The 72089-nt window shown below is 38.5% G+C and overlaps 4 protein-coding genes and 2 non-coding genes across 7 annotated transcripts; 3 read left to right on the forward strand and 3 right to left on the reverse strand.

The window, feature by feature from the left end:
- The first annotated feature begins 3925 nt into the window (after positions 1-3925).
- LOC135615317 (NAC domain-containing protein 83-like) lies at positions 3926-5606 on the forward strand. Its single transcript, XM_065113617.1, has 3 exons — positions 3926-4290; positions 4387-4661; positions 5075-5606. Exons 1-3 carry the CDS (start codon positions 4107-4109, stop codon positions 5321-5323), a joined length of 708 nt encoding a protein of 235 aa, XP_064969689.1. The 5' UTR covers positions 3926-4106; the 3' UTR covers positions 5324-5606.
- A 3662-nt stretch (positions 5607-9268) lies between these two features.
- On the forward strand, positions 9269-9342 carry TRNAI-AAU (transfer RNA isoleucine (anticodon AAU)). Its single transcript has one exon. It is a non-coding gene; the product is annotated as a tRNA-Ile (tRNA).
- A 5536-nt stretch (positions 9343-14878) lies between these two features.
- LOC135615318 (zinc finger CCCH domain-containing protein 27-like) lies at positions 14879-47362 on the reverse strand. The gene is made up of 8 exons (XM_065113618.1): positions 47206-47362; positions 37343-37431; positions 37000-37098; positions 23213-24132; positions 21749-22978; positions 21027-21335; positions 19663-20206; positions 14879-15302 (listed from the first exon to the last, which is right to left on the reverse strand). The coding sequence occupies exons 1-7, from the start codon at positions 47259-47261 to the stop codon at positions 19664-19666; spliced, it is 3246 nt and encodes a 1081-aa protein (XP_064969690.1). The 5' UTR covers positions 47262-47362; the 3' UTR covers positions 14879-15302; position 19663.
- A 1106-nt stretch (positions 47363-48468) lies between these two features.
- LOC103988914 (vacuolar protein sorting-associated protein 60.1) lies at positions 48469-56137 on the reverse strand. Its single transcript, XM_009407598.3, has 7 exons — positions 55959-56137; positions 53915-54066; positions 50883-50976; positions 50725-50796; positions 50486-50597; positions 50170-50330; positions 48469-48697 (listed from the first exon to the last, which is right to left on the reverse strand). Exons 1-7 carry the CDS (start codon positions 56025-56027, stop codon positions 48650-48652), a joined length of 708 nt encoding a protein of 235 aa, XP_009405873.1. The 5' UTR covers positions 56028-56137; the 3' UTR covers positions 48469-48649.
- A 3495-nt stretch (positions 56138-59632) lies between these two features.
- On the reverse strand, positions 59633-59704 carry TRNAP-AGG (transfer RNA proline (anticodon AGG)). Its single transcript has one exon. It is a non-coding gene; the product is annotated as a tRNA-Pro (tRNA).
- A 952-nt stretch (positions 59705-60656) lies between these two features.
- LOC135615319 (peptidyl-prolyl cis-trans isomerase FKBP19, chloroplastic-like) lies at positions 60657-66998 on the forward strand. 2 transcript variants are annotated; one of them, XR_010487969.1, is made up of 10 exons: positions 60657-60840; positions 60952-61033; positions 61402-61539; positions 62918-63003; positions 63095-63145; positions 63390-63470; positions 65137-65181; positions 66097-66152; positions 66738-66821; positions 66892-66998. XR_010487969.1 is itself a non-coding variant. In XM_065113619.1 (10 exons), the coding sequence occupies exons 1-10, from the start codon at positions 60751-60753 to the stop codon at positions 66985-66987; spliced, it is 801 nt and encodes a 266-aa protein (XP_064969691.1). In that variant the 5' UTR covers positions 60681-60750; the 3' UTR covers positions 66988-66998. The 2 variants fall into 2 exon arrangements, 1 of the variants encoding a protein (XP_064969691.1); XM_065113619.1 differs by having other exon boundaries at positions 60681-60840; positions 66746-66821.
- Positions 66999-72089: the final 5091 nt, after the last annotated feature.

Consider the following 72089-nt stretch of genomic DNA (forward strand, 5'->3'; position numbering starts at 1 on the left):
CTCTTGCACAAGTAACATGAAGATGTAGCTTAGTTCAAGGCTAGTTCAAGGTTTTCGTCATTAGTCATATCTTCTCAAGATTCATACCATAGGATATGTATCGATATACATCAAGATTCAGAACCAGACACACCAAATCAGATCATCTTCATGGTTCAAATTGATGACTTCCTTTTGAATCAAGATGAGTTTTGAATCAAGTGTAGCTTCCTGCAATTCGACCATAACCTAAGAAGTTTCCCCTCCATTAGGTACTTGCTGCTTGTTAAGTGCAAGAAACAAGAACAAAGAGAGATTCCTTAGGAGCACTCGGTTCTCTCTCATCCAAGAAAGTTCAATGAAACCCTAGGTGTGTGGTCCTTGTGCCATGGCCACCACCACCACATGCAACCCACCACCTAGTGCTCCACTTCACAAGGTAATATATATATATATTGTATGAGCTCTACAGTCCACCACCACACGTCCGATCCCTCTCCTTCCTTCTCCCACTCCATCCATCCCCTGACAAGGAGGTGGCACCGGAGAAATAAACAAAGCAAGGCCAAAGCGAAGCCACAAGGAGAAGACAGAACCAGAAGCCTATATATTCCAAGCACAATAATTGTACCTTTTTGACGCCCCACTCGTTTGCTCCTCCTACCTCTCTTCAAGCCATCCCCCCCACACGCAACCCCATTGACCACAACGCACAGCACATAATAAAGAACAGGAAGAAGAAAACAGCACTACAAGCAGACGTACGTTTTAGGATGCAGTGCAACATTTATGTGTGTGTGTGTGTGTGTGTAAGAAATAGAAAGAGAGATGGTAACATGATGAATCGTGTACCTGGAAATTAAAAGGAGGAAACCTGCCGCACTTTGGCCGCAAGAGAAAGCACGTCGCGCGCACACAACTCTCTCTCTTCTTTGTTCGCACGCTGCAAGTAGGCCTTGGCATCTGCGCTTTACCCCTTTGATCCCTCTCATAGCAAATGCAAGTGTTTGCCTTCTCCCTACGGCAGGAAAAGCCATACGTTGTCCCTCCGTAGACGCATGTTGATACGTTTTGTTGCCTCGGCATGTCTTCTTCTTCCTCCTCCATGTACTCTATTTCAAAGGCCCTTCAGAGCCTTTGCTTAGTACATTGATGATGTTGATGGAGCCTGGGACTTTGGTACCTATCAAAAATTTTGATGCATTAGATCTTAATTTACATCATCCATCAAAATTTCAGATGCATAACAATATTATTTTTACACTATAACAAGAGTGATCTTATGCTCTACACAATGGACTGCATAATAATAATATGTCAACTTTTATTTGCAGTTATCCTAATCACAATTATATATTGCCTCAATAGCACCTATTGTGATGGTGTATTAATATGGTTAAGAACTAGAGGAACATACATCTAAAACTTGCACACAAGAAATATATTTTCTTGTAGTGAGAATTAAATGATTAAATTTTATCCCATATTATATCCATCCATCTTGATTATATATAAAATCGCCAATCAATATTATTCTGACCTATTGAATGTAACTGAGATCGATCATAAGAAAATGATTCTAACCAACAGATCATAGTGTTCCAATTATACAATTCTTTTCATTGGAAATAATCAATTTTATTATGTTTAATAAAAATTTTCACGATACAATTTTAGTCACTCTTTTCTCATGCTTATTTTTGTTGGAACTATAACCATCATCTTATTTCATTTTGATACATAACTATCTAATATTCCAATGCATAAAACGTTAAATTAACACTTATGTTTTAATGTTTATCATGATTGCATATGTTTAATACTGTTAAATTAGATTCTAATTGAATCAATTCGGATCAAACTAAAATCCTTTTTCGAGTTTATCTCACATTGGTATAGTGTCAGATAAACCAAGACTTTGTAAGACTACATAGTGAATGGGTGTGCTTGATAGATAATGTTGTTTTGATGGTTCAATTAATTTTTTATTCGAAGGATTCGATATGTAAATATAATCATATTACCATGAATTTGAGAGGGAAAGTATACATGGAGGACATTTTTATAATGTGATATAAGATGGGTAAATTTGAGGTCATAGTTAAATATCAATGCTTTATCCGATCATAAGCTCAATCATGCAATATGAGATCATAGTTAAATAGTTATATGCTTTGCTCGATCATAAGTGCAATCGTGCAATACAAAATCTGAAAGACGAACGGTAATAATTGGTCGAATCAACTTCCTATTTCATGTGGTTGACTTTATGAGGTCAAGGGATTAAGGTGAAGATGATGTATCAAAGAAGTAATATATATATCAACCTAGCATTCCTCGAACGAGAATAAGGTATCGATAGCCAGCCGTCCATAGGTCATAATTCTCATATCAGATACTAAAATTTTAATCATCCGTTCAACAAGAAAACAAAAAGCTAAAAGAATATAATCAAAGAAGTAATACCTCCATAAATGCAGTACACCATAGAACAAAAGAGAAAAAAAAACAAAAGAGAAAAAAAAAATCCTTCCAATGTATCGAGAGTCATTATGAGCACATTCTTTAGTTCCATGTTGAGCACTAGTATATCGTCGTTAATCCTATACAGTAACATTCTGATTAATCTCACATTAGAAGTTGACAATATTAAGATTAACTTATAAAGATATGATGAAGTTGACAATATTAAGATTAACTTATAAAAATATGATGACTATATTATTATTATTATTATTAATTTTAATTTAAGTTTTTGACTAATGATTTATGTCAAACAAAGTTAATAGGTTAATTAAACTATTAGGCTGGGGTCATAACATCTTAATCTCAAAATATTTTTTTTATTTTCCTTTATATTACCTCTATTATGTTTTATATACATTGACAACATATTTTTTTGATATATATGATCAAATGAAATAAAGAAAATACTCGTTTTAAATAATGTCATCCTCATATTGAAAATAAATGTAACTTTGTTAAAGCATATAAATATATTAGGTTCCTTCTAAAAAAAATAATTTTTATGATTATTGAGCATACAAATAAAATATATATTGTAGCACAGATCATCTCTATTCTGCTTGCTATTTGGTTAATGCTTGCATAATGTCCCTTTCCTGTATTCAATCACACGATCAAGATCAAAATTAACTGTGAGGTTTTCTTTTAATTTTTTTCATGATAATATAATACTCTTCTTTATACATTCTAATGTGATTTTTATGTCTATTTCCTATTTTGATTTTTTTTTCATTGTTATTTGACACTTTTTTATGTGGTTATACAAAAAATCGGTTAACTATAAATTTTACCATATAAAAAATATTTTTGATAATTGTTATCATTACACTGATTTTGAACTATAAGATCGAATCATCGATTAAAAACCAGTTCAATTGATTCACTTGTTGTGAATTAATTCAATACTACTTTACATTATGAATTAATTCCTACTTAAAATCGTAATTTTTTTATCAAATGATGAGTGATGAGGATAGGGATTTTGTTGTAATGGTCCAAGTTTTTTATTATTTATTTAACAGCCTCTAACTTAAAACTTTTTTTTTTTTGCAATAAATCGACATTAAGTCTTCAAAAACAACTCGAATTTTCTTCTCATTTGCGTCAATATATATATATATATATATATTAGAGAGAGACAGAGAGAGAGAGAGAGAGAATCCATGGGTTACAGGAGGTGTTGGTGCGGTTCCTTCTCGCGGCATTCCTCTCAGCCTCTTTTCCTGTGTGTAGCTGACGCAAGTGGATGTGTTGTTGGACATGTCGATCACTGTCACCAGACATGTAGTGTTCTCTCCTTCTTCTTCCGTTTTCGTGTTTTATATTGCGTCATAGAGTTGAGTCCGGTTCACGTCACAGAGGAGTCGTCGCCTTGTGCCCACACCCTCTGTTATAAGGCCTACCCTTCCCTCACCTCAGCTCACCCACCCACACCCCCCCCCCTCCCTTCTGCCTCCTCCTCTTCTTGGTGGTGGCTCTCCGGACTCACAGCTGCAGAGATCATGGAACATGGGCTGTTTTAGCTGGGGAGTGATCTTGAGCTTGGGGAAAAGGGACGCCCTCCCTGTTGTTCGTATTGTCTTCTTTCTCGGTTCGCACACATGGAGAGCAAGCCAAGCTTCTTGAGGCATGGAGTGCTGAGGCTCCCCCCTGGGTTCAGGTTCCACCCCACTGATGAAGAGCTTGTGGTTCAGTACCTCAGGAGGAAAGTCTTCTGCTGCCCCTTGCCCGCCTCCATCATCCCCGAGATCAACCTCGCAAAACTCGATCCATGGGATTTACCCGGTGAGTCCTCTGAGATCAGTGTAGTTCTCGTTGTTCGTCCTGTTCGTTGTAATGCCTCAGTGGGAATGATTGGTGTGTTCTTGTTGGAATGCTCAGGTGGGTGCGAGGAGGAGAGATACTGCTTCAATCTGAGGGAGGCAAAGTACCGGAACGGGAGCTGGTCGAACCGCGCGGCCAGGTCCGGGTACTGGAAGGCCACGAGGAAGGACAGGCAGATCACATCTCCAAGGTGCAGCCAGGTTGTGGGAATGAAGAAGGTTTTGGTCTTCTATAGAGGGAAGCCTCCCACCGGGACCAAGACTGATTGGGTCATGCATGAGTACCGGCTTGCCGGCACCGAGTCTACAGCCCAGAGACATAACTCCACTCATGTGAGCTCCCAATTTTTTTTTCATCTCCCTGAGTCTAAGATTTATATGGATGTTCTTGTGAACCTGATTCCTAGGCCTTCGGCTTTTGCCAATTCATATGCAGTTGAAACTATCATGCCATACTTGTTCCTATCATCTGCTACTCCACCACATACTGAAGTTATTGTTTCTTGCCAACGGAAACTAAGGCCTAAATGCTTCATTGTAGATTTGATTACAGCTATACTAACTAGCATAACCAGAAAACTGTTGTTATGGAGCTTTCTTCTGCTAACTGCTGATCCTTTTGCGCTTTTTGGTTCCACCATGCCACAAAACTCATCATCAACTCATTCAGGGGTTTGCCCCGTACGATGCTAGATTCCAGCTGCATAATCTTTGCTAAATTCTACAACTTTTCTGACTCCATGCAGAGCGGAGATTGGGTACTCTGTCGCATTTTCAAGAAGAAAAGAGCTACCAAGATGGATGTTGAGACTGAAGAAGGGGACGAATTGCCAGTTACAAATAGTGGCATTGACTTCATGGGACAGAGAGATAGAGATCAAAATCATTCTTCGTCCTTGTCCGAATCAAGCTGCATCACCGAGCTCTCTGATGGATCCAGCAATGGGGAGGAAACCAGTTCTCGCAGTTCAATTCCACAAGGAAGTGAGTCCTAGAAATTCTCTGCGTCAGTGTTCCAAATTTAGAGCCTCCTTTTTTTCTCGGAAGCCAAAATCCAAATAAACTTTGAGCTATTGACTCTAGGAATTCTAGTCTCCCTCTCCTGTAAGTGGTTCCTTTGCCAACCTAATTGCAAGAGAGCTCTGTGGAGCAGAAGGAACCAATGTTGTCACCTAATGAAACATATGTTTCATCTAGTCCAATGCTGCCTCAGTTGATCAACTTTTCTTTCCCAATCAAAGCTATGTGAACAATGAAGCGGTGGAATGCTTTTTTCTTTTTCTAAACTTTTGATAGAGTGGCTAGTGTTATCAAAAGACCGATCGCTGTATACATGCACAAAAGATGCTGCAAAAAGATAGGAAGAAAAGCTGAGCAAGAAAGAGGAGGCAAGAATCCATCTGGTTTGTTAAAAGAGGTGCCTTCAGCCTCTGGCACCAGCTGGAGGAACAAGGGGCATGAGCTAAGAGGCTGGTCAAAGGCATCTGGGCCCCTTCATGGCCAAGAATATTTTGCTCAAGATTTTGCTTTGACATCAGAATTAGACCCGTGATTAATGTGTGGTTGCTGTTCAGCTGCACTCCAGACTTGGTCAAATGGAGCAAACCAAACCATGTTTGTCACATGAAGCCATACCTGTCTTTCTGAAAAGTGGTCAATTATGAAACAATCAAGAACTTCATGATAGTGGTTATTCACCTGTGTAATTAAATATAGAAGAAAGGCTTGAGTTTGGAAACAGAGGATTCATCACATCTCTTGCTGGTTAACAGAATCAGCACACACCCATCGAGTGCCTCAAGGATGGACTTCAGTTCCGGAATAGCAGCTATGTGCATGTAATTGAATCCTGCAGCCATTCTTCTTCATTTGCGCATTATCTTTGATCCAAAACAGGGAAAGCCTTTGCACTCAGTTGTGTTGTTTTGTTATATTACTCTCTTACTAAACCATTAGCAATAGCCTTTTTCTGTTCCAGTGATTTGTACTAATTAAAAATCTTGGAATAGTTTGGATCAGGGCATTGGATGATTTGCCAGCACACAGAATGGACAATCATTTGGATGGCACCTGACAGATGACCTACTGGTTTGAATTATCATCAATTGAAATGATGACTTTGATAACACCAAGTCCACAAATGGCTCCTGTTTACAGTAATACATGCTGTGGGACTTGCATTACACTCTTTTCAAGTTCTTCAACTGATGGTGAAAATTTTGGTGTTTGCTTTTTTTTTAAAGAGTCATAGATCCCCAAAACTATCAGAATTAAGTTATTGACTCCCTGACTGCCATGTAACAAATTGTTACATGGCTTTACAAGGAACAGAGAAACATTTTATTACTGTATTGTGGAACTTTGTATCATAACAAGCCGTCCAATTATTATAGAACTGTGGCATTCTTTTTTCTCACTTTCAGAATTATCTGGTCCGGACAAACTCTAGAATGTATGGATGACAGCTTTTCTAGCAAAATGGCTGTTGGAAGATGTACTCTGCACCATAGTGAACTGTTCAGGGTTCAGCACTTGCATTCTGAAGCAAACTGTGTTGCAGCTTCATTGTGAAAGCTAATAGATCTTGCAACTGAAGCAGACTGTGTTGGCAGCTTTATTGTGAAAGCTAATTGGATCTTGCAAGTGTAGCAGACTGTGTTGGCAGCTTCATTGTGAAAGTAAGTGGATCTTGCAACCAGAGAAAACTTCGTCACCGGTTGTACAAATTTAGAAGCAGACCATACAAATTCTGCCACAAAATGTCTGTCAAAAATGGTAACACAGTAAAACCTGCAACTGTTCCATGAAAGGTATCAATGAATATTTGGTATGTGTGAGGGCACTGAGGAATAAATAACATAGTTCCAAGCTTGCAGAAGGTGGAGGCACATGGGAGACTGATGCTAAAGTTATTGCAGAAAGCACAAAACATTTGCCAATAGCATCTCTTGGTACAACCAAAGTTAGCAAATGATCAATATGGAGCTGAGACCACTAATCGATTGCAAATTGATCTTTCTATAAAGAAATGATGGGACTTTAGATGTCTAAAGTAGAAAACTACTTTTCTTGGTGGAGTGCAATGGCCTTCTCTTGGCAAAATGATGGAAGTTTCATTGGCACTATAGATCTGACTTCATGAAGAGAGATGTGTGTTAAGAACATGGTAAAAGCTGATCTGCAACATCAGTGACATGATATCCTAACTTGATTGTTATTGTGGCTGTGTTGTAACTGTTGGTATTTTTTATTGAGAATAAACACAAAATTTCTTTTATTATCTCTAGAAATAAAACAAATATCATATCAGTATTTTGAAGTCATATGATGGAGATATGACATAGGTATGTTACATAAAGATGGCACAGATAAGAGCACGGAGGCAAACAAAACATAAACTGCTCAACAAAAAAGCTTGACAAGGGCATGTAGGGATCTCAAACCTGCCTTTGACTCACATAATTAATAACTTGCATGCTTGCCATAAGTTCCTTGTAAGTGTGGCTTTGTGATCAACATCATCTTTCCTATTTGTGTTTCCTCTTGTCCCCTGGAGTCCTCTGAACAAAGAAAATTTGAAGTTTTCTTCCCTATCCATGTTTAAGAAGATTTTAGTGAAAGAATATGCTCTCAACTAAATGACTTCATATATCTTTTCCTCTTCTCTTGTTTTGTTTTGTCAAATCTGATAGCAACACGATCGCATGCAAACAAATAATTTAAAGTAGTGTTGTTGAATTCCTCTTTTAATCCACTGATTTAGGATCTTGAAACCATTCTACTCACCTTTGTTGGAGAGGAGGTCGGTGCCTGGCCTACCTACTAGTCATAAGTGTCCTGTAAACCAATTATGTGAGTGATGATATGTGTGACTTGATATATATTTTTTATGTTTATTATATTATTTGATATTTTATTACTTTATATTGTTTGTTGCATGAATATATATTATGATGTTTATGGATCGGTGATCATGAATATATATTATAATGTCTAATGTTCAAATTAGTGTGATGTCACAAGAACGTTCAATTTGTACTCGTAACTTGAATGTCCAAATTTCTAATTATATATATATATATATATATATATATATATATATACCCTACAAGATAATTACGTGTGTGATGGCACGTGTGATATGATACACACTTTTTTTTCTTATTATTTATTTAGTATTTTTATCATTTTATCTTGTATGATTGCATATATTGTTACGTCCATGAATCTATGCAATGAGAATAAGATCATCATGAGATCACAATAATGAGATCGATTTATCTTTAAACATATACTCTAAATAATCTCGATCATAGGTTACTCGAAAGGACATTGATATAATTGGATAAACTATTGTATTGTATGCTCGTCTATATGATAAAGACGACTAGTTTTATAGTTGCTTGTGTAGGGATATTAAATATATAATGCAGACGCTTATTAAAGAATGAGTTCACTGATTGATCCGCTCACGGAATGATGAATGATTGATAATACCTCATTATCAGATAAAGATTCTGTCGTCCCAATGATGTATATGATATTTAGACGTGAGACATCAAGGATGCCATGTATAAGTACTTCACTCTTTGATACCTAACTTATAGACTTAAAAGTTTCAGATATAACATAATGATCATCGAGAGTGATAGCTAACTTTATAAGTACTATTGAGTATCGATAAATGATCATCATTCCTTTCGGTGTCACGAGAGGAATAATTTATATATAAAAAAAATAAAAAAGAAGAAGAAGACGAATAAGAAGAGAAAGAAATAGAAGAAGAAGAAGAAGAAGAAGAGAAGGCGTAGGGTGATAGTGTGCGCTACTCGGCTCGGCATGCAGCATGGATATGTAGCACAAGACACGAGAAATGCAAGAACTGTTTTCCAAAACAATTTATTATATATATATAATATTTCTGTTATATAAAATTAATTGGCCTATTAGCTCAGTTGGTTAGAGCGTCGTGCTAATAACGCGAAGGTCGCAGGTTCGAAACCTGCATGGGCCAAATATATGATTTTGATATTATAAATATTAAAATTTATATTATAATTAAATTATAAATAATTTATTGCTTTCTCCCCACCGTCACTTGTTGGATGGCAAAAACCACATGCCCAAAGCAAACAGCGAAATCCATCTCCCTCTCCGCATCTCATCCAGTCCACCACCAACCCCACGTAGAAGACAAACATCCACCTCCACTACTCACCACCATATTATCTTCTCATTAGTTAAACATTCTTACTGTGTTGGGACACCTTTTGGGACGTTTTCGTGTTAATCTCTTTTTATGATATTATCCTACTTTTATTCCTTTGAGCGGCGAAAATCGATGTCATAATTTTGCTATTAATTATAATGATTTCAATGTAAAAGAATATTAGTCATTCACGAGCTGCGCACACTATCACTTGTTCTTCTTCTTCTTTGCTGGTTTCTTTAAGCTTCAACCACCACCTGATTAGGGAATTTTAGCAGAACAAGAAAGACAAGACATCATGTATGTAATCGAGAGTTGAATGATCGGTAGTAATTTGACTATTGAAAGGGCAGCGTGGATTTTGGAAGTTGGAATTGAAGACTAAATTTTCTTCAGTTCTTTATTGCCAAAATAGAAATTGAAGACCAACAAAAAAGCATTGAATCACAACAAAATAATATTAAGAAAGTTAAGCATTCAAACAGAGTTACATGGTTGGACAAAAAAACCAATTGAATTAATACCAACATGTATGTATGTGTAACCAAACCAAAATCTCCTTTCGAGTAGTATAATAGTATATATCCAGAGACCTTTTTCACAGCATGAGAGTTCTTCTAACTTTGGCATTGTATACACCTATCATTTATTCATTGTTTGATCTACCACTATTATTAGATGAGTATATACTACGTCAAGTGATACTCTAATACTTATCAGAAAAAGAAAAATTAAGAGGAAAACAAAATCACAGTTTTGTTTCCATAGTTACAATTTAATCTTGACGAGGATCCATTTATCCACTCTACAAAGATCGTTTATCCAAATTTATGAAGAAATGGATGGAGTCAATCCGATTTATTTAGTTATAACTTGAGATGATTTATATCCAAGAATATCATAAATAGTCGAACCTTTGCCTACACATGGATTTATAGGAAAAAAAAATAATTGTGCTTCAAAGCTTTCTAAGCTCTACAAAAGTACTAACAATATATATATATATATATATATATATATATATATGCAATTTGCACCGTTTTCCCGCCATCTCTCGATCGCCCTTTCCCTGCTCGTCTTCGACCTCACCGAAAAATCCGATCTTTATCGTCCCCTCCGCAATCCTCTCTCCTCCGCCCCTTCTCCCTCTCTTCTGCTCATATCCCATCTCTGACAACCCTAATGCTGAATCCTTCTTCGTCGACTCTCCCACCTTCGATCGCCTTCGCTTCCACGCGATCCAATCCTCCGTCTGCCTCTCTCCCCCGCGCGCACACACTCTCTCTCTCCTCGATGGGCTGCAGCTATTCCCAGCTCGAAGCCGACGGGGAGACCCGCTCCAGCCTCCGCCGGGTCCAGGACCAGCGGCGGCCGATGGATGGGCGGGTCTTCAAGGGCAGCTTCGTGTCCACCGCCAACCTCGTCCCCTCGGAGTGCTCCGAGGCCGGGGACGACCATAACACGACACAGCAGGCCCGGAAATCCACCTCTGCTCATGCAGCGTCTGGTGCGCCCAATCGAGCGCCGAAGCAGGTCCAGGAGTACGAGGGGAAGAAGAAGAAGAAGAAGGCAGGATCAGGGCCAGGGTTGAAAGACGAAGGCAAAGGTGGGAAGGCGGATGAAGAAGAAGAGTTTCCGGGATCGCCGAGCTTTAGGTTTTACACCGAGGGGCCATGGGTGAACAACGACTCCGCTGATGCCTCAGGTCACGGGAAAGACCAAGGTATCACCTTCTCTATGTTCCTGTCCTTGTTGCTTCTTGTTCTACATTCCGTGAATGCTATGTAGTCCAAGATGGAGAAGAGGTCTGATAAATTCCACTACTTGGCTTGGTCGATCATTTAGATAAATGCCGCAAAAGTACATTTTTTTTAGATGAAGAAAATGGAATTGATGTTCTGCTGATTGTTTGCCTTAGTTTCTGACCTGAAAGGGGATCTTTGTTATGAACCTTTATAAGAAATGCGTTGTTCTTTATTGCAGTTTCGTGTTTGTAGAAAAAAAAATCGAATGACAATTGTTTGCAAAAGAAAAGGAAGTGCTTATCTGTTCTTATCTGTTTTCATATTCATGTAAATTGGATCTTTTAGTATCTATTTTGATGTAAGAGCTTTCTTGCTGTACCTTTTCATCTTCTTGGACATTCTATAATAACTATTGTTCTGTTCTAAAGATCATTTGTCCTTGTCAATGTTTAGGATAAGACCGTCGTTTAATTTAGGACAAGATTAATCTAATAAATTGCACAAGGCTTTCTTTTCATCTGGGTAGCTGCTAAAATGACTGTCATTATTGGAACCTCAATGAGTATTGGGGTGTGTTTTTCATGATTGTAATAATTATAGTTCTATAAAACATTACATGAATATGTTTGTTAGGAATTTATGACATCTACACACTACATTACGATGTATTAGTTACCTACATGTTGTTCTGCTTTAAACAAGCATCACTGCATATTGTGTTGTCACCAATCCATACACACATACCTAGCAATCTTTGGCAAAATCTAGCATTCTGACTTGTGATAATTTTTTGCTTCAAAATATTTGTGAAGTGATCCAAATTAGTGACATTTGCAATGATATCCAAAGTGATACACATCTTCTTCTCTTAGAGATTTGGCTTCTTAAATTTCAAAAAGTAGTTTCGAAGCATACTTTACACTATGCAAGTTGCAATCATATAATATTCTGGATTGCTGCAGGGAAGACTGATGAGAAAAAAAGAAAATGATTTGCACCAAGAGGATGATAGCATCACATCCTCGAGTTTGAGCAAGGTATGCTGCTAATTTGCACCGCAATGTCATCTCATATCCACAAGTGTTGATTGAATGGAATGAGGAGTTATAAGGAGTGCTTTTGAACTGTCCATAAATTTCACATATGATCTTTGACTTTGTTGTTCAAAAGTGGTCAGCATATCTTATTTACTTACTCCAAATTAGAACCATATGCTCCAAGATGTGTTTATAATGACTATGGTTTAAATTACTACAAGGAAAAGGATTACCAATAGCACTCTTGTTTCTTACATTGGTTTTATGGACTTTTACAGGAGAACCTGAATGCCAACCAAGAAGGGAAGGAGATTTAAAGCTCTACCAAAGGGATCCAATGTTGTATATAATAGCGTGATGAATCCATGATAGTGAAAGCCCATCTTTTGTAAATCCCTATCCTTTTAGCCTTTTGAGGATACTCTTTTAGCATAACTTTTTTCTTCTTGTACCTCTTGGAAAATGAAGTCCCAGAGAAAAAACCTTTTTCATGTCATCGAACTGGTAGATTGCAGAAGCTTGTCTCCTGTACTTGGTGGTGTTGACTATTTCCTCGGTGATCAGAACAAACCAGGACCTGAAATTTGATAAGCGCTCCAACTATATTTTTTCTTAAATTTTGTCAAACATGTGCACTTGTGAGTCGTGCCTTTTCTCATTTGGTGTAGGAGACCTGAAAAAAAGGCTTATTTTTCTTTTGCATGCGATTTATGCCAAAATATTTTAAGCCTTGTCTCATGGCTTTGGTAAGACTCTAATATATTGCTTTGTATTGGAAAATATTTGTGTGAGAGATAAAACTAGAGATGGATTTGAAATTAATATGATGTAACAAAGAAATAAAACAGTGAGGCTTTGTTGTTGGTGATTTCTGTGCGCACTGAGGCTTTCTTTCCTCCGGTCTCCTTGTCGGTGTAGACATATGTCAACCACCGTAGCCCATCATGTTCCTTCTCTCTCTACATGACAGTATCATTTCGTCATTCACGGTGGAACCCATCTCATAGCGTGTATAATTCAAGTCGTTCGTTGCGTTAAAATCCTGCAAGCTTAGCTTTTGATTGGCGTCTAGGAATCCAAGTCTAAATTAATAATACCTCTAGTCCTATAAACTAATTTAACTATCCTTCCACATGAAACTAAGTTTGGAATGTTACAATAACAAGCATAGTATCTAAACATCTAAGCTAATAATTAACTCCAGATCGTGATATACTTCTTCCTATTCATATGATATCTGAGATACCATTTGTTTTGACCTAATCTTAACTCTGATCCATTAACTCAATGAATTTGCACAACTAATCCAACATGTTTTGGATTTTATATTTGTCCAATCTTTATTCATAAAACAGCAACATCATTGTGTAAGCTACCAGTGATCAGAACTGCAATATTCTAATGTGTCTCATACAGACCTCTGTTATCAAGAGACACACACACACACACACACACGCTTTATATTTGTATATGCCTCCATGACCAATAGATCTTTAGATAAATTTAGCAATATTGCTGAAATGATTTAAAGAGCACAGTTTAAACAAACAGTTGACATAAATCAAGATCCAATCAGAGTAGGGAGGAAAAGACTACATACAACATATGAATGCATCGATGGAATGTAAAAGAATAGCTAACAGAGAAGATAATCAAACATACAATTACGGTAATCATGTCATGATCTGGCAGCATTTCAGAAGAAAAAGTACCTTTTGAATGCACCATCAAGCATACATAGTAAGCATGACTTGGGAATTAACCGAGTCAATCTGAGGAATCATCAAAAACAAAAGAACCTCTATTCCAAAATTAACTGAAAGACCAACTTGAGCAATATCCAATCACATCACCACACAGGCATGAATAGATGTGCAAAATAGAGAGGTTATTTGGCCTCTCAAAGAAGAAACAAACAGAAAGCAGAACCTTTCAATCAAAAACGCCAGACTTCCACATTTACGAAGCACCAAAATGGTTGTGAAAATAATTACTAAATTAAAATGCCTGAACAGAATAGTAGTAAGCATATCAAACACTTGCATGTAAACTTTTGAATTACGAAACTTCAATCTATTTTCCTTTTTTTTTTTTTTGTCTCTCCTGTTTTCTTTCAGCATCTATACTTTTTTCCCACCATCATCGAATGTAATCAATCTTTTTTTTTTCATCTTTTTTATCCATACCAGCTGTTTTTCAATCAATTCCATTATGATTCTTTTTTCTTTATGTCAACCATTTTTTCCTCCATTGTTTTCTTCTATCAAACAAAGATCATGACAAACCTTTTCTTATGTTCTCTGTTTCTTTTTTTTTCTCCCTTGTAACTCCATTAAGAGAATATAAATGTCCAGTTGTAGAATAATTGACCAAAACTGCAAATCATCAATGCTGCTTGGATGGCATTCAAATCCTTTCCTTCTCTTTCATGTTCAAGTGCAATCACAATCAAGTGGAGCAAAACCGAAGATTATGCGCTATAAAAAAGTCGCTAGTGAAGCCAACAAGAAGACATTCAGTCAAAAAGAAACCATGGTGCATGAAAAGAAAATAAGGTAATTGATGATATCAAAGATAAACTTATTACTAGTAAAGATAAACTGCACGTCAGCTCTCTAGCCATCCTGATACAGCTACAATGTTCTATGGTAAGTGTAATCAAGAACAAAGTAACATTTGTATTAATATTAATCACATTTGCTGCTACTCAAAAGTAATCAAAAGAAAATCAGATTTGCAAAAGATACAGAGGAAAGCAATACAGGTGCCACCAGCTCAAATTTGCCTTAATTTGGCTTTTCCTCATAAAGGAATTCCATAGTTAAACCTGCTCCCACAACTAACAAAATGTGCTCCTTTGATCCAAATATTCTTCTCTATTGTCGATGAAAAAACATAAGTTTGGTGCCAGACATGCAGGGTGCATGCGGCAATTTTGTATGCGGAAGCCTCAATGAAAACAAAAGATAATACAGAGGACGACCTGTGCACAATGGAAAAAGTAGCTACTGAGTAATGAATTATTTGGTGATAGAAAAATCACGTAAAAAATGTTGTACAGCTACAAACAGCAGTGATAAACCAAACTAGTGAAAATCAAAATAATGATTCCAAGTTCCAACAACCCAAAGATACTCATTTATATTTTTTGTGCTGTTCCAAATCTTCTGCCAAATGACTACAACCAAAGGTGCATGATGTACAGCAACCAAAAGATGAAATTGCTAAATGAATACCCAATATGATTATTTGGACCTGTCAAGGTAGTAAACTGAAATCCGAAATAGGTTCTGTTATATTTCAGAGCCTTATTCCCTTTCAAGGAAAAAGTTTAACAATGAGCAAAATAGATTTGTAGAAATGTATTTCAAGCATGGAGCTTTGAGAGGCACATCCCAGCAATAGATAAAAAAAAAATTGCCACAAATGTAGTTTCTTGAGATACAAGTGACCGATGTGATGCTCCTCATTTAGCTTTTCATTCTTTCTGCATATAACATGTCTTTTATTGGAGAATGAATGACACAAGGGAAAAACTAGGATTGGATTAGGTCTACCAATTGACCAAATGTTGAGCCAAAGAAATCTGATAAAAACTTGGATGGACTACATTTTTTTGGATCAAATTTTTAACCTGGCAGCCCAAATTTCAATCCCATCCAGTTACCCAGCAGTTAACTGCATTTGATATGGATTGGCCCCAATCTGATCTAGTAATAATCAGAATCAGGACTAACCATTAGCTACATTACTTTGCATATATACTAAAACCATTGGGTATCGGTGATAGCTTCATAATAACAACAGAAGCCTAGACCTTCAAATTCCAGTCTCATGGGCAGTGGCATGTCTCATCTTTGCTGTCTCCCAAACCTTTCCCTCACATCTCCCTTCCCCTGCCCTTATCATTTCACAGGCAGAATGAAAGGGGCGGTGCAGGAGTCTTATCCCTCTTTCACACTCTCTACTAAAATAAGAAATCGCAGTTCTGGCACAGGTGTAGCAGGAGAAAATTACAGCGAGTATTCCTCTAGCTCTCTCCCTCTTCCTCTTCTCATCTCTTCTCTTTGTAACTTGTTCTTTCTTAGTCTCAAATCTCTTTTGTTACATTCCTGTGGAAAGAGCTAAGGTCTAGATGAATATCTGTTAGGACTAAATAGCAATCTGATAGTAACAAATTAGTTCCTACCTGAAGCTTGTAAAATGATATATTCCTGCTTTATACTTATTTATGATGTCTTGCATCTAGTTATAACTTATTCTAACTGCATACAGGTTGTGTTTAAAAATTCCTTTCTTAACTTCTTTAATCATTTATCATTTATAGATACATATTGCTGTAACTTGATCACATTGATCTTGATACTTCAGGGCTTTACTAAAACCATTTGTGCCAATTGAGATTGGAACAGAAACTAGGAATTCACTTATTGGAATCAAACTTACAGATTGAAAGCTACCATAAAAAGCCACATTATCAGCATAAGAATATTTCATTAAAACTATTGGACCAAAATGCAAGTACTGTGCTCAATGATTCTAGACTGAGTCCCATCACATAGAGGTACAAGAATTTCACCACTGGAAGCTGGTGCCTATCAAAGGACGTGCAAGAAATATTATATTACATATAGTTATAAAGACACTAGATCCCTGGGGAATCACTTGTCTTGGTCTCCTAAGTTGCTAGAATTTCATCACCTGGAGCTGGTGCCTTTTGGTGATGGGCTAGTAAAGTTTTGTTAGAGATAGTGAAAAAGGCATTAAATACCCAGAGAATCAGTGTCTCAGTCTTCTTACTGTGCTCAAAGAAAAAGGACAGCAGACATTTACTGTCACAAACAACGAATCAAATATTTGATAAGATTTGGACCTTAGGATTTGATCAAGGGTATCATAATAATGCTTTAACATACTGTACATGCTTGATCTAGTTAATGAAAGCACCAAATTATGTAGTAGCTATTGGCGTACTTCGTATATTTTCCTTATATTACTGCAGTCAATATGCTAAACATGACCTTAAGTAATGCAGTGCAAATATCTAATTAGATAGGACCTAAATACCTTAAATAAGAAGAGAATAATCCCTTTTGTGTTGTACTACTCGATAACCATAGGTGAAAATTTAATTAAAAAGCAAATGACTAATTACTCTATAGTCAATAAAATATATTGATTTATTTAAGTGCCAGAGATATCTTGTTACTAGGAATTTCTTAACATGTGATGCCTTGATTATTCTATTGGAAAGTAGTGGATCCCATTAGCCCCAACTCATGTAATTCCATATAGGTAGGACAATACCATTAGAAAGAAAAGAAAAACACACCCAAATTTCTAAAAGTAGGTGCTGCATAATCACCTGAGGAGTGAAGCAAATTATGGCTGCTAAACAGCTAAAGCATTTGGGATGATGATTACCAAATGACCACTAAAATCTAAGAGGACCAAGTATTACTTGCATAATATATTACAAATAAACAAATAGTGGTTCTCATTACCACTTAATGAGGCTATAATTGAGAAGAATGAACATTGTTGAATTCAAAATTGACTAAGCTAAATAGAACTGCAAACTTCTTTTAGGCTCCAGTTGGTTGGGTAAGGATAGAATAAGGCCCAAGACATAAGCCTTAACCCCGCCAAACAGATAAAACAATTTGAGGATAAGAGGGAGGACAAACCATCTTATTTCAGGATTAACTATTCCGAGGAGCAAGTGGAGTAAGGCTACTCCAATTTTTTGCTTAAAAGTCATTCGACTTTCACCTTCCTTTTCCCTTTTCATTATTTTCCCCATTTACCTCATCTTTTTCTGTTTTGTTTGCCCATTCTATTTAGTATGTCCATCAAGCATGGCCACACAATACATGGACAGAAGCATCATTAGCATGTCTTGTTATTAATGTAGATTTAGGTCATAGAACGCATCCAAGAGTAATCAAAGTCTGCAGCCAAGCATTGCGGTGCATTCAAGGCAACCACCATTTGCTCTTTATGGTAACCCCTCACTCCAAGTTTCTACCTCAGCTTCTCCTTCACAATTCATCCTGATGCAGGCGCTGATGCTCACATCCAGAGTATGCAGCAAGCATCAGAATGCTCCACAAGGAGGTTGTGGTGCTTGACTAGCACTGTTGTTAATTAGAACCTCAATGATTGTTGTCATTAGAGTTATGCCCAGTAAAGAGTTACTTGAATAGTATTTGTTAGTTAAAATTGTTTTTTAGCATGTACTAACAAATTTGTTTTAAGTTGTATTAACCAAGGTTGCCAAAGCAACTATATTATAATTTATAAATAAATAGAAAATATAGTTACAGATCATTTTATTCTGAACATGTTGATTGCAACTAGATTTTACAATCAACTTATTTGTTAATTACTACTAAGAACATCCAACGCAACTATGAGATTTGCATCTTTAAGATTGATATATCACTTCATGTTAATTTTAATAATGAAATAGTTTATTTACTTATCTATTTATTTATAACGAATTTTGTTAAAGCTATATGAACCACAGTTAATAACTATAACATAATTTATAAAAGAAGACTAAATATAACTTACAAATCAATTAAATATACAACTATAGACCATTTCCTTCTGAGCATATTGATAGCAACTAGATTTTATAATAAACTTATATGTTAATTACTGACTAAGCAGGGCAAATATGAAATTTGCATACTTATGATTGAAATATCTACTTCTGTTAACAGTTATAATGAAATAGTAAATTTATTATTCTGCTAATGACTACTAAAAATAAGGAAATATAGCCAAACAAAATTGAGCATAATTTGTTGGAATAGTTTATTCAATTGGAATAACTAATCCTATTCCATTATTCTTTGTTGCCAAACCAACCATGGCCTTAATCTGTTGGTTTAGGGCCTTAGGCTAGATAGGAAAACAAAGAGCAAGTTCTACATCTTAAAAAATAATTGCAGATGTTAGCAGACCAACTTAAACTATGGCCTCTTTGCATTTGATTCTCTATATGTATATGTGTGTGTAATTGCAGAGGGACCTCAGCACTCTTAAGGCCACTTTGGTCCAGCATGTTTTATTTAGCTTCAGATTCTACAATACTTCCTCTAGCAAATGTCAAAATCATTTGTTAACTTTAATTTTCATAATTTTGCTCAAGGAATTTTCAAACTCGTTCTCTTTAATTTTTCCACAAAATTTCATATTCCATACCTATGAAGAAAACTTTAGACAACTTAAACAATATATCAGAAGTTGCAAATAGAAACTTTTAACAAAAAAAAAAAAAACAAGAAGCAGATTGAATTACTTTAAAGATTAATACGTTGCATAAATCAGCATACCTCACTGTGCAAGATCAACACCCATTTTGTCTTTGACAACTGGAACATCAAGCCCAGGGTGATCCTCGCATGACAATGTATTGGGATTAGGATGGGATGTCCTTAAGGGAACCATGAGCACACCATTGTCATCACAATGTACATCCTCCAAGCCCCTAGAAGATGAGACGTCCATAACAGCAGTTACCCCAGAAATAGCAACATCTGCTGAACTTTCTTCAACTGGTGACGATATTACAGATGTCATTGGGTCATCTCGGATGTAAGCACTTGAACCACCCAGGAATCCCATAATTTCTTGACTGCCACAAGCTCTGTTAGAGTTACCAGAGTCACTCAGCCACATAAGGTGCAGATTATGCCCTTGCCAACATTTACCACCAACATAAGCTCTCTTTGCATTATCACATGAGATAAAAGTTACACGAGCACAACAATTTTCAGGTGTCTTCACTGCATCATTCTCACTTCTTTCTTCTGGCTCTTCTAGTACTACTGAAGTAAGATCACCAAATACTGAGAAATGATCCTGCAGAACAGCAACCTACAAACATAAAAAATAGATGTTAAATTCAGAATGGGAAACAGACAACTGGCATTAGAAAGCTTTTCTAACTTTCTGATGCAGTCTAGCAGTGAAATAGGTAAAATGCGATTCAATTGGAAGTTAGATTGAATCAATTGATGATCAGGTTGTGTCATATTGAATTTATCAAAACTAGGGCATGTCGTATTTCATACTTGATTTTAGTTTCTGGTTGGTTAGAAGACCTTAAAATATTGAAATAGGTACTTGGACAAATAGTCACCTGTCATATATTACTTGGTTAATTGTACCCCTCATCGAGAAAGATTAGAAGTCAAGGATTCAATTTGTCATTACCATGCAGATTGGCACTGTCAACCTAGGCATGTCAATTGTCATGGTCAGACATACTGTCCAGAAATACAAACCATGCCCATACACCACATGGTATGTGTCATGTGAATCTTGAAAGTACAAGGAATGATGATGCAGTCATAATGTACATTAATGGTTCATATCAAATCCAAACAATTTCTAAGCTGTCAGAATGATCCAAGTTTTGTACTATCTTTTACTATTCATCACTCCTTTCAACAAGAAAATCTTATGATTTATATTCATAATTCACAATATGGTCCTTGGAACTTATCAAACAGAGACGAGGACACATAATAAAATAGAAATCCAAAATAATTATTTATTGTTAAAATAATACTTCTAATGTAAAATACAATCATGTCGTGTGTGTGTGTAGCTGTGCAGGGATATACATATCTATATAAAAAATTTGTTTGTTGGTGTGCATAGTGAATATTTAAATGTCTGAGAAGAGAATTACATCTGTGAAATCAGCTGGCAGAGGAGGAAGAACTCTAAATGAAGTGGACTGATTATCTGGATTAGTCAGATGACTTGTCTCTTCTGTGTTGGAATTCTGAAAATTTGCTGCATTTGCTATCGTAGTAGGTGAAACAAGAACCTCCTTGGACTTTCTAGTTTGTCCTGTATTCTCAACTTCTTGTCGTCCGCCTGCAGGAGTAATTGGTGCTCTGGGTGTTCCAGCTTTTGCTGCTTCATTGCCAATATCCACTTTAAGCTTTTTAGATGTTTGTCCAGAGGCTACTTCACCCTTCTTAACTGTAATAGCCTGCACAGAGATTTCAAAGGTTTTGTATCCTATATGAAGGAATATAATCCCAATGATTACTATAACAATAGAGAAGTCAACTTGTCTAATTTTAATGGAAATGATTTTATAAAAAAAAATAAATCATGTAAAAAGAAATATTTAAATGTTTCAGGGTCCCTCTATTATACTTTAGATAAGTAATCCACACCCACCAGCCTCCCTGTAAAAGAAGCAAAAAGAAAATATTTTTTTGCCACAAAAAAGAAAAAACAGAATTCTTCCAGAATAAATAAAAGATATTCATGGGCAGACCACCACAACATTCTCACAGTAATACAAGGTTCTACTGCTAAAGTAACATTTAGTAAATATCTGTCACATTTGCCAAGACTACTAATAGATATGTTTATCAGGAGCTAAGAAAATATTACTTGTTTCTCAAATTTGTCTAATTGGCGACGGAATTCATCGCGCTTTTGGGCCAAAATTTCCTGCTTTTTGCGAAGTTCCTCTTTCAAGAGCTCCAATCCCTCTAGTTTCTTTGGCACTGGAGAAGCTATTTTTAGAGAATGTGGAGATGAAATTTTCAGACCTGGGACTGCCACCAACAGTTCAGAAGCAGGTGTTTTTCTTCCAGTTGGAACTGGAGAGTTCAGATCTTCTTTCTCTTTGTCATGTCCAGATGGACAAGATGGAAAAGAAGATCCCCCCTTGGAAGATGATGGAGGCAACTTAGTGCAAACATTATTTTTTCGAACATCATAAACTCTATCACGGTTGGCCCACCATAGTTTTATAAAACGGTTACCCATTACAGCATCAGGTGCTTCAAGGGCAGCTTCAGCCTCTTCCCTTTTAGAAAATTGAACAAAAGCTTTTTCACTATTCAGTGGAATATAGATATCAACAACTTCACCAAACTTCTGGAAGTGTGAAAGAAGAGCCTCCCTTGTGTTGTTCTTTTGAGGAATACCATGTACATAGAGAGTCCGTGAAGCTTTTTGAGACATTCTACCACTGTTACGACCAGAGTCCACATGCAATCTTGAAAGAGGCTGCAACTCTGTTGTTTTGTAACCCATGTCCTCAGCAGGAATACGTTTTTCTGGAATGACAGAAGTATTAACCATAGATTTCTCATTATCTTCTTTCGTTGCATCCGACAGATGACTTATAGAAGCCACATTGCTACTAGTCTTTATACCCATCTCTGACCTACTACCACGGCCAATCCGGCCCCAAATAGATGAATTAGTACTCTGTGAACCAATATTTTCCATGAAGACTCTGCTTGCCTGATCACTTTTAAAGCCATTAGATAATGTGAGACTCTGCTGAGAAGAAGAGTCTGCATTCCATAAAGGTTCATCATTGCTCAGTAAAGGAAAGCCTGTGCCAGATGTTTCTGGACACTCGTTGTTCCATAAAGGCTGATCAGGATCATATACATCTGCTTCAGCTGCACCACAAGCAGATGAAACTCCACTCAGCTTTAATGGATCATCAGACAAGATGGTTTTCCCATCTTTTGCAGGTATCAAGTTGCCGCCTGTGACGAGGCCTGAAGGTGCCCTAACAGAAGGCAACGATCCTGGCCCAGCTTGAATTCCCAGAGCATGTGAATTTGGATCCGAGACAGGAAGATTGAACTGAGAAAGACTCTGCAAATCATTACAGAAGATAGTTATGACTGGAAGGAAAAAAATGAATTGTATCATAAATTACGTATTAGCAGAAGTGTCTCAGAATCAATATTTCTTGCAACTAAAAACAAGCAGCCAGGTCCATACAAAAGTGATCAGACAATGAATGTTAAGATGGCACCCACTTTTTACCAAATAGTAAAATTTCAATGTGGCAGATGATGTGCAAAAGAAATTCAGATAATAACTTACCTGCACATCTTCAACAACAATCCGATTTACACCATGCTCCATTGGACACATATCCCCTCTCAGGCAAAATCCCTGTTCATCAAAGTCTCTGCAACGCAGACGAGGCATGCCCATATTGAATAATGGTGTGATTGTGGACTGAAGAGCCCCTTGAAGACCAAGTGGTTGGAGTGGATCCAAAATTCTACTGTTCATCCCAGGAACAAACCCATATGTACCCCAACATGCATTTTGTGAACTTGCAGCAGCGGGTATACCTGTACCAACAAAAAGGCTAGGGTGCGTAGGCAGTCCTTGTGAAACAACCTGTGATGCAAAATCATGTGTGTCAAAGGGGTTAAATCTGGAATCTTGTAGGCTCCGGGAAATAGTGCTCCTCCCTCTTCCTCTTCCTACTGGAGGGCGTCCTGTAGATGTGGATTTATCAAAGCAGGGACCAGTGTATGTTTGATTTGTCCTAGCCCGTGAACTAAAATCAGAGGAAACCCGCATTCCTGGTGTGAAGATAGGTCGTCGCTTCTCAAACTTTGAGGAAGCATCTCTCTCCATATTGATGTTGTTAATATTGTCATGGAACATTTTCCTACTCTCAAAAGGCTTGTTTCTTTTTCTATTAGTCTGCCGCATAGATAGTTCTTGAACATCATTATCAGACATATTAGGATGTGCCTCCCTCCTACGATGTTTATGGTTGCGATCATCATCATCATCACTAACTTCTCGGTCTTCAGAATCAATAAGTGGTTTAGAAGACATTGAATGATTTATCTCACTAGGCATTTGAGTTCTCAGTTGTCCATTATCGGCAGCAGGAGGCAAAGACAGCTCAAACTTCTTAATAATATCAAGGTTCTGACCAACGCTCACTATTGAAGCATCTTCAAGGGCCTGTAACATCCTTGTGAAAAAGTTTCTTGTACCTAGGGATATGGATACACTAGAAGATTATGCACCGACACATGAAAACAGAATGCCATACAAAAATTACAATTATTGAACATTTGTGACGAACAATAATGCAAAGAACTAGAATGGTTTGGCTATTGATAATAATTACTGAGAAAAGAATTAAAAGAAACTCTTAACACTTTAAAGTGATTTTTCCTTATTGAAAGAGAACTTTAACTTGTAACATTTTTCTTGACTAAGATATTATGATCATAAAGATAATTCCAACTTTAACTTGTGTCCTTAAAGTTTTTGTGATTAGAGACTATGGTTTCTATGTTGTTTTGTACTTGGTTGACTTATGTATCTTGAACCAAATTTTCATAAAGCAGTTATTGTTCTGTCCAGGTGGTCAAGACACAGAGTACATATACCATGTGGACATATATGCAACAACTTGCATGGTTCACAATTCACATTGAGATTATAAAACAAATAACTGTTTAAAAGAAGTATAAAAAAATATAAAATTAGACACATGAATAGTCTAAATAATACAGATTAACCACCTATTGTTTAGACCAATTCCATATTGACCACCTGTGATTCAAAAGCTAACACAGCACATCTAAAGCTAGGTTCCTTGATTCCTAGATAGCAGTCCAAGGGGTTAGTTCACTCTTGGCAATGCTCTGTTTGCTTTGCTGTTCTTTTTGGACACATCTGGCATGGGATTACCCTGTTCAAAGATGTTTTGCTAGTACTGTTACAGATTTGGGTGCTCATAAAATTTGAAGGTATGGAAAAAATGGCAATCAATAGAATTTTCCTAATCCACCCTTCCTGAAAGTAAGAATGTGAATCTTTTTCGTTGCCTTAGGGACTAGGAGACTGGATTAAGCCATAAAAGAAAACTGCTATGGTACAAAAATCTCACTTCTCGGTCTTTAGCCCCCTCAGTCACCATCAGGATTGCTCAATCAGTGCAATCTGATATGTCTATTTGCCTATCAGTTGACTTGAAATGGAAAGGGTTGGACCAAGGGGGTCTCTCAACACCTCTACTCTGATTTTCTAATTAGAAATGGATGGTCTAAGTCTAAGGATTGGCATCTGATTCTGGATCACTGTTCACTCTGTGGCATCCACAGAAAAATAGAGAGCACTTTCATGCCACCAATGACATGGAGGTTAATAAGGCATTTTAGAAGATTTGCATTTGACTAACAGCAAGGAATGTAATAAGAGCTAGGACAAGAGCAGATTCATGAACAGGAGCTAACATATAATATGTGAACAGACTAGCTTGGGACAAGCTCGCTTGCTTTCAAGAGTTTAACCAGTAAATGACAACTACCATCCTACTTTCTTGCTCAGAATGATTAACTAGCATAATAAGGTTTTAACTGGCTTACATGATGGGTGCAGTTAGTCATTGGTAATGTTAGTCCTGGCCTCAAAAGAGATACAGCATTATGAACCATTCGTAGAAGTGGTATGACACACATATGATGTAACAACTATATCACATAAAAGAGACATGTGAGGCATAAGAAAAATATAAATTTCAAAAGTGATAAATGATTTGATGTTCTAAAAGAAAAAAAGTCAAGGATCTAAACATCCAACCAAGTACTGGTATCAAAACATGCAGTACGATATATGTACATATCAGTTTTCTAATGATTTTATTCAATGATACCAGAAGGTATGACTCGGTAATCGGTATACCAACCTAACCAGTCTGGTAGATTACTAAATTACTATTGACCAATATTTAAATCTTCCATAAAAGTATTCATATAGTATGGTTCACTCAGATTTTATGTCAACCCGGCAAGATGATTTCACTGTTGGTGTTTCTTCCAGTCCACTAGAAAATTCCTTGGCCCCTATTGTACTCCAACTCAGTAGCTTCCACTACATGGCCAAGGTTGAGCCTCAGAATTTAACAGCAGAAAAGCCACCTGTAGATGTTAGCACATAATCATTCCAAGTACATGTCCAAGGTTGACCCTACTCCAACTCAGTAGCTTCCACTACAATGTCCAATGTTGAGCCTCAGAATTTAACAGAAGAAAAGCCACCTGTAGATGTTACCGCATAATCACTCCAAGTAGGGTTAATAATAGTCATGCAATTGTTTGAATCTATAGCCCATTGACTAACTTCTTTGTTGATTTCGCCTTGATAACATATTTGTGTGTTACCCAACTTATCCAAAACTCATTTTTGCTATCAGGGAGTTTCACTTGACAAATTAAAAAGTTTGAACCTAAAGCGAACCCTTTAATTCCATTATTCATTCTTTAGTTAGAAAGAAACCAAATCTTCCTACGTAGGATTCCAACTGATGACCAATTAGTTAAGAGCTGATTCTCTCCCACTAAGCTATTTAGGAACAAAGGATTTAAGTCCAACTTCAATTTAAACATTTATTCAGACTCAGTTGTTCAACCTTTATTAGGAACTCATATTCAACAAGCTCGGCTGTCTTTCCTATACATCCACAAAGGAGAACACATCGAGCAAGTTCAAGTTGACAAAACACTAAACCTATTAATCAAAAACACCATGGAGAACACCAAAGTTCACAAATCACCTAATTGACACCAAGTATAATCTTCTTGTGCTCCAGGACACCATCATAGAAACAAAGAATGTGTTTTAAAGGTCTCAAGAAGAAAATGATCCTAATTGACTGTTGTAGATTGCTAGCATGAAAAAATAGAACATTCTCGAATATCAAGTAACTGGCCGAGCTGCTAAGTTAGCCAAAGTGAAAATAAATGCTGCCAGTGAAATAGATCATACAAAAAGCCCATTAATTTACAGTTTCTAGTGGAAATATACTATTAATCCATTTAAAATCGTCATCCAATTCAATTAATGAGTCATCCATTTGAAAATGGGAATACAGACTTCATTAGAAGGACTTCTAATAAACATATATTATACCATTTAAACTTCTTACTTCCTCTATGAGTAAGAAAAAAATGGATGACTTGACGAACATTGACAAAACAACAAGTATTCTTAACCAAGGAAAATAACTCATGATAAAGTTAAGGGACATTTTGACCCCCCAAAAAACCATGCTCCATAAGTTTATTTCCTTTTAGTATCAAGCAAGCCCTGAGAGGGTCTCGTTGACTGTGATTTATATTTCATCTTTCATTACCAATTAGTTTGCTTTTCGACGTAAATTCTTTTTTGTTTTCATTTTTTTCCAATCAAGATGAATGAATCAATGCATCTATGCAGATCTCATTTATGGATTAATGAAATTGGAGCAGCACTTTGTGCCTCTAACACTCTGAGTCTCTTCCTTTTGTGTATTGCAATGGAAATCCTTTTGGTAGCATCTACTAATTTGGAAGTTAATTTGAAAGTCATTTAAACCCAGACATTTCTGGGACTCTGGAATTATTAGGTGATTTTCTAGAAATTATAGAGTTATGCTTCTAGTTACAATATGATTTTGGGTGGTGGTCCCGCTTATGGGGTTGAATCAGTATGTTTTAAGTAAAAATATTTGAATATAAATCACATCCTCCTCATATGTATCATACCAAATCTCATTAATTGAGTCACTTCTTGAGAAATACAAAACAGCTATTTCATACAAGAAATTTGTTCACTGATAATAATAAAAAGTTAACAGTGATTGGTTTGATGATAAAATAAGAACCTAGGTTATAAACAATGATTTAATCTATGATGAAAACATAAATTTTTGGATCAGTTCTCCACCTTAATGACAAAGATCCTAGCCATGGTTCCCTAAAATCACAAGGAGCATTTTTGACGAATCACCAAGATAATTGCCATGATCACATAGCATCACAAGTAGTTTTGAGTAATCACCATAATAATTGATGGCGAATAATTGAAAATTTCCATTATTCTATTGTTTTCTCCCAAAAAGATCAAGGAGACAACCAGACACGTCGTGTCGGTTTCTCCGAAGGAAGTCTACTGAAAAATTGGCATCTAATGTGCATTATTTTCTATAGTTTTTTCATTTAACTATTGGTTATAGTAGAGTAGACAGTAGACACTATAATCTTTTATCATTTTATCACAGATTGGTGCCCCTCCTCTCTCTCTCTCTCTCTCTCTTTCTCCTCCTCCCAATTTCGGAAAACTTCAACATTTTTTCTTTTATTTTGTCTGTTTCAGTAATATTTAATATCCCTATCTTTGGTTAATCTTTAAAACGTTGTTTATTATCTAAACTTCAACTCATAAAGTATAGCTAGCCCTAAACAATCTTATATCTTTTTATGACCACCAAATTTAACTTGTGTGCCTCTCTCAACATGCAATTTATTAAAAAAAGCAAGGTTCGTCATACCATAGCGTACCGCTTTGTCACGACCTTAGCTGGAATTGCTTAAGGCGTGAGGCACCCTTGCGGCCAAAACGCGAACTTAGCTTGCGTTGCCTAAATCGCGCTTCGCCCTTGCGATATTGCTCCGCAAAGATCAGCCCACTTGTAACCCGCAGGTCCCAAAGGACCTGTAAAAGAGAAAGTTGATTAGTTCGAAAGAACGAGCGACAGACAAGTCCCGACGTCTCACGAAAAGAGGGGAAGCTTTACAAGCAATTTAGCGAGCACATTGCGTGCACAAGAGAAAAGAGGGAGAGGGGGAAAAACAAGGGCTTTAGAAGGTTGAACGAACAGCTGCAAGCCCACAAACAGCTGCTCACCAAGTCCCGGGCGCGACAACAAGTTCCCGTCAAGGCAACGTGAGAACTTGCGAATGAGTGTTCAACGCCCAGTACTATACCGAAGCCCCATCCAGCCCTGTGCCACCCGGGGGGTTCAAAGGGGCTGAGATGGCTGACGTTTTGGTGAGCGGAGGCAGATTCCAGAAATCAGCCCGCGGCACACGAAAACGAAACTATTTTGGGCTGTTTTGGGGCTGTTTTGCTCGGTTCGATGAGCGGTCGCTTTGTAACGCTGCAGCTTGTTCGAACTTACATTTTTACAAGCAAAATGACTCAAAACCATGACAAAACAGGCTGTCAAGTAACTGTACATGTAGATGAGAGCGACGAATGATTCGTTGAACGGAGTTGTTGCGGGTGCGCGACGACCGTTCGTGACATTCTCCCCCACTTAAACTGTTGACGCCCTCGTCGACGCTTGTTGGTAGTTGTTGATGATCTCTTCTTCATGTCGCAGGGCATCTTCAGGCTCCCAACTGGCTTCAGTTCAGGGAAGCTTTCGCCACTTCACTAAGTACTATATCTGCTCAGCTCCATTGGGTAGCTTTATCTTGCGGTCCGCCAGAATGGTTTCAACTCGCTTCTCGTAGGAGGCTATGATGGGAGGTAGCCGAGTTGGAACACTTCGGGAAGCATCTTGCGGATCCGAGTGGTAGGCTTTTAGGTTGCTAGCGTGAAGAACGTTGTGAATTTTGAACCACGCCGGCAGCTGCAACTTGTAAGAGACGTTGCCTACCCTGCTGATAATTGGGAAGGGCCCTTCATACTTGCGCACCAATCCTTTGTGGACTTTGTTCCTAAAGAATTGGAGTGATGCTGGTTGGAGCTTTACCAACACCAAATCGCCAACTTTGAACTCTTGCGGTCGCCTTCCCAAGTCTGCCCACTTCTTCATCCTTTTTGCCACCTTCTCCAAGTAAGCCCGCGCAATATCTGCATTTCGATGCCACTCCTTTGCGAAATGGTAGGCTGACGGACTACTCCCTGTATACCCAATGGCCATGATGTGCGGAGTCAACGGTTGTTGTCCGGTAATGATCTCGAAGGGGCTCTTGTTGGATGTAGAGCTCCGCTGCAAGTTGTAGGAGAATTGGGCAATGTCCAACAGCTTCACCCAATCTCATTGGTTGGCACTCACGTAGTGCCAGTGATTTAAAAAGCGCTAGGCGCCAAAAGGCGCCAAGGTCCAAAAACGCCCGAGGCGCTAGGCGCTAAAATATAAAAATATATAATATAATTAATAAATATAATTATTTAAAATTTTAAATAAAAATATGCTATTAAATTAAGAAAATCTATTAACAATATTAAAAATTAATCATTTCAAATAAACTTAATATTAACAGTATACTGTATACTGAGCCTGCTGACTGAGAAACGAGGAAGCAGCGGCGAGCGGTGGCAGCGGCAGCGGCAGCGGCGAGCAACGGCAGCAGCAGCAGCAGCGGTAGCGGGAAAGGGAGCGGGAGGTGCGAGCAGCGACAGCGACAGCGTTTGCGAGCGGCGAGCAGCGAGAACAGGAGCGGCGAGCAGCGGGAGGCGCAAGCGGCAACAGAGGCAACGTTTGCGAGCAGCGACAGCGGCGAGCGGCGATAGGAGCGACGAGCAGCGGGAGGAGCGAGCGGCGACAAAGGCAGCGTTTGCGAGCAGCGACAGCAGCGAGCGGCGACAACGGCAGCGTTTGCGAGATCGGGATCGGGATCGGGAGTGGCAGCGGCAGCGAGTTAAGGTTGGGTAAGGGTTAGGGTTGGGTAAGAGTTATATCGGTTTAGTTGGTTCGATTGAACCAACTAACCAACCGAACCAGGACCGAACCAGACCTAAAATCCTGGTTCGGTCGCCTTGGTTTAACCAGGCGCTCGCCCGAAGCACCCAGTGCCTAGGCTCGGGCGAGCGCCTAGGCGACGCCTGTTTGAAGCGCGCCGCCTAGGAGATTAGCGAGGCGCTCGGGCCTCGCCTCGCCTCGCTCGAGCGCCTAGGCGAGCGCCCGAGCGCCTTTTTCAATCACTGCGTAGTGCCGAAGATATTGCTCCAGGAGCGAGTTTATCCTTTCAGTCTGGCCATCCGTCTGAGGGTGGAGGCTTGTAGAGAAGTATAACTTTGACCCCAACAATTTGAATAGCTCGGTCCAGAATCGTCCCAGAAACCGAGCGTCTCGATCACTAATGATATTGTGCGGGACTCCCCAATACTTCACCACATCCTTCATCATCAGCTTGGCCGCCTCCTCTGCTGAACAGTGTAGGGGAGCAGCAATGAAAGTTACATACTTTGAAAACCGATCGACCACCACAAGTATCGATCCGAGTCTCCCTACAAGTGGCAAGCTTGATATGAAGTCCAAGGAAATGCTCTCCCACGGTCTTTCCGGTACGGGCAACGGCTCCAAAAGTCCCACCGGCTTTCGCTGCTCCACCTTGTCTTGTTGGCAAGTAAGGCATGTTCGAACATATTCCTCCACATCAGTCCCAATCTTCGGCCAGTAGAAGGCCCTCTCCACGAGAGCCAACGTTCTGTGAATGCCTGGGTGTCCATCCCAAAGAGAATCGTGACACTCTTTTAAGAGTTCACGCCTCAAATTGTCTACTCAGGGAACATAAACCCTATTCCCTTTTGCGTAAACGAGTCTCTCCTGGACCCAAAATCGTCGTACCTTGCCTTCTTTGATGAGCTGCATCAGGATAACTGCTTGGGGGTCACTATACAGTCCATCCCTGATCCTGGAAAGGAAGTTGGAGTGCAACTGACTTGCTTGGCCTCCACCCTCCACTTGTGCGGCATTCACACGCTCCACTTTCCGACTCAATGCATCGACCACGACATTTGCCTTCCCAGGCTTATACTCCATTGTCATATCAAATTCAGCCAGGAAGTCCTGCCAACGCACCTGCTTTGGGGAGAGCTTCTTTTGAGTTTGGAAATAGCTCAGAGCGATGTTGTCCGTCCTCAGCACAAATCGCGAACCGAGGAGATAGTATCGCCAAACTCGTAGACAGTGGATCACCGTTGTCATCTCCTTCTCATGCACTGGATACCGCCGCTCGGTCTCGTTGAGTTTGCGGCTCTCGTAGGCCACCGGATGACCCTCCTGCATGAGTACTCCCCCAATAGCGAAGTCCGAAGCATCTGTATGGACTTCAAAAGGCTCCCCATAGTCTGGCAATTTGAGCACTAGTTCTTCCATAACAGCAGCCTTCAGATCTTGGAATGTTATTTCACATTTATCAGACCACTTCCAAGGCTGCTCCTTCAGCAACTCCGTCAGTGGGGTTGCACGCTTCGAATATCCCGCTATGAAGCGTCGATAATAGTTGACGAAACCAAGGAAGGATCTCAACTCTAGCACCTTCTTTGGAGTTCGTCATTCCGCAACCGCTTGCACCTTCGACTTATCCATCCGAATGGAGCCATCACCGATTCGATGTCCCAAGAATAAGATCTCAATTTGAGCAAAGTAGCATTTCTCCCTTTTCACGAACAAAGTGTTCTCCCTGAGAACCTTGAAAATTGTCCGAAGGTGTTTGACGTGCTCCTCGAGCGTTTGACTGTAGACGACGATATCGTCCAAGTAGACGACCACGAACTTATCCAAATACTCCTTGAATAGCTGGTTCATGAGAGTGCAGAACATGGCCGGAGCATTGGTTAAGCCAAAAGGCATCACCAAGAACTCAAACGCTCCATACCTGGTCACACAGGTAGTTTTCGCTTCGTCGCCTTCAGCAATGCGCACCTGCCAATACCCCGACCGAAGGTCGAGTTTTGAGAAATACTTGGCTTTGCCCAATTGGTCGAACAAGTCCGCAATGAGCGGGATGGGATACTTGTTCTTCACTGTCACTTTGTTGAGGGCTCGGTAGTCGACGCATAATCGGAGGCTCCCATCTTGTTTCTTCTGGAAGAGAACTAGAGCTCCGAAAGGTGCTTTAGAGCTGCGGATGAGACCACCGCTTAGCAGTTCACCTAACTGCTTCCTGAGTTCTGCCAACTCTAGCGGGGGAATGCGGTAGGGTGGTCTCGCTGGAGGCTTCACTCCTGGCTCCAGCTCGATGTTGTGATCCACGGCCCTGCGTGGTGGAAGAGTCTTCGGCAACTCGGGTGGCATAACGTCATTGAACTCTTTCAGAACGTTCGCCACCACAGCAGGTTCTTGAATGGCCTTCTCGTCAAGTGGCTCTAGCTTCATCGCAGCCACGAAGGTTAATTTACCTTTTCGTAATGATTTAAAAAGCGCTAGGCGCCAAGGTCCAAAAACGCCCGAGGCGCTAGGCGCTCGCCCAGGCGCTCACCCGAGTGAAGCGAGGGGCTAAAATATAAAAATATATAATATAATTAATAAATATAATTATTTAAAATTTTAAATAAAAATATGTTATTAGATTAAGAAAATCTAAGATACAAAATCACAATGTCACATTAACAAAAAGTTTCAAAATTCAAAACAATAAAATTTTACATCAAAGTCATTTATGTTGAAACCTAGCAATAATTTCAAATAAATAAAAATTAACAACATTAAAATCAAAATAATATATTATTAATCTATTAACAGTATTAAAAATTAATCATTTCAAAATTCAAATAAACTTAATATTAAGAGTATACTGTGACAGAGAAACGAAGAAGCAGCGGCGAGCAGCGGCAACGGGAAAGGGAAAGGGAGCGGGAGGCGCGAGCAGCGGGAGGGCTCGCGGGAGTCGCGAGCAGCGGGAAGGCTCGCGGGAGGCGCGAGCAACGGGAGGGCTCGCGGGAGGCGCGAGCAACGGGAGGGCTCGCGGGAGGCACGAGCAGCGGGAGGCGCGAGCAGCGACAGCAGGAGCAGGAGCGATGAGCAGCGAGATCGGGATCGGGAGCGGCAGCGGCAGCGGCAACGAGTTAGGGTTGGGTAAGGGTTAGAGTTGGGTAAGGGTTATATCGATTTAGTTGGTTCGATTGAACCAACTAACAACCGAACCAGGACCGAACCAGACCTAAAATCCTGGTTCGGTCTTGGTTTACCTAGGCGCTCGCCCGAAGCGCCCAGCGCTTGGGCTCAGGCGAGCGCCCAAGCGGCGCCTGTTTGAAGCGCGCCGCCTGGGACATTAGCGAGGCGCTCGGGCCTCGCCTCGCCTCGCCCGAGCGCCTTTTTCAATCACTGCCTTTTCGCACCCCTTTCTTTAGTTGCAACGCCGATATATGTTGCGGTTCCTTGGTTCCTCTCCGGGAGACAGGAACCACGCAGGGATCGTCGCCACACATCATACATAGGGAGTTCAAGAACGGCATTAGCACCAACTTCGCCGCGTGCATAAACTCCATTCCAAGAATCACTTGGAAGTCATCCAATAGCACTGCCATCATGTTGGTGTTCCCGCTCCATGTCCCGATTTTGATGGGGACTCCCTTCGCCAACCCGGAGATTCGCCTGGCCTCCGAGTTCACCGCCTTCATTCGACTTGGGCTCTTCTCCAAGATCCACCCAAGTCGCTTTGCTTCTCGATCGGCTATAAAGTTGTGGGTAGCGCTCGTGTCCACCATTGCACGAGTTGTTTGGTCATTGAGCTTGATGTCAACATACATTAGCTCGCCACTTCCTGCTTTTTGTTGCCTTGTCTTCGGGTTCTCCCCCACTTGACCCCGCATTTCATTCAACAAACGCATGGCTCCCATCCGGGGTCCTTGCGACTCCTCATCGTCGCTGCTGGCTTCAGAACTACTCGAACTAAGGGCGACAACCTTACCCTTGTCCGATTTGGGAGGGTGGATGGAAGCTGTTAGTGCATTGAGTGCCTGTTTTTGTGGGCACTCCCTCACCATGTGTGGCCCTCCATACAAGAAGCATCCGCCAGGTTTCGGGGCCTTGCCTTTCAGGCTTTGCCCTTTGTGGGAACTCTTCTTCTTTTGTTCGCCTCCGAGCTCCTTCCCTCGAGAATGTTTTGGAGGGCGATTGCCTGAAGATTGTTTCCTTCTCCCTGGGTCTTCGGAGGAAACAAAGTCGGTGAGCCTTTCTGCAGCAGCAATTGCCCCGACCACATCGGTGACATTCCTTCGATTTAGTTCTTGTTGAGCCCATGGCTTCGAACCATCGAGGAAGCTGAACAACTTGTCCTTCTCGGACATGTCTTGTATGTCCAGCATTAGTGCAGAAAATTGTTTCACATAGTCTCGAATTGTGGAACTCTGGCGGAGTTGTCTCAACTTCCTTCTTGCGACGAACTCTGTGTTCTCAGGTAGGAACTGAGTTCTCAACTCCCGCTTCAAGTCTTCCCATGTGTCAACCCGACACCGACCTTGTTGGATTTCCTCCCAACGGGTTCGCCACCAAAGTTTCGCATCTCCGTTCAGATACATTGTTGCTATAGAAACTTTGGTATCTTCAGAATCGGGCCTTGTAGCTCGAAAGTATTGTTCCATGTCGAACAGAAAATTCTCAAGCTCTTTGGCATCTCTGGCCCCTCCATAACCATGAGGCTCGGGTGCCCTCAAGTTTTGTGGTGGTGCAACGCAGGTATTGCTTCCTCCCGCATTTAGGCCACCTTTGAAGTGAGTTCCGCCACAACATCCTGTAAGTGTTGCACGGAGTCTTTGGTGTCATCAGACAGTCGGTTGACTAGGGCCTCGACCTTGTCGATCCTGGACTCCGCTTCCTCTTGTGAGCTCTCTACCCCAACAAGTCTTTGTTGGCCACGGTAGAGTTCCTCCATGCTCGCTTCAAGAACATCCAGGCGGGTTTCCACCGTTGTGAGTCTCTCCTTGTGACTCTTTTTCCCAGTTGGTGCTCCAGATTGCGCCTCCTTCGCTCGCGGAGAGTAGCCAACTTCTCGCTCATCATGTTCGCTGCCGCGCTCCTCTTGAGCGGCTCCAACAGCATGAGAGCGAGTGTGCACATGCAGCCCACCTGCGGCTGCTTGGGGCAAGGGTCCGGCTTGCTCTGTCTTGCTGGATTCGTCACGATGCTTTGCCATGGCGAAGTTGCGAAATTCCTTCGCTGCTCGCTCAAAGTGCTTGCCCGCTCTGATACTACAATGTCACGGTCTTAGCTGGAATTGCCTAAGGCGTGAGGCACCCTTGCGGCCAAAACGCGAACTTAGCTTGCGTTGCCTAAGTCACGCTTCGCCCTTGCAATATTGCTCCGCAAAGATCAGCCCACTTATAACCCGTAGGTCCCGAAGGACCTGTAAAAGAGAAAGTTGATTAGTTCGAAAGAACGAGCGACAAACAAGTCCCGACGTCTCACGAAAAGAGGGGAAGCTTTACAAGCAATTCAGCGAACACCTTGCGTGCACAAGAGAAAAGAGGGAGAGGGGGAAAAACAAGGGCTTTAGAAGGTTGAACGAACAGCTGCAAGCCCACAAACAGCTGCTCACCGAGTCCCAAGCGCGACAACAAGTTCCCGTCAAGGCAACGTGCGAACTTGCGAATGAGTGTTCAACGCCCGGTACTATACCGAAGCCCCATCCAGCCCTGTGCCACCCGGGGGATTCAAAGGGGCTGAGATGGCTGACGTTTTGGTGAGCGGAGGCAGATTCCAGAAATCAGCCCGCAGCACACGAAAACGGAGCTGTTTTGGGCTGTTTTGGGGCTGTTTTGCTCGGTTCGGTGAGCGGTCGCTTTGTAACACTGCAGCTTGTTCGAACTTACATTTTTACAAGCAAAATGACTCAAAACCATGGCAAAACAGGCTGCCAAGTAACTGTACATGTAGATGAGAGCGACGAACGGTTCGTTGAACGGAGTTGTTGCGGGTGCGCGACGACCGTTCGTGACAGCTTGGTACAGGCAATACATACCAGTTCAACAAGAGATCAGTACATGCGGTACATTGGTACAACCCCATGTACCATGCATCGATATACTCGGTATGATTCAGTACAACTTGGTATGAACCGTACCAACAGTTGATCAGTACACTGATACGAACCGAGAAAGTGAACCATGAAAAAAATATCATATTTAATAATTTATTTAAAAAGAGACAACCTATGTGTGACACCATGATCATGATGGATCTCATTTTGTAATTTTAATAAATACAAATTTGTCAAATGAATCAACCGGCTCGTTAGATATGACAAATGAAGATCATTGCCAAATTATCAAACAGACTAAAAAGAATCAAGCCCAAAGATGATAATATAATTTCTTAAATGCTTAACTGGAAAAACATGCAAAGGCAAGGAACATACTTTCATCACCACCAATATGATTTCCACCAATGAATACAATTGGCAATTTCCTTTGAGTAGTCCATTCTGTTAGTGCAGATTGTACATCAGATCCATCACCTTTATGTAAGAGATTAAGGTCAGAAACATCATAGTAACCCATCATCCACATAGAAAAGTAACGAAAGAAAGATTATTTGTATTTGCACTAGATGCCTAGATAGTAGAATCAGATGCTATAACTAGGCTATATCTTCTGAAAAAAATGCTCCTCAAAGCAACCTACAATTAGTATAGAATAACATTAATAAAAATAATTTTCTGCAAAGTATTTTAAACTACATGTAATCTGAAGTGCACTCACTTTCGAGATCCAACTCAATCACTTTAAAAAACACTCCTAATTGTGTGAGCAACTCCTTTACCCACTTGGAGTGTCCACAGTTTGTCTTGCTGCAAGCAACCAAAGATAATCGAGTAAAGTGAAGCAAGAGAAAAATTAAAAGATTAACATGAACAGAGAAAAGATCAATATCTAGAAAGATAAATGTAGAATCTTCATTCAGGTGCTGTACTGTTTCAGAAATTAAAAACAAAAAGCAAATAACTCGGTTATAATAAAACAGCAAGGAGAAATTGATGTTTTAAACAAGGAAGGCAATACTGAATGATACCGCCCTGTAACGGACAAACTTCTAAACAAGATGTTGGATGTAATGCTTATGTCTGTCCGTTGTCTTTTGGCATGTTCATGCCTTGTACAGAATGTAAAGGGGCGGCCGAAGGCTTAATAGTCCTATTTTAGTTGGGTTGGTGGCCTCTTTAGGCTTGTAAATAAAGGTTGTGTCATGTGGACACGTTCGAGAGCTTTTCGGTCTGTAATGGACCATTTTACCCTTTGTTGTGCCACTGTTCAGAGCTTGTAAAGTCTGTTTGTAATTTGCATTGTCTATGAAGTGTTTTTCGGACATGTTTGCTTGTGGATCCCGATTGAGGCGTTCTCTTTAACCCGTTCTCTCTTTTGTTGGTCCTAAGGGACAATGGGAGGCTTCGGGGAGGCTGACCTTTGCGGACGGACGCGCGAGGGTGCCGCACGCCTTAGGCAAAACCAGCTAAGGTCGTGACATTGTGGTATCAGAGCGGGACAAGCACTCATAGAAACACTTGACATGCAAACGTGGGGGACCTAGCGGGGCTGCGTTGAGGGCAGTCAGCACATGCGCGACCGTTTGAGGGAAAACGGGCATGGAGATGTAGGGAAAAGAGTCGCTCAGAGGAGCGGGCATCTGAGATTGGCATTCAGAGGAATGGCCAACCCTTCGCGCAAGAGGCACCACGAGAACAGGCAAGCTTGGAAGAATTTGGAGCGCACAAAGGTTGGGATGGCCGAGTTTGAGCTACGGCTCAACGTTGACAACTTTACTTGATGGTGCTCAAGGCAAACGAGGCGCTTGGCAAAGGATGAGACCATGCAAAGTGGAATGAGTTGCTCAGCGACCGAAAGAGTTGTGCAAAGCTCACAGAGGTGAGGGGAATTGCTAACTCGAAGAATTCGGTACTCATGCATGGGCTTGTATGCGGACGATGGATTGTTTGTGGCCATCCCAAGGCGGTCGAGACTCGGCGCCATGGAGCATTGAAACTTTCTCTTCGACATGCGAAGGATACGTCCGGAGGAGGCTGAAGTGTGCAACGAGTTCAGCATGTTGCTAGGCCTTGAGGGGTGCAGCGGTGGCTGTATTGACGTGGAGGCGCAATCTAGCAAGTGCGTTTGCAAGAGGCAGAACAATGCACTGTTTGTTCAGCAGATCGGAGTAGTCCAAGGGGATGGTGGTCTCCGAAACGAAGAGAGATGTTGCTCCAACGGGACAGTTATCCAGGAGGGATAAGTCTCAGCTCTCCAGAGGGAGAATCATGTGAGACGGACTTCACATGTTGAGGAGGAGTACCTCACAAACAACAACTCCACGAAGCTCGATGGACTGAGCAAGCGGCGAGGAGTCGTCGCATGATCTCGCTTGAGAGAATGCATTGGTGGATGCATTGCGAGATCAAGTGGGGGAGCGACCCAAAGCAACTCAAATGGAGGCACACTTGGAGTCGATATGGAGATCGGACTCAAGGGAGGGCTGACCCGTGGAATGGTGGGCGCGAGGGCCACCATCGACTCAATGCAAAAACGAGGAGCGGAGCAACTTGGGTGTAACTTGGCGAAGTACCCAAGCCGCATGAAGGGAGCCAGCATAGAAGTTGGAACATGGAGCAGAGGCACAGCGCTTTCCCTAGACAGAGGTCAAGGACATGAACTCTTGCAGAGGCAGGAGTAGAATCATGCTGTTCCCTGGGTCCTTCATTCTGACAGAGCGGACTCATCTTGCATGGTGCCAAAGACGAAGGGAGCTTCGGGGCACATGCACCTTATCTCGGAGGAGCATTCGATGGAGGAACTAAGGCGACTCAATTTGCGGAGGCGAAGTTGAGTTCAGAAGGCCTTAGCACGGGGCAAGAGGACGCAGAGGCGGGTACTCTTGAAGAATATGCCACAGTGTTGCCATTTGAGTTGCTATGAAGGAAGCAGTGCGCAGCGGAGATTGTGCTGGTAGGGGCAGAGGCCCAGGATCCAAGCAATGGTGCACAAATTACAGCGAAGTCGGTGGACTTCGGGAGCTACTAGGCGACGGACTGTCCTAGAGCGGTGCTTCATCTAGGTGTGACCCAAGAGTGGGTGGATGAAGGTCGATTGCCAAAGGAGCGAACAAAATCGAAGGTGGAGGAGACCCTGCGATGTATTGGCAGAGGCCACACATGGAGGGTTCACAATTCGAGTTTATTCCACAAGGATCAGAAGGCAATGGAGATGTCACCAGGAGGCGACATGGTGCAGCGGATCGTGGTGGAACAGTTCGTGGCAATGCGACACACACGACAAGTCCCGTGAGGGATGAGATCATATGGAGGTATGATCGGGAGCTATTGGGAGCTCCGCTTTGGTGAACAACACGACGGCAAAAAGGGCTATGGATTCAAGGAGTGAAGGCCATGGTACCGCAAAGGCGGGTCTTCCGGGCGTGCACCAAATTTTGCATCGGATGAAAACCTTGGTCATCAGCATATGGGGGCTGTGTTCCACCAAGGGAAAAGTTCGAATGCAAGTACCAGTGAGTCCCATGGGAGGGACTTGATCATGCAGAGGTATGATCGAAGCAGCTGGAGAGTTGGACTACTCCAGAGCTCATATTCGCTTAAGGGAGCCCGACAAGTCAGAGGACAAGGTCGAGTAAGCGAACGTTGCTACCAAGGAAGCTAAGGAGAACAGAATCGGTGCTAACTCTACAATGTGATGGCAGAGGCCATGCTTGGGAGTTGCAGTCTGTCTTTCCATCGACCAAACGGACTGCTTGGAAGAACACAGTGGTGTTGAAGCAGGGGGTCGAAAGGGGCGAGGAAGCGACGACGAGTCCAGAGGGACTTAGCTACCCAAAATCAAGCATCAGTTAGAATGGAGGTGGACTCAGAGGAGTGCCACGGAGACATCTCTACTGATTGAGAAGGAAAGGGATACAGAGGCGAGGCGACGGATAGTAGGGCCATGGGCATGGCAGCGCCATGGTACCGCAGAGGCGGGACTTCCGTGCAAGTCATTGATCCCTTGCTCTCACGGAGGGAGAGCGCTTGGTCGTGAAAGGGGCCGAGGAGGTGGAGCATGCAGAGGCAATCTCCAAGTACCGAGACAAGGCTGAAGGGCAGAGGCCAAGAAACTTCGTAAGACCGGTGTCAACAAGTTTCTCATCAAGATAGCCGTAAGTGAAGGACTTCGGGTCATGCAAGAGTGCACGACCAAGGAACGAAGCAGGCAGTACGTGGTGTTGTACCTTTGCTACTCAGTGGAGTAGGCGGCAGGGTTGATGGAGAAGACGGTACAATCCCAGAGGCGACCTCATCTATCAGAGAATTACTCCAAGTTGGGGTGAAAACTTCCTGCATTCCAGAAGTTCAATGGCATTAAGAAGGTGAATCACAGTAGCTAACTCAACGCAAGGAGTGCAAACACTTCAAGTGCTTCAGAAGTGTGAGCAAAGAGCAGGCGAAGGCCAGTAACCAGCTCGATGCATGAAGTACAACCTCGAGGAGGCGGGCGAAGTCAAGTAACCTTTGCCTTCTCAACTCTTAAGAGAATGGGCGAAACCGAGTACCCCAGTTCTCTTATCTATCCAGCAGAGGAGCTCTGCACAAGTTCAAAGACCCTTCGAAGATAATGGAAGACAATAGTTGTCAAAATCCTCACCAACGGTGATCAGTGCTACTGAGAGTAGATTGTCCGCTTCATTTCCCAACGAAATGCCAATCGAAAGCGGAAGTGATGCGAACCTACTTGGATGTGACAACTAACTGAAAGAAGAGTCAATGAGCAGATTTTGTGAAGGAAGGACCCAAAACTTCAGAAGTTTACGAGGCGATGCTCGTTAAAGCTCCAACAAGCATCCACCCAGTTCAAGCAGCATGTGGAAATTTTGAGAAACTGGCGCAGTAAGAATGGTCTTTTCCTTCATTTGGTGGATCCACAGGAATCAACGAGGATCAATACAACTCAGCCAACCCCACACCAGAGTCAGAGTCATTGGCGAGTTGAAGCAGCATGGCGGATCAAAGGTTCGACTACTCAGAAACAGCAGCGGAGAGCAGCTGGGAGCCAGGAGGCGCATTGCAGCTGGAGCGGAAGATTGAAGACTCAGCAAAGGCGAAGAGTTGCAGTGTTCACAAAGGCTTCGACGAGGACGTCGAAGGGATAAGTGGGGGAGAATGTAACGGACAAACTTCTAAACAAGATGTTGGATGTAATGCTTATGTCTGTCCGTTGTCTTTTGGCATGTTCATGCCTTGTACAGAATGTAAAGGGGCGGCCGAAGGCTTAATAGTCCCATTTTAGTTGGGTTGGTGGCCTCTTTAGGCTTGTAAATAAAGGTTGTGTCATGTGGACACGTTCGAGAGCTTTTCGGTCTGTAATGGACCATTTTACCCTTTGTTGTGCCACTGTTCAGAGCTTGTAAAGTCTGTTTGTAATTTGCATTGTCTATGAAGTGTTTTTCGGACATGTTTGCTTGTGGATCCCGATTGAGGCGTTCTCTTTAACCCGTTCTCTCTTTTGTTGGTCCTAAGGGACAATGGGAGGCTTCGGGGAGGCTGACCTTTGCGGACGGACGCGCGAGGGTGCCGCACGCCTTAGGCAAAACCAGCTAAGGTCGTGACAGCCCGGTACGGGCGGTATGTACCGATCCGACGGCATACCGGTACGCGGACCTCCTGCTATCGGGCAAAACGAAAAATAATAATAAAATAATAAAATAATATATATATATATAAACGAGGCGACATCGCCTTTTTAATAAAATATATATATATATATATATATATACAATCTTTTAATATATATATATATATTAATTTATATATATATATATAAACGAGACGACGTCGCTCCGACGGCATACCGATACGCGGACCTCCCACCTGGGAGAAGAGAGAGGCGACGTCGTCGACTTATATATATATATATATATATATATATATATATATATATATATATAGAGCGGTATACCGAACGGTATACCGGTTCGATATATCGCTCGGTATACAGTTTCGTATTGTACCGAGAGATCGTCGAAACTCCGGTACAGTACGAAATTGCAGACCTTGGTTTTAAGTTATTAGTTGGGCAATGATGAACATGAATGCACTATACAAGTAACTTCAAAAGAATCAAAACTTTAAAAATTGTTAGGTTTAGTGTCCCAAAATTACCATTTAAACAGGCAGTGTAAATAAAAATATGATCAGAGAACACTGGAAAAACAGAAGTAAACCTTAAACTAAATGTGGCTAGAACATAACTGTAAAAATGTTTGCCCATCATGAATTAACTGAGTTCCTGCTAGTAAAATAACTTACACAACCGCAACCTTTACATAATGACCTAAAATACCTACAACAAATTTATTCGAAGAAAGTCTCCATGTCTGCACAATTCCAATTCAACCTCATCTCTTAATGTGAAACTATTAATGTACTACAACGTCCTCTACTGATAATCCTAATGTCATGATGGCACACTTAACTCAGAATCCACCTCCATGGTTCTAACATTAGACCTACTTGAGGAAATTCCCACTCCTGGGGTTCCCAACATGGGAGGAACCAACTCAACAAAATTACCACCTCTACATGTACATGGTATACCATCTCAGCATGCACTAGCCAATAAAAATGGGCCACAAAGTAGATCGAACATCAATCATAAAAGCCCAAGTAGCATATTAAAACCCTGACCAGAAAAAGAAACTTAGTCAACATAAATATCAAGCCCTTAAGCCATAACTATTAACAGTGTAGCTCTATATCCATGTATACCATAATCTTCTTCACAATCAAAATCTGGGTCTAGTGGTTATCAGAACAGGATTTCAAATGCTTCTGGTAAAATAGTGGCTCAAGCTTCTTCCCAATGACCATGTTTAATTTCCCCACTTTGCCAATTACTAAGTTACCAACAGAGCAATAATGAATATAAAGGACAAAAATAAAGGGGCAATATATTATCATGAGACCACAGAGAACAAAAATATAGAGTGTCTGGTTGCTTTAAGCAATTCTTTAGATGCAGACAACCTCAAATACTTGGGCCTTTACAACTTGTATCAGAAATAAAATCTTTGTTTAAATAAACTTGACAACTAACTTACAAACAATCAAAACTATTCATTTTCAAGAGAGTATGTAATACCTGTGAAGTAAATTAGCAAAGAGACAGTTATTAAAATTATAATATATGGTCATCCCTAAAATAAGCCCAGACAGAGACATAATAGGACATCCAACTGAATAGAAATTTAAATCTTGATAATGAATCAGCCTCCAGTCTAACATGGTACAATAATTTATTTCGTTCACAGTAACTTGGAGGTATAAATTTGTACACTGATGTTGACAACTTATATAGTTAACATCTAACACCATAGCTAACAACTCATATGGAACTTTCAACAAGAGCAATGGGAATAGACTGACAAAGATTTGGTTCAATTTTCTAAAAGGTTCTTGGCAAAGATAGATAAGAGCTATGAATTAGGTTACTGTTTGTAACATGAATTGCATGTTATGGCATTCAACATCACATATAGACAACTACAGAGAAGAGAGTACAAACCAAGAAAATGCAAATAAATTAATTTGTTTAAACTGTGATAATAATTAACCCAACAATGAAGATAAAATACAACCACTTAATGATCACTCTAAGTATCACTTCAATAGAAAAACATGTTGAGGATCATGTGTGAGTCACGACATTTGAAAATTAGAAGTTCAAAACATTCTAATGTATAGAGTATCTAGTTCCCTGATCCTTTATTTTATATAAAGGAGGTGAGAAGAGGATAAAAAATAATTGCTCTCTTCAGTGGTTTTTAACCTTTATTTTGTCTACAGGACTAAAACTCTAAAACCTTTAGCAAGTGCTTCATTTACTGCTAGAAAGGACACCATGAAGCAACATAATAATAGGTTCCACATACAAATCATTGGTGTAAGGTTAAGAACTCTTAAAAAGGTAACATCATTTTTCTTCCAAATACAAGTATGAAAGATGAAATATAGTAGAAAATTTGAGATAGCTAACATTTAAGAAATTAGGAACATCTTCCTCTGCAAAAAAGAATTAAAATTATAAAAGCAAGACCTGTTACAATAGAAATCAAATTTAAATTACCAAACCTCCAAGTCAACCTAATTTTAAAGCTTAGAATACCATATGTGATGTAGGACGAGAGCAGCAGAATATTTTTTTGATAATAGAGGAACATAAAAGAGAAGAATAGATGATAGTAACTGAAAGATAATAGAAAAACAAATGGATAACTATCAGACTCGCTCTGGCTCAAGGAGAACACTCCCAGTATGAAGGTCTCGCACCCCTGCATGTCTCTCATCCGGACTATGGGATCATGCCATCGGGAAAATAACTTATAACCTCGCACCACTCACACACAAGGTGGGAAAAGAACACGATTCATTGATTCGTCTCTCATTGATGCTTTACAATATTCTAGCCCCTTTTTATAGGCCAAGTACAAGAATAAAAATGAAAAATATAAAAATAAAAAATTTACAATTGCATCAAATCAAAAATATAATTTGATTTTTTTCCTTCAAAGAAGATAATGTCTTTAATTGATATCAATCTTCATAAAATCTTCCATTAGGATTTGGAATCTTCAATTACAATCATAATATGATTGTTCTCAAATTCTTTCCACATTTTTCTTCTTCTTACAGTAAACTAGGAAACTCAATCAGAATTATTCAGGATGTTGTCCTGTGACAACTTATGATATGCTAAATAACCTCTAAACCAATCAAATTTATTTGAATAAGAGATAGATAAGATTGGTTCCACGTCAATATAAATTGCTTAATCCGACTAAGGCTGTATAAAATCAGTTAATATCTAATAACTCATCTCCTCAAAATGACCGAATGCTAGACCACAATGATTCCATAGCTCAATTTTTTTTTCAAATCTACTGATGATGTTCAAACATCAGTCGGAGAAACTAGTCAAAAAGTCAGATGCTGCAACAAAAGGAGCAAGACCATTGTCATCAGTCCCCTATTAACTGAATCAAACTGGTTCAGTTTATGAATCAGAACTAAAATCTAAAAAATATGTGAAAATCAGATGGAGAAACCCTTTAAAGTAAATTCTTCTTATGCTAGACCTACTGAGTGTTTATGTTGTGATTTTCCATTTATTCATCTGACTTATTCAGAGCCACATAGATCTGGTTTCTTCAATAAAGTATGTACAGTGTCATGGTGTGACCCAATTTAAGCATATCTCATCAGCCTGGGCTTAGTCATAGACTCTTTGGCCCTAGATCAGCTTGTCAAGCCATTAAAGAGGTCTCATATTCTACTATGAATTGTAAATACTTTTGCACACATGTGACAAGATCATGAACCATGGGAACCTCTCTCCAGTACAAATTAACAGGATCTCATATCTTATCCATAGAAAACTAAGCAAAAAAGCTAAGAAAACAAGAAAAAAAAACAATCTCTACAAAGGGATTGAATCTTCAAACTATTTGGCCAAAATCATGTCCCGTTGCTGGCATAAAGATGAGCCATGGGCCTACAATATAAAAACTCTACTTACATTGATTCCATATGAGGATGTCTAAAATAAACAACATGACCCAATTGTTCACCATGGAAAGCAACGAAGACTAGGGAGCTTGAGAACACTAACCCTCGAGCTTAGGGCCATAAAATGGATGGGATAAAAAAAAAATCTGAACCTTAGAAAAAGAACCAAAAATCAAATCAGGATTCTTATCAATGAGTTTTTTCCAATGTGCAAGTAACCAGCTATAAGATTTTGCCCTCAAAGAAAGGAAGTAATTAAACCCTAACACCCGTTGCATCATGAGTTCAAATTAACTTTCTTGTGCCAATCACTTCGATGAACCAGAAGTCTTCTAGCTTTGGCAATAGACATTGATGTGTTTGCCTTACCCTTCAGATGGCTGCACAATGTCCACGTACGAATCTAAAAGTTTTCAGTGTCTCTAACTCTTACTCAGCTAAATTTAAAAACTCATCTATAATTGAGACAGTCATAACCAATGAAAGAAAAAGAACAGCTTACTATCAACTTGTCCAAGATGATTGCTTTTGGTACAAATAAGCACTTAACGAGTCACTAAACAATGCATCGTCCATTTCCACCACAAGATGGATTCATATGGATGCATCAGTCAATAAGCACAAGTATTCCAACATCACCGTCTCCTCCACTTCGTTAAAGTAACAAAAAATCCGTTATTCTCCACACAATAAAACGAAGAGAAAAGCAAATACAAAACCCCCGGAAAAGGCAGACAAAATCCGATACTTGTCACCAACAAACTCTATTCAGCGCTCAAGAACTCTCTCCCTCTTTAGCATTCCCCACATAGCTGAAGCACCCCAACCCATCGTCTTCATCAATCGGTTCAACAGACCCTAACCGATCACGACGGGAGCATTCCCGGAAGATTGACTATCTCCAACGAAGAGAAAACGTCCAAAATCGGAGCGAAACAAACCCAAGATTGGGGCCCTAGAGATCAATTGACAAAGGAGATCGATAGAATAACAAGAGAAGATGAAGGAGAAGAGCGGGAAAGGCACCTGAAGACGACGACGGGGGCGGAGGAAACGATCTCCTTAGCCTTCGCGAGCGCCATTGCTTGGGTTCTGTAGCCCTAACGACCCATCCGTCCTCTTGGGCGCTGCGGCTCGCCGTCTCCAACTCGGATTTGAGACGGGCCGGGGTTTGGTGTGACAGGTTCGATCAAGTCCGCCTATCATCAACCCTCGATTCGATCGGATTGGTAGCGGATCTGATCATTTGGTAACATCCATCCGATCTGTTTAATTTGGGTTAATTCGGATTGTGTTTTTTTTTCCTGAAAATAAAAATAAAAATCATCCTGGATATATCTGAAGGTTCAACCAACTCCTCCTCAGATTGAGGAGAAACAAGAGATCTTACAACATTGACGAGATTGTGATATGAACATTGATCGAATTCGCTCGAATAAGATTGTGAGTAGAAGTATTCGGATTGTGTTAATATCCGTTTTGATTGTGAACTCATTCTACTATTAAGTTAAAGATTGTGACAATATTGATTTTGATCGTCGACTGTAGTATTAAATCGACATAGTCTATTCTTTCAGTATCCTGAACTCGAGTTCAACAAGATCTTAACCTTATAGTCTCGATATATATTGTTCCTCTTGAATATTTTCGTGCAAAAAGCACAAGCTATTCTATGTAAGACTTCTGAAGTCAATAAAGCTTGAGAAATAAATAAACTATTCGATCATAATTTGTTCTGTACTCACAGAGATTCTCCTTCTTATAATGTTCTCTCATCAAAAAATATTCTATCTTAAAAAAAAATATTCAATCATATATATAATATATATATATATATGGAAATAAAATTTACAGAGGTAGTATTTTTCTGAAATTTTGATCGAAATTGGGATAATGAAAATTTTGAACACTCAAGTAGATAACAACACTTCATCATGCATTCGAAGAGCATTCAAATTTTAATCCTCAACCATAATCTTTGGACTCGTTAAATTTAATCATTTAAATTGAGTTACTTGAAAATGAGAAACATCAAATCATTAATTCTAATTAAAGACATAAATAGCAATCAGATAGTCAATTACAGTTTAATTCTAGAAAATATTATCGATGATGAAATTTATCGTTTTCTTCAGAGGCTAATCTACATTAAAAAAAACAAAAAACTCGTCAATATTTATTTAATGTTTCCAGGGAGGCACCTAGAATCTCTCGTTTTGCCACGGTTTCCCAACGTGTCCTACAGAACCACTAAAGCTTTGGCATAAACTGGTCCACACGCCTGTAACATATCACAAGTCATGCTCACAATGATCCTCATATTTTAAAATAGTTTACATCAGTATCAAATAAATAGCACATGAGAATAGTAGTTGCAGCTACCAATACTGGAGTACATTATCGTGTTTGTGAACATGAACACCGCACGTGAGAATAGTAGTTCCATCTACCAATCCTGGTGACTACTACTCTAATTGCGTAATGATGCTTGGGGCACAGCAGGCAAGCCTAGATCATCCTGTTCAGAACAAAATAAGTTTCAGCCAATTACGATCTTATGACAGATGGCAAGCAGCCTACAAAAAGCCCAATATAAATGATTACATGATATTTGTTTCTGAGAACGCTGTGAGAACTTGATACTTCAATGTACACTAAGTAATGTACAAAGCAATAAGTAGTTGTCATAAGCTCAGACCGTGAAAACTCAATGACCAGGCTACAAATATTGCACATTCATAGTAACCGAGTCACAGAAGGCCAGTCTGCAAGGATGCATGTCAAGGAGATCCCAACCACTCAAAAAGCACCAAAAGGAAATGCAATGAATAACTTGAGAGACCAGCTCAAACTTTGAGTACCGAGGACCTTATATGAACACAGTATCTTGTGATCATCAGTAAAAATCATCGAGCCATGGCACTATGAGAAGGATAGTACTTGTCATAATCACCAAGCCAATCCCAGACACTAAAAGATGCAAATATCCTGATAAGATGAAATTTTCTACTCTTCTATGGTAAATTAAGTTTAGGCCCTTTGTCCTTTATGCCATTGACACCCTGCATGTGCAACAGCTATGGACTGAAGGAGACATTTACTATGGCGACTCAGTAACATGGCAATGGAGGCCTCAACAACAGTCACTGCACCTTAACCGAGCTCGAGAGTCTCAAAATTGTACACACTTAGACAGAGGCTAATACCAGCTTTGTAGTAAGGAAAAGAGAAGCATCTCGGTCACAATCTTCCTGATGCTGCATGCTACTGGTTTGGGCTAACCAAAGAAAGGGTCTTCTAACTAAGTTTGAATTGGATTAGGAAAATCTTCAAGTTATTTCCTTCCAAATATCATAAACCATCTATGCAGGCCAAACTTCAAAGCAAACAAGATAATTGAATATCACACTCATTAACAATGATCTCATATTCATCTATCCAGAAAAAAAAGGTAGTACAGAGATTTGCCTACCATCCAACTAAATTTAGGGTGTATCCATAGGCAGGAAGACGGTTTTAAGTTCAAATGATACAGAAGGATTAGGATTTGGTACTTGGAAATTTGTTGTTGACAGGCCTGAACTATCTAAGATGGTTAATCTAAATATATGCCCAACATGTCATTTAAATGCCCGAAAAAATAGAAAATATATCCAAGAGTTTAGTTAATCTAAATATAGGGAAGTGGATGTGGAAATCTGTTTCCATTCTTCCGTTTGCCTCGAGTATGAGCCTGCCAGATCCTGCGTAATCTTTTTATTTGTGTCTATATGGGTTAGCATATCCAAACTTTATATTACATACATACATACATTTACATACATACATATTCTTGGAGTGTACTATTGAAATTTTTTTTCCAATATTCATGACATGCTAGATGCTAAAGGTTCACAATTCTTACAAATTTTCCTAGCAGATATCACCCCTATCTGATGTATATGCATTTAGTTCCACGATTTATTATCAGTATGTAGTAGACAGATATACCTGGGGATTGACTCTGTTGTGCACTGCTGCAGCATTGCCTGTTGGAGCTGCAGGTAAGTTGAGTTCTGAATCCAGGTCAGATTCCTTATCTGGTTGAAGATAAGATGGAACTGCATCAGATTCAATCTCTGCTCCCATGTCAGCTTCCAAAGCATCAAGCTCTGCATTGATTATTCAAACCAAAAATAAAAAATGGTAATAATAAATCACATAAAGATTAATGCTGAAGTAACAACATTTTGTATAAAGTGACACAACTAGGTGACATCTGAGAGAGAAAAAACCAACTCATAAAATCTTTATCATAACATCATACCACCAAATAGTTCTTCCTCATCAATGTCATCAGGGACATTGTAGCTTCTTCCAAGTGATTCTTGGATTTCTGTACTAATATCCATCATATCAAGCATCTCGTCTTGCATACTCTGTATATTGAATGACTTCAGATATCAAAAGTACCAACTACTGCATATTGATAACTTACACTAAACTGACTTGATAAAATAAGTAAAGCTCTTTAGTAAATGCTATACAATGATAAAAGCAACATACATCTATATCTGAAATATTCACAGTTTTCATCACCCCTTTCAACTCCTTGTTTGCAGACTTCAGTGCTGACATCTAAAAAGGTCAATGATATATACGTGTATTAGTAAAGAAAAGTATTCTTATACAACAATTTTTTGATAGAAACTTGTAAAACATACTGTCTGTTGAGCATCTTTAAGTCCCTCTGTAGCAAAGGCAACTTGGTCGAGGTTGAATGTCTGGTTATACATCATGTCACGCTGTCCCTCATACCTGGGAAAAAGGCAAGTTTTGTCAATCAGCAAATAAATATGGACTTCTACACGCAGCCATAAAACATTGAAAGCATTGAAAGGGAAATATTGACCAGCATTTCAAAATTGTTGTTTGGCTCATCAAAATTTACAGCTCTTTGGTCCTATATTGTCTGATAGAATCCTTTCCTTAGAATCAACATACTTAAATATCCTTATAGAATGAACATGCTTCAGCTAAGTCAGCCTATTACTTCTTACAGACCGATAATTTTGAACCCATGATGAATAGAGATGGCAACGGGATTTTTGTGGAAACTTCCTATTGTCCGCAATCTCAATTTTTTTTTTTTTGCTGAAACCTCCTGTGCCTCAGATAGATTGGTTAATCTATGTATTAGTAACACTTGCTTTTGTCCCCACTGTGATAGTGAGTTAGAGTCGATTACTCATCTTTTCTTCTAAAGCTTTTTCTCCGTAATGATCCAAAAACTTTGAGCATTACATTTAGATTGTTTGTAATTGGCATGATGGGTTGTGGCTCAAGTAAGAAAATGATGAATCTATTGAAGCTTCGCTGATCCTGAAGGGTATACATTGCTACTTCTCAATGGTTGAAGTGGAAAACACAAAATGATGGTTTATATAATGGCTCAAAACCCAGTCCAGGTCTTATATTTTACAAGATCATATAATACGACCAAACAGAAGCATTATTCATCTGAAGGACTGCTTGAGATATGTCATATACCGGTTAAGTGGGAAAACCTCAGTTGGACTAGCACAAACTTAACTATTGTGGGTCTTGGAATCAACTCCAAGAAGGGGATTTTGAATTTACTATTAAAGATCATAATGGTGAATGCTTGTCTGGTCACAAGTCCATACCAAACAGTATAATGTATTACTATGATGTAGCTTCTATTAGGGAAGGCTCGGAATCTGCTCTAGGGTAGGGGGTGCAAAAACTAGATGGGGAGTTGATTTTAGAAGCTTTAGTTAACATTTTAAATGGGGAAAGTCACCTCCTTGAAATACTTTAAATGCAACCAGAGATACTTTTGGACACAGGGAATTTTGCCGAACATTTAAGATTATGCATGTACATAGGGATGGTAATGCTGTTGTGAACTGGTTGGAAAACTATGCTAAAACTCACAAAACTAACAAAATTTGAAGAGGGGACTAGCCCTCTGATTTTCTATTTTTGCTACACTCAGATGAAAGGAGAAAATTTTATTTTATAACCGTTTGAGAAAGAAATCTATATATCTTTTGTTTTGAAAATGTCATGTTGCACCCTTAAAGGGTTACTTGTTAAATATAAGGGTAAAGCACATCCATTATTCAGTATGCAGTCATTTATAACTCTATATATAACAACATAGAACCGAATCCAACAAAAAATTGCTCTTTAACACCATATACATAATGCTGCAGCAGTCACTGGTGACACTACAACTGGGACAAACAAGTACCGCCAGACTGTCAGCTAATAAAATGACAAAACGAGATCATTACAGTGAATCTACAAGAGTTTTCTCCAGTATACTCATATTATCTAACGACAACAGCTTCCAGACAACAGAAAGCTGCATGTCACAATGTTATGGTTCAAAACAAGTTTGTAAAAGGGGCCAAGCCACTGCTTCTAAAGGAAATCATGTCACTAAAATGGATTTTAAATGAACACATAATAATACAATAAGTCCAGCAAAAATGAGCACATCAAATAGTAAAAATGACACTTCAGCATAGAGTGCTAAAAGTCAACCGGGTAGATACATATGACAAAAACTGAACGGCTCAATAAGAAGTAACTTTTCTTAAATCAAGGAACATCATAAAGAGAAGGAAAGAACTTTCTAACATAAAAGGCATATATAACATGATTATACAGAAAGAGATTTGAAGAGCCAACAAACATAGAAAATTTGGGAAAATTGAAAAATCTTTATGTGTGTATACTATGAAAAAATAGACTTTAGTGAATTATAATCAGTGAAATTGGCAGTTAAAATCATAAGTAACCTCCATTCTCCAGTTGGCCATCAGATTTGTCTGATATCATCAGATTTTATGGAATATAACCAATATAACATCATATGTCTTTCTTTTACTTTTGCAAGTAAATTACAAATAGAGGGTGATCATCCTTTGTGCCACATAAGGTTGATACTGTGCAACCTAGCGGACCAGAGTTCGAATAATGCAGATGGCCTCTATTGGTTGTAAGGTTAAGACTGATACTGCACTAATTAAATATTCATGCACTGGCTCTCTACTATTTTTTGTTGTAGATGTCTATTAATAAGTCTAATGCATTGGTACACAACTTATCTATCAAATACTTTAATTGTTACATCAGGTTACAGGTGCCATGCAGACACAAGCTGGCAAGGGCAAATATGAGTTGCAGCACATATCCTATGAAATTTCACCTCAACATAGGATGAGGCACCTAATTCTTTGGCAATGTAATGCTAAATAAACTGTAAACGGTCAAGTCTACGGAGATCAAATTACACAAGGATAGAGTGGATTGAGGTAGATCTATGAAACCCAAAAATCAGACTCATGTTGACAGCAGAGGGTACACAAACCAAAGCCAACATACAGAAGTTACTTCTCTAATGCATGCAAGGAAAGATACCAAAGCTAGGGATCATTAACCCTCAACTGTTAGATGCTCTTTAAAAGGATGCTGAAGAATAGTAATGCCAGACAACAAACACCACATCTATCCATATAACAAACACTAAGCATATTAGGAAAAATCAGCAAACCTTCAACATGATATTGACTTGCATATACATGATGCAGATGCTTTTCTTGGAGGATAGTAGAGCCAAACTTAATTATGAACAGTATAATCTAATATTATAAGTGCAACCAATTAACTTATGTCAAACAAGCTTCTTATTTAGATGAGAAACAATAAAGCAGAGGGAACCTACATCCTCTTTTGCTTAAGAACCCTCATTGCTCGGGCTTTGACAGCTTCTTGAGCAGGACCAGGTCGTGTCTTCTTGATCTGCTCCTTGTATCTAGCTAATTCAGCATCAAGTTTCTTGATTTTCTCATCAACTGTTTCTCCCCTTTTATTTATCTGAAAAACACTTATTATTAGTTGAGTATAACAGAAAGTACAAGACATAACATTCCTCAATTCTCCATTCAGCATGACTAATAAATATAATACACTACAAGGTAGATTAGATTCACATCCAAGAATTTCCAAAGCTTGATCAAGGGAACATTTGCCTACATACAAGCAAGTAATACAAGTCTGTCAGGAGAGCAAGGCATGCATGAATTACATATGCTATCTGAGATTACAGAGCCTTTAAAGTGAGAATGAAACTCGAGCCATTCACAAAATGTTGGCTCCTACAACTGAGTGAAATATAGAATTTTTTAGGTCAGGATGAGAATCAAACATTTTTAAGTTTGACAACTTGATAGGGATAATCCTGCCCCATTCCAGCTCATCCGTCACGGAAGCAAACACCCAAGCAGGAGTCTGAGTCATCAGTTCCCCGACGACACCACGTCATGAGCGCGCCCCAATCTGCCCCGCATTAATGGCTGGCGGCATGGCACAGCCCGCCAACAAGCCGCCTTCTCTTAATGCCTCTGCCATACAGGGTAGGGGGGCCTTGGCTAACGCATGTCCAAACCATTCAGTGTCCCAGACAGTCAGGCTTTTGCATTAATGACCGACAGCAAGCCGCCCTCATTAATGTCTCTGTCGTATAAGGTAATGCATGTCCGAACCGCTCGGTGCCCAGGTATAAAAACTACACCCCAGGCTAAACGCCAGGGAGCCAAATAGGCAAGAGTCTCTCTACTCTCTCATTTACATAATTCATACTGTTATCTTCCTCTTCCTCCACTTTTCGCTGACTTAAGCATCGAAGGGGTCAAGCTGGGAAACCCTTGGCACAGACTTGTTGTGTAGGACCACCAGCGGTCAGGAGACGACCTTGCTTCCCGGAGGCAACCCCACTGCTAGGAGATGACCCAGTAGTAAGGAAGACCCTCGTTCCTCTACCCAGCCTCTCCATTCCATGGCCAGAGCATCCCCGGTAAACGGCCTCTCACACGGATCTCTTACGCTGGTTTGCCACATCAACAGCCCTACGTCAGCATGGAGGAGACGTGAGGATGGACCTGCACCTTCGACAGTAAACCAATCAGGTTGATCGCCCGTCGACGGTATTCGTGACACCATCACAACTGATCCTAGTCGATCTCAAGTTAGCTCAAATTGGCTCACTAGTCATTGAATTGACTCTTTATACACTTGACACATTCAAGCTTCAAACGTTAAGCTAATCATAATGTAGGAGTATAAAGTTTGTAAAGGTAAATAACGAAAAATGCAAAATAAGTGAAAATAATCATCATTTACAATATGTCATATATCAGATCTTTTTCCGAATTTAAACCATGTTGTTCTGGATTATTGGAAAACAAAAAAAAAGAACTCACTCTTCGAAAGACCTTTACGAGCTAGAGGTCTAAAATTTTGCTGTCAATAAAGCCTGACTTACACAAATATAAATTAGTACCCTCCCATCCAACCCACCTACCAAAGGTTGAGGGTTCCAAACCTCAGATTTCAGCTAGCTTCACTGGTAAAGAGTTTTCTGTCAACGGTGAGGCCCTAATCCCAATCTTCCCCACTTACCCTTCACGCACAAAAAAGTACTCTCACATTCAACTTTCTTTTTTTAACAGTATTTCACAGCCTGTGTCCCTTTATCCCCCTTTCGAACACAAGAAATCCTAAATCCCATCATGAATCAACTCCAAAAGAACAAAGTCCGAGACACATTAGTAAACTGGCACGTATTAAAAGAACAGCGACTTATGACCGTGGATATCACACGATTCAGCAGAAAGATCCAACCAAATCACAGCCGGCGTAACAAAAATCTGTAGATAAGAGATCTTCAGAGACGCGGAAGAAGAGGAAGTTGATCAGAGAAGCCAGACCCTATCGGTCGCCTCCTGAATCGTCGGTGGCGGCTCCTTGTTCTTCTTGGCCCCAAAAACTCGCTTCATCTCTCCGGTGACGACGACTCGGATGAAGGTGCCGAAGGTGCGACGAAGGCGAGGTGATGGAATCGAGAGGAGGATGAGATCGAAGACGTGGTCAAAAACGCCCCTTTCTCGAAGAAAATAATGAGCATCTTATTACTGTTGGCGGCTTTTTGTTATTGGTAAACCAAAAAAATAATAATAATAAAATACAATTTTATTAAATACAATCGTTTAATTATCAATTATATTTTTATTTTCTAAATCCTTCTATTATTATTTGTTTTAACTCATTTATATAAAGGTATGAATTATGACATCTGGATTATTATAATATCTTTTGGGCTATTATGGAAACGCTGAGAATATCATTTTTTGAATATATAATCTGAACTGTAACCGATATCTTAAACTCTAAAAATATTAGATGGATATAACAAACGTGAAAAATTATTTTTTACTTTCTTTTTTTTTTATCTTGATCGTCTCGTTCGATTATCTCTTGTTTGCATCATTTTATGTTATTAATGATCAAACATGCTGCAACGCTTAGGAGGAGAAGAATAATAATAAGAATATAAAAAAAAGGAGAAAAAAAGTCCAAAATATGGCATCTTCCGAATCATGTAAACTAATCCAAGTAACCCAACATTTTAAATCTTAAAAATATTAAATCGATCAAATGTAAAAAAATTATTTTTTACCTCCTAATCTTTGATCTTTAGATAATCTCATTTGATTATTATTTTTACATCATTCTGTGTCATCGATAATGAAAGATGATAGATGATATGACCATAATGATGAGCTTTGAAGTTTAGGTATATTTGCACAATAGTATTTTAGAAATATTAAAAATTATTAAAATGAGGTTATAAATAGCAAAGAGATTTCTATTGACAAACCTTTTTTATTTATAATTTTATTTTATTTTTTAAATATTTATAATATATCCTCTGCATGTCCAACGAACTCTTCCAACTCAATATAACCCCTTTTTCTTCAATTTTTTCTTTCTTTTTTTTTCTCCTCCTAAGTACTCAAGAATCTTTCATCCTCAATGACATAAAATAACGAAAAAAAGATAGATAATTAAATAGGATAATATAAAGATTGAAAAGAAAAATATAAAAAAATTTCATATTTATTAGATCAATTTAATGTCTTTAGGATTTAAGACATCAAGTTATAAGTCGAAAAGATGTTATTCTAAAGGTTTTCTACAATAGTCTCAAAGATCTTTTAGGTCATATTTAAATCTATAGATAAATTCTAAAAAATAAAGATACGATTGATAATTAAGAAGTTATATTGAATAAAATTATATTTTATTATTTTTTAATAATTAATATGAAGTAAGGAGTTACCAATAGTAAAAAAAAAATATTGACAATAACAAACTCTAAGAGGTTAAAAAAAGAGATGCTTAAGAGTAAATTCCTTTTATCATTTATAGTATTTTATATGTAAGGTGGATTTCTATAAAAACTCATCTTTTAAAATTTTTCACAAAGTGTCTTTAACTTTAAAGAATTCTCATATATTTCCCATGAAAAGGCTATTATGCCACCTGTCTCAATTGAACTTGTTACAATCTTCACCCTACATCACCACTTATATCCCTCGTGTGAGAGCTATCATTGTCTCCGTTGACCTCGTTCTCACATGTCTTGCTCGTGACCCTCGTGTGAGGAAGGAGAGGACATGAGAGCTGTTGTTGTCATCACTATGTGCAACCCTAAACCCATGCTTGGCCACCCCTCTCTACCTCTCATATAGTCGTCCCACTCATCCGCCCTCACTTTTCACTTAATTCTAACAAACTTTTCGAACTTTATATAACTCATTTTTCTTTATCTTCTTTCTTTTCTTTCTTTTACTCCTCATAATTACTTAAGCATCTTTCATCGTGAATAATATAAAAAAAAATAGATAATCAAATAGGACAATCTAAAAATTGAATAGAAAAATGTGAGAAATATTTTTTTTCATATTTATTAAATTGATTTAATATTTTTAGGAATTAAAACATCGAGTTATATGTCCGGAAGATGATATTCTAATGGTTTTTATAACATTATAGAATATGTCATCTTCTAAGTCAGTCTATATCAATCTAAAAGATGTCATATTGCAAGTTTATAGATAAGTTCAAAGAAATAAAGATATAAATAATAATTAAAGAGTTATATTGAGTAAATTATATTTATTATTTTTTAGGTGATTGTATAACGTAAGGAGTTACTGATAGGAAAAAAAAATATTACCAATAGCAAACAGAGGTTAAAAAAGGAGTTGCTTAAGACTAAATTATTTTCATCAATTATAGTATTATATATATAAGGTAAATTTCTAAAAAGCTCCTAACTTTAAAAGGCTATTTTCATATAATATACCTAATTATATGAAAAGGCTATTTTGCCTTTATCTCTATCAAATCAATTGTAATCTTCATCTCTATCAATTATTGTAATCTTTATCTCTAAAAAAGTAGTGCTTGTTTGAGGATCGCTATTGTCTCTATTGACCTCGCTCTTGCATACCTTGCTCGTGACCACTGTGCAAGAAAGGAGAGGGCATGAGAGTCGTCACTTACAACCTTAAACCCATGCCTGGCCATCCCTTTCTGCCCTACTCGTCACCTTTGCAAACCTCGTTGGTCCTTGTCAAACCTGTCACACATCTAGTATGTAGGGCTAGTTCGATAAGGGTTGATAGGGTTTATGAAAGTAATGAGGGTTATCATACAAGGGTCATGAGTGAGCACGATGAAGACAATGCAAGATGATGATATAGGATAGAGGTGGCGACGAGTCCAACTAAGCAAAAAAAAAAAAAAAAAGATCATTTACGAAAAAAAAGGAACATTCTATAGAAAATTTTCAAAGTTGCGATGAGAAATTTTTAAAATATTTTTTTTTTCAAGAATTCACCCACCCACACACACACACACACACACACACACACACACACATATATATATATATATATATATATATATATATATATATATATATATATATATATATATATATATATATATATATATATATATATATATATAATGTGACAAGATCAATAATAATATATTCATCTAATACTAAGTGAACTTTAAAGTAATAATGTAACAATACAATGATGACGCCTAAAATCAGACTAGGCTTATGTAATCATATATGTTTTTTAATATAAGTGAGAGGTGAGATTTGAGTCTTGATCTTTGCATTAAATCATTACCAACGAATCTAATAGACATCTTAAGAAATATATTAGATGAAGTTTTAAACTCTCAATATTTGATACAAAGATATGATACATTATCACCATATTAATATTTCAGATATAAAAATATATTAAATGATTAACCTTTCGTAAGAGGGTTTGATACACCAATCGATGTAAAGTTTGAAAAAATATATTTTTAAAATTATTAATTTTAAAATGAGAGACAATGAGCCGAAGAACCGTTCCCTCGACAAAGATAAAAAGAAGTATGGAAGTATGAATTTTAATTTCAGAACAAACAAAATTAAGCAAACGTGCGCATAGGTTTTATTTAGTTTTGTCTCTTATAATGAGAGAATTAAAGATATATGATAAAATAAAATAAAATTAAAAATAATAATAATGGGGCATTCCGAGAATTGAACTCGGGACCTCTCGCACCCTAAGCGAGAATCATACCACTAGACCAAATGCCCTTGCTGTTTTAATCACGTTCCTCCAAATACTTAAGCTATATCTTAGGTGAGTCGGAATCCCCGAACCCAAACTTCGCTCCTCATTCCTCGGTCTCCTGCAATAGTCTCTTCTCATTCCTCCCAACCCTTCCCTTGGTATTCTGATGCTTGTTCGAGCTGAACTGGTAAATTCTCTGCCGTCCTTCTTGGCCGATCCTGTGGCCGCTTCACCACCGCTCTCCGCTGCCTCCTTTTCGTGCTGGATCTTGAGAACCTGAGATCACCTTATTGGGACAGAGAACCCATGGCATTGTTGTCGTTGCCATGGAGGAGGGGCAACAGAGCCAAAACTCGTCCTTTTTCGTAATCCTCGAGAAATGGTAACACAAAAGGCACAGAACAGACTCACTATCTCTTACAAGAACACCAAAAACGAAGGATGCATGCCTAAGGGTACTCGATTTCTCCCTCTCTACAATCCAAATTCCTTGTATTGGTCTTCCTTCTCCTTCCAGGATAATGTCTCTTTGGAAGCTTCTCTTCCAGGGAATCTTCCCCTCTTCTCGCGTAAAGGTTGCTCCTTTCCCTCGATCTCATCGTTTTTACTCTTATCAGTAGAAATTTGAGGGGGTTAGGGCAAGGCTTTGGGGGAGTTAGATTGGGGTTCAGACGCTTCTAATCCTTCGCATCGTTGGCCAGGAGCAGCGGAGCTCAATCACCGGACGGAAAGGATATCTGGTGAGAAAAGTTATCATTATTGTATCATATTTTATGATAAGGACTTATATCGTATGAATTATATTACGTGGAGTATATCGTATGGTCCGTTATCGTGGTCTGATAGCGTACAAACAAATATTAAAAAACAAAGCAAAACTATTACCCACAAATTACCATTTTTGAAATGACCGAAAAACCCCTTCCATGTCGGTAGTCTGCTCCTCCTCCAATTATTACGAGGCGATGGCAGAATTGTCTTCTCACGCCCTCTCGGCAACCCGTTATCCTCTCTCGCGCCGTAGTTCCTCTCTCATCTTCTTGTGGTCGGTTTAAGATTTGGCTTCGACATGGCGTCGATCTCGGCAGCGTGGATCCTCCCGAACCCTTGGAGTTCGCCCATCCCGAGAGCCCCCGATCGCCTTACGCATCACTTCAAGGTCCGGTTCTCTGCCTTGTCGATTCGTTTTTCCTTTCTAGCTTTTAATTCGACCGCTTCTCCTCCAATTCTTGCTTTCCAACGTATCATCGATCATTTTCTGATTCGTTAGGGGTGCGGGAAGTCGAGGATTGGGGGAGGATTCATCGGGGAAGCAGATGGGATCCTCGACGCAGAGGTCTCCAGCTCTCTTGGTGAGCTTTAAGAAGCTTGAAACAGCATTACGACGTGATGCGGTCGATCTGACACAGTTTTAGTCTAATCTTCCTTGGAAAAGGCTAGTGACGCACATTATGAGGGAAAAGGTCTTGAGTTCATGATTTAGTTGTTCTTGTAGTTTTTGGATTTATGTGGGTTGAAGAGTGTTTTTCTTCTTCAACTAATATCTGATTTAAAGGTGGAATTTCTTTTATTATTTCCACTTCAACATAAGACATGTTGTTAAATGTTTCTTCTTATCTGCATGAACTCAAGTTAAAACCACACTTACTAGCTGCAGGCGATGCTTACTTCAGATATGTTATATGCAACGTATTCACATTGAATATCTTGTCATGGACAGAAGCAAATAGATCAATAGTTACAAAAGGAACTTTTGAAAGAAGAAAACTACTTTTGGTCTCCTCTATTGGGTTCACCACTGGTGCTTTCCAAAATGCTCTAGATAATGGAGTGGCAGTAGCAGCAGAATTTGCTGATAGTAAGTTCTCAAAGTTTATGTTTCAGTATATTTAATAAGTTCTTTTTCTCGTGCACAATGGATCAGCCTTGATGTCAACTATTTAAGGTTGGTATCAAATCCCTTGTCAGAAAAACTTTCTTTTGGTATATGCTTTAAAAGCTAGAGGATTAGTTCATAAAATTCCTCAAATGATCGAAAGTTAATTGCTTATTGACTTATTAAGTTTGTTAACAATAGTACACCTATTAGACCATTATAATAAGTCAATTTTAGTCTTGTCTACTCCGGATGTGGGACTAGTTGGGTTGTTATAAAGTCTAATGTAGCCCAGATCAAACCCTAGCATGGTGTATTTAAGACATAGCCTAATGATGGTTCCGCACCGTGACGTGTCCTCTGGCTTTGTCTATATCATTTCCAACTTGAGCTTTTGGCTTTGATGTCAATTGTAATGACCAATGGGATAACTAACCTATCAATTTTATTGAGCCTAAATGACTAGTTTAAAATTCTTAAGTTAAAGTCAATAATAATACACTCATCTGATTCTTATAAATCAATATTAGTCTTGCTTACTTTCAATGTGGGACTGATTGAAGTGTCACAATGTTCCTCTTGACATGGAAAAATAAAAAAAAATAAAATGACAAACTTTGCTATATTGAGCAATGTTCAACTTGAAGGCATAAATTATTGCATTTAGCAAGATGTAATTGTAAAAGAATTCCATATATGTATCTAGACACCCAATGTGTTGTGTATATCCAGATATGTACCAAAAAAAATACTAAATTCAAGCAAGCATAATCAGGATTGAATATAAGAAATTGAGATATCGGATCTACCCCCCTTGAAGTTCAAAGGCATATTTGCAATAATATGAAAGCTTGAGTGTTTATATATTTATAAAACATCTAGTGTGAAAAGATCCATCTACCCAATTCAAGTTGTTGATCTTCAAGGTACAAGTGCAATTATGGAAATTCTGAGGTGTATAATTTTGAAATTTTTTTCCTTGATCAGGTACTCTGTAGTTTTAGAAATAATTCTTCAAGGCCATTTTAGATATTGCTTATAATCTGTTGTATCTCCATGGTGAAGTTTTGTGAAGGTGTTGTGTTTCATTGTTAATTTGTTATACTGTGGCCATTGGTAAAGAATTGTGCTTTACGGATAATGCTATTGCTTAGGGTTATTCTTAGGGTTCACCTCTCTCATTTGTGAGCCCGGAAGCTATGACGTTTTGGCTTTTCAGAGTATTTCAGTATTTAATAGTCTGTAGTTTTCTAAGATTACTAAACCTATCAGATATTGCATTGGCTCAAGAATATAAATCGAAGATATTTGATTTTAGTTTCCAAAGCACTGGGCTTATTTTTGGTTCTTGATAATCCAGTGCCAGCACTCCGTGGAAAGGATTATGGAAAGACAAAAATGCGCTATCCAGATTATAATGAGACACAATCCGGTCTTCAATACAAGGTTATCCTTGGTACATGAGTTCAGGTGCATGCTTGTTATTTATCTGGAGAAAAGGCTTAAGAAGATGCTGATTATAATTTTCTGACTACAGGATTTGCGAGTTGGTGATGGTCCCACACCGAAAACTGGGGACACAGTGGTGGTGAGGCAGAACTTTATGCAACTATTGTATTTAATTTAGAAAATACATTTAATAGTGCAGGAAAGACCCCCCAGCAAAGTTTTACTTCAATAGTTGCCGAGTAATATGTCATAAGCTGATCAATTATGCCTAGGTTTATCTGATGATTTCTACTTTGGAATTTCAGTTTCTTGATGAACTTGGATAGATTTTTGAAATGTAGTTGAGTTGGACAAACTCATGCAGATTTGTAAATGCATTGAAGGTTGACTGGGATGGTTATACGATAGGATACTATGGTCGCATCTTTGAAGCTCGAAATAAGACAAAGGGTGGTTCATTTGAGGTACACTTTTTCTGGCATATTTTTTTTGTTGTTTCAATTTTCCTTTCATGATGATGATTGCCCAATTTTATTAGAAGGAACAAGTAATTAAAACTATAGATGTTCTATGCACACCAAATGAGTTGGATCAACAAACATGATGTAAGTCCCTTCATTGTTAATTCCAAGGTTGGTTGGAGAGGTGAAAATGGCATCAAGTCTCAGTCTAGCACTTTTCATGAATCTTGAATTTTTTTAACAAGGTTGAAGAGACAGAATATGCTTCTTAAAAAGACAGGGTGTAATAATATAATTATGTTTGCATGTGTGCACCCAAAAGCACCTCTGCTATGAAAAACAAGAAAGGTTAATAGTTGGAAATTTTATCTTGGAGTTGCAAATAAGTTGAAAACTGGCAGAATATATGCTAGCAGAATCCAATGACTCACAAAGATGTTGAATGCTAAAAGACCTAAAGCTTGAGATTTTATCAGAGTTGCTGTAATAGCACTTATATATAAGATGTGTGTCATTGCAGTTTGGATCCTAAATGCCCTGTATAATCATTTAAAAAATAAATTAAAAGAATTAAGAACATTAGGACTATCAATCTTCTATTGAGAATATTAAGGGTTTCAGATTGATGCATGACAGTGGATAATGCACAAGAATGCTAATTTGATCATCATGTATAACTTATTTGCTAAGAGCAAATCAGAGGTTTGCTAACTTGATTTCGTCAAGCTTATGGTAAGTGGTAAGCGTACAAGGGATAATGTTTGGTGGTTTGCTTCACCCCTTTTTTCTTAATCCTCATTAATATTTCACTTACAAAGTATTTTCAGGTATTTCTGAATATTCTAGAAAATGGATCACATACTGTTTTTTCATGGATATTTTTCAATGAGAAAGTTACTAGGCTGATAGAGCATACTACTTGTAAGACTTGGTGTTTGGTATAGGGTTGAGTCACATTACTCATTTATGATTTATTTATGACGACATGGTTTCCTGGGGATAGAGATGCATATAGTTCAAGAGCAAAAGGTCAAATGCTCACTGAAACTGTAAAAAGTTCAGGGAAAATGCAGATGATGGGGCTAGCTTGATAAGTCTTTGGTTGGAGGGTGCTAGATGATGAGGTAGTTATGAAATCATTCTTTGTTTCCATCAGGTCGTTCTCATGTTTGCATCTATATGTGACCATTTATGTTCGTATTCAAGGATTAGAAGGTCTGTGATATACTTTTAAACAAGGAAAAGGTACAAGTCATTGGTGATGAGAACAATGGATGACTAAAATGTTATTGCTAACTGAACATACTACCACTCATGATGGGCGTTGTCTTAGTGCTGTGAGTTTTCGGTTAAAGTTTGCAACTGTTACTAGGTCACAGGCTCTGTGATTTGGCTTACAATGAGTGCCTACTCCAGTGCTATTAGGTTTTAAATTGATCACAGAAGATTCTTATACAATTTAGTCTTCTTCTTGTCATTCTTTATCAACTATAAATAGTCATGGTCTTCTGTTACTATTGACACATTTTTATAGTTTTTGTAAAGCAAGATATATTTTGTGCTTCAGTTCCTCTTTTGTTTGGTTGTGGAATCCAGATACTGTTCTTTCATATATTGAAGTTTGCCCCTATCATTGCATCTCTTTGAAGTGTCTCTTTCTAATGTGCAGGGAGATGATAAAGATTTTTTCAAGTTCAAGGTTGGTTCAAGACAGGTAATTTCTTCATTGCTCACATACAAGTCATCGTTGGGGTTAGAGCAACAAATACTGAATGTTTGAGGTATTGGGCATCCAGATCTAGGGATGAATTCAGAATAATCTATGCAAACAGGACACCAACTTCTGTACTGAATATTGCTCCACATGATCGTGTATTATATTGTGGTATCTATTTTCATCATTCTCCTAATGTTTCAGTTGAATTCCTTGGTAAGATTCTATGCCCAAGATGTGGCAGAGAAAAAATAAGCCTTCTCTTGTTCAGTTGGAAGCTTGGAGCAGCTAAACAAGCATCACCTTATACAACTAAATTCATTTACAAACTTAAAAAACTCACAAAAAGATGACAGAGAAAAGCCAATGTCCATATATTTTCTAGGGATTCTAGTGAAGCTCAATGTTGCAATAGCCTTTTTCCTTTTTTTTTTTTTTTTATTCCATGTTTGACTCATCACTGTTACCATCAACCAAGCCGAAGCTAATTATTCTCACAAGACCATATGAGTTGCAAAAGAAATTCTTATAGACAATCAAACAGTAGACAATAGACTCAATGTAGAATAAATTCATTGTGCCCTATATGTTGGAATCTTATTTGCAGGTTTCAGATAATATCTCTTATGAGGGAATAGTACTTCTGTAGTTTAATATATTGATGGAAGCAATGAACTATAGTTTTTCATTTTCCAGTGTATCGAGGAAATCACCAATGATGATTTTTAGAAAAAGCTGCAGCAATTTTTACAATAGTAGAAGCTAAAGTGATATGGTCCATTCATCTATTCGGGTCATCATTTCACAATGGATATATTTTACATTGCTCATCTCCATGTTACATCATCAGGCATTCGTCTGTTTAGAATGAGATATCTTAGTAGTTTCTTATGCTGTATCATTTCACATGTTCAGGTTATACCAGCTTTTGAGGAAGCCATTGTCGGCATGGCAGAGGGAGGTATCAGGAGGTGATGTACCAGCCCTTTCAATACTCACCATTTATTTAGATGGTGCCCTCTGCACTAATTATTAGTTGGTCTGCATTTTATTGGATATTTACTGACTTGTTAGTCATGAAAATTGCATTTTGTTTATGCTATACCAGGAACTGGAATTTTGAAAAAAATGAGACTCCTATCAAACTATTTACAGTGGACATTACCTCAACAGTTTTTTATTTAATCAGTTGTAGTTCCGTGTGATTGCTATAAATCTTTACATCACATAATCTGTTAATAACTACCTTAACCTTGTCGCAATACATTGTCAAGAAGCAAACAAGATTTTACATGCTGATATTATTATTAGAAACCCATCAGAGTAGTTTGTTAAACTCTCTGATTGCCCCCAAGCTACTGAATCAAAGTTCAACCATAGCATTTTTTCTTGGTGGAATTGTATTAATTTCAGATCAAATTCTTTTGATTCTTGCTTTGTATAGTACATTTATCTGATTATTGAATATGATAGGTAATTGTATTTTTTTCTCTAGATGGATTATTTTTTCTTTCTATGAGTGCTGCCATGGATGTGCTAATACATTACTCACACAGCAATGCAGGATAATAGTGCCTCCGGATTTGGGATATCCAGATAGTGACTTCAACAAACTTGGTCCCAGACCAACGACTTTTTCGGTACTCTACACAGTTATCGATTAGAACACTTGTGAATAAGTAGCATGCTGATCATTGTCTAACGCTGCAGGGCCAAAGAGCTCTTGATTTTGTCCTGAGGAACCAGGGCTTGATCGACAAAACTCTACTGTTCGATATAGAGCTTCTTAAAATCGTCAGGAACTAAGATTTATCGGGGTATGTTGTATGTTAATTTTCTCGATGATTTCTCCACAATAGATTTCTGAAGGGTCTGATATGTTGAGTGAATGTTGCAGAAAACAAACACAGATGACTTCCTTGCCAAAGGGGCAATCATGATGAACAGATATTAAAAGGATTGAATCTTCCTTTTTCTGCCAGTCAACGGCAAGGCAAGTTTCTTCTGCCAAAATGCAGCAAAACGTGGATTACATTTCGTCCATTAACTTCACCTTTTCTATTTCACTCGACAGATTACACATTGTTCTGGAGTTTGACCTCTATTGTTGATAAATATTAACAACTGTATCAATATATTGCACTGTGATTTGTGGATGAAGCACTCTTAGAACATATTGTTTATCTGAAATCATACTCTCGAAAAAAAGGTAAAAAATCTTTCATCCCATGTTTTATGCTTTTACGAAAAGTGTACAATGATATCAAAATTCTTAGAAAGTTACCACAAAATTACAATGTAAAAACATCAGCAGATTTCACTGGGTTCAAATGCACGCAGATGATTATTAGATGACAGAATCCTTCCTCAGAATGATAGAAATTAATATTAACAACGAACAAAATGGCCATGGGTCCATCATCAATCAACAAACCCATTGGATGGCTGAGATCATTGATCATCCTCGTCCGTACAATGACTCCGGGCCACACCATTTACACCGCCTCGCGGTCTGCATAAGCTCATATGTGGTTGTCGACTTAGAAAGACCACATCACCTCCGATGCCGACGTCTTAGTGCTTCGGACAATGGATTCGACATCGACACGGTTTTCCCATCCCCGATCGACTTGGGACCATGCTATTATCCCACTAAATCTCAGTTTTATAAAAAAAAAAATATTTTAAATTAAAATATATGTCTTTATAATGCTAACTATTTTTTAATAAAAAATTATATCTTCTTAGTAAACCCACAATTGATTAAAAAACTCCTCCACCCACCCGATCCTTAGTTCTATTATAAAATAGCATGTTATCTTTAAAATAAATTATGATAAAAATATATCAGTAATCACACGTAGGAATTTTTAAAAACTTATAAAATAAATCTTCAATATTTATGAAATATATAAAAATAATATTAATTTAATATAAAATGATAACATATCAATTTATTATGAAACTTATATATTAGAAAAATATTGATAATTCTTATGCTACAAACAAAATCATACATTAGTCAATTATAACACATCTCGATAACATATATAATAGTTAAAACATATATAATAGTTAAATAATAAATACGTATATTACACTTGATGATGGACTCTCTTGATAGATGTTTCAAAAATTTTAAACGTACAACAATCATTTTAGTGCCGATAACAAGACACATAAAAAAAAGATGTTTCAAAAATATTGTATCAACTGTTCTCAAAAAATAGTTTCACTGAATTCCACAATGGATTTGCTGAGTTGACATTATAGTTGAAGATAATACTGGGAGTCCCCTGGAGTCAATCAATATTTCATTAGAACAAAAGAAACTTATAAGCACTTACTACATATTCGATTTCTCACAATATGTCAAAATATCTTCTATTGATATCTTCCAAGCATGTCTCTTACTTGATAAGGAGGAGATCCTTCGCGTTGATAGTTGGGGCTGCCCTCTTGATAACTGGAGTTGCCTTGCTGATGGCTAGAATAGCCATCTTGATATGGTGGATTACCTCCCTGATAACCAGGGCTACCTCCCTGTTAATCAATACCTGGCATATTGCTCCCAGGATTACCACATTGGTATCCTTGACCTGATAACTTGGTTCTCCCTGATAGCCTCGACCACCACCTTCCTGATACCTAGGTCTAGCATTTGGCAAATAGCTGCTCTGCGAATTAGGCATTTGATTCCGATGGTTTGGCATATCACCTGTATTAGGAGGCATTGCATTGAAATGACGGATTGGAGGAACATATCTGGGAGGAAGAGAATTCTGGGCATTTGGTGGCATGGCATTTTGAGCATTCAGGAGTCCTGCTTCGGCATTATGATCTAATTAGTATTTTGAGTGCTCCTTTACTTTAGAAGTTATATATTCAATTGTTGAATTTTAGATTTTGATAATTAAATTAATTGATAAAATTATGATCTAATTAGTATTTTGAGTGACACAGGACTAACTCTGATCATGGAAAAACAAATTGATTAAAGCAGAAGGAATCGGACATTGGGCCGGAGTGAACATGTTATAAGATTGAACATCGACCGGAGAATCAATCGATGTGTCGGCAGAAGGACTTCGTACCATAAGTTCGGGCATTGGGCTGAATAATCGGACATTACGCTAAGGAGATCGGAAGTTGTGGGAGTCAACATACCAATTGGGCAATACATCAAAGGATCAGACGAAGCACCGTATGAACCAATGACATGCCGGACAACATAGGATTCATGCTTGTAATCGATTATGTCTAGATCGGGTTAGTTTAGAGTCTAATTGAGTCAGTATTAAGATAAAATAATGCCAACTCAATTAGGGACCCAATGGGCCTGAGTTAGAGCTGTTTTGGGCTAAGTGAGGCCCATGTAGCAACCCTTAGTAGGGCTGGCGGTGGCACCGCCTCGGACTCGGTCTCATAGGTTGTTTGGGTGATGGTACCGCCCGGACCAACGATGGTTCTACCTAGACACAATCTTCAAGGCTATGTCAAGCGATGGTACCATTAGAATGGATGGTTGTACCGCCAAGTATTAGATTGACAGACGATGGTACCACCAGTTGTCAGTTTGTCAAGTGATGGTACCACATAGTACTGGCGGTGGTATAACCCAATACTGGCGTTGATATCACCAATACCCCAAAAACTTAGGATGAGATTATTTTGGCTCTAAATTTGAATCCATTTGGGGCCTATAAATATCTCAATCTTTCTTGCTTGATATAGCACAAAAGTAGAACCAAAACTATGTGATTCTAAGGTTGCAAACCCCATTAGAAAGTTGAGTTCCCTCCTCCATATGCTTAGAGGCTATTCTAAGGGAGAGTGTGAGGGAATACTTGTAATAGATGAGTGTAAAGGTTCTCTCCTAAACCTATGAAAAGGAGAAAGAGTTGTAAGGGTAGTTGATCTCGCTCGTTGAAAGAAAATCGGTAGTAAAAACTGGTGGCCTCGAGTGAAGAGGAATTGGGAGTGGATATAGCTCACGATAACCAAACTACTATAAAATTGGTGTGCCTCCTTTTCTTTGATTGTATACTTATTTTGTAATTGCTTTACCTGCTTATTACTACTCTTGTAAATATTTGAAGTTTAAATGTCTTTCTGATATGGCTTTATTGAATGAAGATTTTCAAACTGATGTGATTTTAAGATAGCACTAATTTAACCCCACCCCCCCTCTCTTTAGTACCAATTTTGGTTCTAACAGTTGGTATCAGAGTTACATTATTCTCATTTGGTTTAACACCTAAGAGAAATAGCTTTTGTCGGCAATCAAGAGGGTCTTTCCATCATTCGTCCTTCTATATTCAATGGGACGGACTACATATATTGAAAAACTCAAATGAGAGTTTTCTTATTTTCTATGAATTTTGATTTATGGAATATCATCGAAAATAATTTTCAAAAGTCTTATAATCCAATGAACAAATAGAATGATCTGAAGAAAAAAACTTGTTTTTTGAATGCTAGAACTATGAATACTCTATTTTGTGCTTTGAATATAAATGAGTTTAATCATATTTCTTTATGCGAAACTACATATGAGATTTGGCATATATTAGAAGTAATTCATGAAGGCATGAGTAGAGTTAAAGAGTCTAAAATAAATCTTTTAATGCATGATTTTGAACTATTTTGAATGAAGCCAAGCGAAACTATTATTGACATGTACACTCATTTTATAGATATCGTTAATGGTTTAAAAGCTCTTGATAAATGTTTTTCGAATCTTGAACTTGTTAATAAAGTTTTACGATCACTTTTTAAAAATTAGGATTTGAAAGTAATTGACTGCAATATAAGAGGCAAAGGACCTAAATAACTTTTTGCTTGAAGAACTTATCGGGTCTTTGATGATCTATAAAATGACATGTATAGTACATGATAAACTTGAGAATACCCTTCCAAAGAACAGGAAGGATTTGACACTTAGAACAAAAGAAGATCACTCGAGCGAAAGCTCAAGTGATGATGACATAAAACTCCTCATAAGTAAATTTAAAAAATTCATAAAACATGAAACTAAGAACAAAATCGAACTTATAAAAAAGAAGTTGCTAAATAAGAAGAAAGTACTCAAGGTGACTTGGGACGAATCAAGTATATCCGAAGATGAGAAACTAACCAACAAAGACGAGATGACAAACTACGTCTTAATGGCTTTCGACGATGAGGTAAATGACTCAATCGAATCTCATTTATCTTACAATGAATTGTTTGATGCTTTCCATGATTTATTTAATAAATGTAAGCTAGTGAGTAAAAAATATAAGTTATTAAAAAAGGATCATGCTTCTCTTGCTAGTAAATTTAAAAAATTAAAAAATAAGCATGATAATTACATGTTAACTCCTTGCACTAAGTGTGAAGAGTTAGACTCTCTTAAAAAGGAAAATTTATTTCTACAACAAATGTTAGATATATTTAAAATTAGTAGCAAATCTTTAGACATGATTCTTACCTATAAGAGTCATGTCTATAGAAAAGAAGGAATCGACTTTGTGAGTAACACTCAACAAAAACCAACCACTTTTGTTAAAGGACCCACATTACATATTTTCCTTAAAAACAAATATAATTTTTGTGGTAAACATGGTGATTTTATATATAAATGTCCATTTAAAAAGTATGGCTCATAAATTGGTTTGGGTTCTTGAAAAAATTATGAATAACTTAATGCCAAAAACTAAGAATGATATATCAAACTATGAGGATTCAAAACTAAATGGGTACATAGAACAAACCCACTCTTCTTATAGATATCTCTAAAATTGAAAGCTAGGAGCAAAAATGATATTTTGATAGTGTATGCTCAAGGCTTATAACCAGAGATCCAAAATACTTCATGCAGCTCATTCGCTAAAACAATAAAGGAAATATCATTAGAATTAGAACTA

This window comes from Musa acuminata, chromosome BXJ2-6, assembly GCF_036884655.1.
Source record: "Musa acuminata AAA Group cultivar baxijiao chromosome BXJ2-6, Cavendish_Baxijiao_AAA, whole genome shotgun sequence".
NCBI classification, from domain to species: domain Eukaryota; kingdom Viridiplantae; phylum Streptophyta; class Magnoliopsida; order Zingiberales; family Musaceae; genus Musa; species Musa acuminata.

Excerpts from the sequence above, each read along its gene's own strand:
- LOC103988914 (XM_009407598.3), bottom strand. The coding sequence starts at position 56,027 with ATGAAGCGAGTTTTTGGGGCCAAGAAGAACAAGGAGCCGCCACCGACG. Across the intron at positions 50,598-50,724 it reads TGAATATTTCAGATATAGAT|AGTATGCAAGACGAGATGCT; the intron begins GTATGTTGCTTT and ends TTCAATATACAG. Across the intron at positions 50,331-50,485 it reads TGAGGAAGAACTATTTGGTG|AGCTTGATGCTTTGGAAGCT; the intron begins GTATGATGTTAT and ends TAATCAATGCAG.
- LOC135615318 (XM_065113618.1), bottom strand. The coding sequence starts at position 47,261 with ATGGCGCTCGCGAAGGCTAAGGAGATCGTTTCCTCCGCCCCCGTCGTC. Across the intron at positions 37,099-37,342 it reads GATTGAGTTGGATCTCGAAA|GTGATGGATCTGATGTACAA; the intron begins GTGAGTGCACTT and ends TCTTACATAAAG. Across the intron at positions 24,133-36,999 it reads TCATATTGGTGGTGATGAAA|GTACAAGAAACTTTTTCACA; the intron begins GTATGTTCCTTG and ends CCATATCCCTAG.
- LOC135615319 (XM_065113619.1), top strand. The coding sequence starts at position 60,751 with ATGGCGTCGATCTCGGCAGCGTGGATCCTCCCGAACCCTTGGAGTTCG. Across the intron at positions 66,153-66,745 it reads GCAGAGGGAGGTATCAGGAG|GATAATAGTGCCTCCGGATT; the intron begins GTGATGTACCAG and ends ACAGCAATGCAG. Across the intron at positions 66,822-66,891 it reads CCAGACCAACGACTTTTTCG|GGCCAAAGAGCTCTTGATTT; the intron begins GTACTCTACACA and ends CTAACGCTGCAG.
- LOC135615317 (XM_065113617.1), top strand. The coding sequence starts at position 4,107 with ATGGAGAGCAAGCCAAGCTTCTTGAGGCATGGAGTGCTGAGGCTCCCC. Across the intron at positions 4,291-4,386 it reads CGATCCATGGGATTTACCCG|GTGGGTGCGAGGAGGAGAGA; the intron begins GTGAGTCCTCTG and ends TGGAATGCTCAG. Across the intron at positions 4,662-5,074 it reads AGAGACATAACTCCACTCAT|AGCGGAGATTGGGTACTCTG; the intron begins GTGAGCTCCCAA and ends GACTCCATGCAG.